The sequence below is a fragment of the Anoplopoma fimbria genome, chromosome 9 (assembly GCF_027596085.1).
Source record: "Anoplopoma fimbria isolate UVic2021 breed Golden Eagle Sablefish chromosome 9, Afim_UVic_2022, whole genome shotgun sequence".
Taxonomy (NCBI): Eukaryota; Metazoa; Chordata; class Actinopteri; order Perciformes; family Anoplopomatidae; genus Anoplopoma; species Anoplopoma fimbria.
Genome location: NC_072457.1, coordinates 16799759 through 16871081, shown reverse-complemented (window position 1 = coordinate 16871081; position 71323 = coordinate 16799759). Strand labels below are relative to the sequence as shown.

Sequence of the window (71323 nt, the reverse complement as noted above, 5' to 3'; positions counted from 1 at the left end):
TTCTTCGTATTATCAAAATATGAATTAATTGAAGTATTCAAGTATTTATTTAAGCATGCTGTTTTTTGTCTCCGGAGAGCAATTCGGATGTTAGCAAGTAAACCATGACTGGAATTAACCAAACCTAATAACATGAGTCTGCTATCTGCATTTAATGCAAGGCATCTTATAGTATATACCGTATATATGTCGTCGTATTTGTGTCAAGAAATCCACGAAGCAAAAGGCAAAACTACGACTCTGGTGGGACTTGAACCTGCAACCTTTGAAGCACTCCTCAAGTGTTTCCATTCGTCATAAGAAATAGCCATTGGTCTACATAAGATACCAGGTTTTACCATAAATACGCATTCTGTTCATCGGATCGAATCCCACTCGTTCCTTGTTCTAACTCTTTGAGATCATCTAGAAATATGTATATCAGCAACTAAAATAACATAGAAATGTTAAGTAGGCCTATGTTAAAGCATTGATGGAAAGTTGATTATATTTTCTAATATATATATATATATATATATATATATATATGAATCTTCAAAGTAACTAAAGATATAAAATAATGTGTTGGAGTAATAAGTAGTATTTGCCTCTGAGGTGCTGTGGACTAGAAGTATAAAGTGGCATAAATCCTGTCTTGAGTAGATATTAAAGATTGTAATTTTTATAGTGAAGTTGTTGTAATAATTAAATAATTATGTATGTACGTGTCACCATTTTGAAGCGTGACGTCCTCACTCCTTCACAGCACACAGAGTTTTGGCAAAGCCTTGTGAAGATGCCCTCCACCACTTTGCTGCAGTCGGGCCACTGTGCAGGACTGTGAGCCCCACTGAAACACCTGCAAATTGCAATAGAACACATATTATAAATATAATATTGTTTTCAATGTATGATCCTTACTCTACATGTTATTTCTTTATGTTACTTTTAATATTTGTGCATAGTTATGTTTTCTTATCTTGTTTTTTTTATTTTTATTAATTCTTCTCTGTAATTGTTTAGATGTGTCAAGGGGTCAGCTAATGGGGATCTTTTACTCGACTAAACTAATAAAGCTGGATACAATATTTACATCAGTTTCAGTTACTATTATAATTTTTTTAATTTAACAAACCTTTTGGTGCTCTCCACACCTGGTGCCACGATCTTCTTAGTCGCCCTGAATCGTCACTGTTTTAGGCTGCTTTTGTGGCGTTGTTGGTAAACTGTCTTCTTCTTATCATACTCCCCCAACGCCTTCCACAGGGTGATGATCTGGGCACACTCTTCTACAGTCAAGGCAAGACGGTGGTCTCTGAGGCCAAACAAATCTTCTGCCAAGTTCTGCACAGCTCCATACCCATCAATATTGTCGGGCCCAACACAATCCTAAAAAGAAAAATCATTTTAGAACTGTTGATAACAGCAATGGTCACTTTTAATCCTATAAGAGGACAGCAAACCCTGATTTTGTTTTGAAACATGCAAATGTACAAAAAAGGAACTTGGTCCCTACATCATGCGAAGTGGAGCTGGTTGGAGGTGGAGGGACCACAGACAGGGATGACATTGAGCTGGTTGGAGGAGATGTCACTGTTGATGTAGGTGGAGGGACCACAGACAGGGATGACATTGAGCTGGTTGCTGAAGGAGTTGGAGATGGGACCACAGGTGCTGCTGACATCGATGCTTGTGAGGAGGCAGCAGGTGTTGTTTCCGTGTCAAAGGCGGGACGGTGATGTCCTGAAACTCCTCAAGTTCAGCATGACATTCATCCACCTCTACAGAAACATCAGTGGTCCCTGACTCTGCAATGGCCTAGTCCTGAGGAACTTTGCCGGTCTGCTGGTAGAGGTATTCCACTCCAATAAGCTCATCTTTAAAATATAAACGCATCGAATACAAAATAAATATCACTGTGAAAAATATGTAATACAATTACAAGATAGAAATAAAGACAAATACAAATTGTGCAAAAGCGAATATATAGCCAGTAATTGACTGACAGTCCAGCAGCCTCATGACAGATGAGCTCTTAATTGTAGTCGGATTGAAGTATAAAGTAGAATAAAATCACAACGAGGATTTTTCAAGAAATTAAATGAACGGTAATTTACAAGCCGGTGTTCCGTAACGTTACACTATGGTAAAAGTTACGACTTACACACAAGTGTATACAAGCATACTATCTAATTTAATTCTTAAAACTTAATAAAAAATGATCTGTATTGACAATAGCTATAAAGGATTTAGGCCTACTTACTTTCGAATGTTGGTCAGACGAAAACAATCTGTCGGTAGTTTTCGTTATCCACCGTAAGTGTCCGTGAGCCTCGATTGGTCAATTATTTGTAGCTGTTGAGGCAAATCTTTGTATCTAGACGAGCGCTGATTGGCCGGAGGCGTCAATTCTTGCTAGATTCTTGGCAGCAGAGTGACAGGCGATTGGCTGTCGCTACTAAGAATGACCTCGACTCACGGGAAATCCACGAAGCAAAAGGCAAAATTACGACTCCGGTGGGACTCGAACCCACAACCTTTGAATCACTCCTCAAGTGTTCGACTAGAAGTCCAATGCGCTGTCCATTGCGCCACGGAGCCACCTGTTGAGCGGAATCGTGATACCTATTATATGGAATCTACGGTGCAATTCCACAGGATTTGATATATTATTGTTGCAGGCATTAGCCGTGCCACCTGTAAATCGAGCTCATGCTTGGTAGTGACAGCCAATCACCACAAATCCATCAGAAGTTGGAAGCTGTGGCAGATCACAAATCATTTACCCCTCATTGACCAATCAACGTCTCCGAGCTCACGGCACGGTGCGGTGGATGACCAGAACTACGATTTTCTACTTCTGACCAGCATTGTGAAAGTAAGCATTACATTACAGCTTGCTTTCACTGCGGTCAAGCCAGCCGCCTCTCAGGTTTGCCTGGTCAAACTTGCCGCCGCTGTATTCGGAGTGTGCGATTGCTCCAATACTTACGGTAATGCAATGGAATATATATAAGCCTTTTTCTCAAACTTTGATGTGGGATAAAAAATATTTCTTCTATAAGTAGTTTATGAGTCTAATATTTTTGGACAGAGTACTTCTTGGACTGTGGGGTGAAATATTAAAAAGAAATGCTCACAAAAAAGAAAAATATTTTACTCAACCCAAGTGGCCCGGAAAGTCAACCTTTTTAGATAGTAGCATTGCAACGCTGGCGTAAAGAATTGCAATCAAGGAAAGCCAAGAACACCTGATCTGGGGAGGGCAGAGCGCCCAGCTTCCCTGCTCATCTTGTCAGCCACCCTCACCCTCATCCCTGCTCTACCCACTCCACCAGCCTACACATGCATTCCCACCAGTCCAGGCAATATTTGCTTGGTGGACAAGAAAAGGCTTTTTCTTGTTTTATGGAGGGGATTTTGACCTTGGATTACTCAAAAAGTACACAGTAAAAGTACTTCATAGTATTTGTGCATATAGCTTAGGAAGTGCTTATTCGAAATATATAAGAGTCATAAACTACTTATGGAAGAAAGTGTTTTTATTCAATGTCAAAGTTTGCCAAAATGGCATATTCTTGTTCTGTGGGGTGGATTTTGACATTGGATTACTCAAAAAGTACACAGTAAAAATACTTCATATTATTTGTGCAATTAGTCCAAGAAGTACTCTGTCCAAAAAATATTAGACTCATAAACTACTTATGGAAGTGTTTTTATCCCACATCAAAGGCTTATATATATTCCATTGCATTACCGTAAATATTGGATCAATTGCACGGCTGGCTTGAGCGCAGTTTGCTTTCCGATAGCGATTTTGAGACTTCCTAGACTAAGCCTGCCTAACGTTAGACCGTCAACTGCATTTAGTCATTAGGCTGTTGCTGCACTCTCAGTTTCTGGCTAGATAAGCTTTTGCACACTTTTCATTTGTATTTATGTATATATTTATCTTCTATTTGTAGTTTATATTTTTCACATTGCTCTTTATTCTTGCTTCACATATTTATTCACTTATTGCTGGGCTGTACGTTAATGGCTATGTTAGTGTACAATTTGTATTTGTTCATATTCATCTTCAATTTTTATACTCTACCATCCATAGTAATCATTATTCTTGCGATGATTTAATATTTAATTACTTTTTAATCACCTTACACTTGCAACACACTGCACACAAGTAATTCATATGTATGAATCCAATAATATGATGTCACTGACATGGGTCATTCTACTCCCTGATGAGTACTTTTACTTTTGAAACTTTAAATATATTATACTGCTAATACTTTTTTTGTTTCACTTTTTTTTTCTACTTAAGTGAGATGACAATGCTTTTCTTCCAACTCATAGTGATTCTGGGATGTTATCCAACATTTTGAGCCTGTTAGGCAACTCTGGCTAAGAAGGTAGAGCGGGTCGTCCCTCAATCAGAAGATCCGTTCGATTGGTTCGATCCCCAGCTCCTCTAGTCCATGTCGATGTGTCCTTGGGCAAGACACTTAACCCCAAATTGCTCCTGAAGGCTGTGCCATTGTTGTGTGAATGGGTGTGAATGCTTAGATAGATCAGAATGGGCAGGTGGCACATTGCATGGTAGTCCCTGCCATCAGTGTATGAATGGGTGTGAATGGGTGACTGATGACATGTATTGTCAAAGCGCTTTGAATGGTCGAAAGACTAGAAAAGCGCTATATAAGTACAGTCCATTTACTATTTATACACAGACAGGGCATAATATAAAATCAATATTACAAGGTGATCATGACTGGATATAATAGTATAAGATAATAGTATAATATACACAGCTGCCTTAAGTAATGTGTTAATGTTTTGTCAATTTAATCTCTCACTATTTACATCTGTTTGTCTGTTTTCTTTATATTTTCATTTTTTAATCTAGATGGAAACTCGTTTCAGGAAACGTGCTGACAGACACAATTGATGCGACAAAGGGACGGATAGCAACAAAGGAAAGCCATGGATGGGAGCCATGTCCCCAGTGGGAGTGCTGGAAAAGGGACTTTCTAAAAAAAAAAATCAGCACCATTGAGATCCATCAAACAGAAAACACCTGCTTGGTTTCTTTGAAATCCATTTTGGTGTGTTATGCGGGCAGACTTTCAGGTTGAGTGGCTGAATATGCCCTTGGGTATGCTGTTTACCTGGTGGAAAGCAACCCATAGGGATGCAACAGGAGGAAGCAAAGACTCCCAAGACCATGCCCACAACAAGAGGTGTGAGACCATCCAGCAATCTACTTCCACTGAACACGCTGCCCCCAGCCAGCACTGTGTGCCCAACCAGCACTCAGCACGCTAACAAAAGCATGCTAACTCCATCAAGCATTGCACCCTCCCAGCACGCTGCCCCCACCTCTCTCCGCTCCCTCTTGGTTAGGAAGGTGCCCAACAAGAAAAGACTGACCAATGCTGTGAAAAGGCTTGTTCTCCCCCTCAAAGCCAAACCATGTGAGCAAACATTATTTTTAGTATTTACTGCTGTTCAATACTCATGATGTTGATCTTTTTCTCCTGATGGTTGTTTTTTTTTAGCTCCGTTGCAGGCATGTACAAGGCCGTCACCCAGCCGAGTGTGTCAATTTAGGCAGCGGCAGAGCCCCCACCCAGCCTCGCACATCCCTCTGTGTCCACTGAGCTTAATGATAGCACACTGCTGGCAGAGGCGATTAGGTCTGAGGAAGACGTGTGGCATGCACGTTTATACTTATTCAAAACATACAGTGCAATATATAAGACTATTAAAGTGAATATTAAAGTTTACATTATTTATGCGTTTATTTCTTTGTTTTTGTTATTTATAGAACGACGATTCTCTTCAGCTGACTCTTGCCTGCAGTGGACCAGAGGTGGATATCGAAGGCCCTGTTCAAGTGGACAGCATAGGGGCATCCTGAGCTGGACTTTAGCAGGGTAGGAAAACTTTGGTGGTATATCCTCCATAGGTGCCACTGAAGACCAGTAATTCTCCTACACTGAATAATTACTTTTGCCATGTAAACTGTGGCCAGTCAAGTTTACCTGTCCACATCCAGAGTGTCACAAAGAACTTCTGACCTCATCATTGTGATTTTAACTATGTAAAAAGAGGAAACTGGTTGAGAAGTTTCTGTGTTCTTGTTTGTTATAACTTTGTTATTATGTTGCACTTCATTTCATTACATTTCAGCGCGTAATTTAGTTTATCCATGTTTGAATTCAGAGAGGATTATCTGAACTCAAACTATGTAGATAAATTATAATATTCCTCATATTTGTCCTATTCTTTGACTCCATCATCACATAAGATCTTTTGTTTGGCTCTGCAGGACTTTTACACAGTGGTGGACAGTAACTCAGTACATTTACTCAATTACTTTACTTAACTACAATTTTGAGGTACTTTACTTGGGTATTATGATGCTAGCTTATATTTTCTAGTCCACTGCATCTCAAAGGCAAATATTGTACTTTTTACTCCACTACATTTATTTTATATCTTTAGTTATTTGAAAGATTCAGATTAAAAATACCAACAATTGTAAATATTATTATAAGGTTAAGATACAACTTTATTGATCCCTTGGTGAAATTCACCTGCTACCTGCCATGATATATATAGTAAAAAGAAAGATCACCACCTTTACCAGCTGCAACATTAAAAGTGATACTAACACATCAATGCATCAAAAATATTAAACTGAAATTGGCAGTAATTTTCCTTTTGGAAACCAATCACCTTCTGGTGCGTCATCCAAGCCTTGTTTTAGTTAGTTAATTGCCATTATATTGTCTTGAATTTATACATTTAAAATACTCACTGAATGCAAGACTCCGGTAAGAAGAAGGGAGGCGGACTGTGTAGTTTCATCCATGATAACAAACGTCACATGCTGGAGAAAAGATCTTTATGACCCTTGTCGATGAGGCAACAAGATAGGCTGCAGAAATTGTGCAAATAAACTTGTGCATAAAAGAGTGCAGAGTGCAGCCCTGTTGTATTCATAGAGCAAGCTACCAAAAGTGAATGTAGGGTCAGATTTCTTTTACATGAAACAAGCAAAATTTAAAATGCTCTCATTCCACCATAGTTTGATTTACAGATTAGTAGTTTTTTGGAGCTTTGTTCTGCTGATGTCAGAGATCTCCGGTGTAAAACCAGAAGAAAGACATAGGAGCCAGTCTAACGGTGAGTACCTTTGACTGCTGAGGCAGTTTAGACTTAGCAGAGTCATTGTTCTTTAAGGAATATGATGAAAAGAAAGAATATGGCACATGATTAAAAATAATTGTATGTATATATTTCCAAAATCATGGATTGGCCTACATAAAGTATGACGTAGTAATGAATTTAAGCATATATTGGCAATAATCTTCACATGTTGCCCTGATTTCTCATCAAAAACAGAAGTTACAGCTATTGTGACCTATAGGTTGAAGGGGGATGGCTTTGACTTGCATTTTTTGCACCCACATGTTCCTATTAATTGACCCCACGTAGGGACATGTTGAATCAATGGTCCATAATCTCATGCAAGAATGTACTTAATACCTGTCAATGTCCCCAGAAGAACATAAATATGTCTGACATAATTTAGGGTAATAATTTAGTGATTTAGTGTATTAAATGATTTTCCATTTGACGAACTGGTGTAGCCTTAGAAAAACATGGACTCTATGGCATTAATATCAGCAGAGATTATAAAAATTGTCATATAATATAATATAATGGTTTTGCTGTCATTTAACCACTAAATGTTTATATGTTACATGTAAATATATGTATAATATGAAATTAAAAGGCCGCGGATGGTAATAAATCTGACTTTTTACTATACTCTCAAATAATAATTATTCAGGTTCACATTTCTGAAATAAAAAGATACTTGAGTGTTTGCTGATTCCTGCGCTGTATCAACAACCTCACATCTTTCTTTCATTTGGTGCACTGAAAATTAATCAGGGCTTCACTTTCCACCTTCCTCGTTAAGAGCCTGATGATGCCCGGCTAGGAGGAGGCAGCCTCTGCTCCGGCAGGCTGGAGATGAAGCATCAGGGAGTATGGAGAGCCATGAACATCAAAGACAAAGAGGCTGAAGCCGAGGATAAAGTCAGGTATGCGCTAGTGGCTTGCAGGCAGATGGGTTGTGGCTCTGTTATTAACATAACACACAGCACCAGCAGAACTGACCCGGAACCAGCGTGGGAGGTTAATTTCACCTGCAGAGGCACCGAGTCAACCCTGAAGGAGTGTGGAAGAGCCACAACACGAAGGAGAGTGCAGGGGAAAGATATCTCTGCATCCAGTCTGGAGGTGATCTGCTCAGGTAATACCGTAAATGTAAATTGGCATCAGGACAAATTGTTAGGGTTTTAGAGCATTTATTTTCATATTGTTCCAAATCAAGTTCTCACATCAAATATTTCTCCATATTCGAACCACCAACCTTGTGGTTAGCACTCGTCCCGTAACCACAAGGTTGGTGGTTCGAACCCCTCTACAGCCAACTAGCCGAGGTGTCCTTGAGCGAGACACCTAACCCCCAGTTGCTCCCCGGGCGCTTCTTAGCACCCCACTGTTCCTCCGGGATGGGTCAAATGCAGAGAATTGTAATTTCCCCATTGTGGGACTAATAAAGGCTTAATTATTATTATTATTATTATTATATTCCCCATTTTTGCACAGCAGATATGCAGATTTACGACTAGAAATTCTTAGCCATTGAAAAAAAAAAGGATTTCAGACAGAGGTAGACCAGTTATCGAACATGTAGCTGGCAACCATGAATTTTGCTTGCTGAAATTACATATTTTATCAGCTGAAGTTCTATAAATAAACATGAATAAAAATGTAGCTCTTTGAGCTGCTAAAAAAAAGTTTTTCTGCAGACATTGAACTATAACCAGTTGACTTTCAAACTTTCAAAACTTTCAAAGGGATGTTAAAAATGCCCTTGAAGGCTACATACATATATCATGCTAAAAGAACATGAGAAGGCAAAAAATCCCCACCCTCATTGCTTCATGATCCACGAAGTATAAGTTTGCAAAGGTCTTTCTTCTCAACATTACCCTGTTTGGCTGCCTAGTTGACATACCTTCCCAAATCCAACACAGAGCAGGTTACATGACCCCTAGGGTCTGAGCATTAATGTTAGCAACTAGGACTGGCTTCCAATCCAGTGGGACATACTGTGACAACCTGGATGTAATACCAGATCTCACCACCGGTTACACCGGGAAACACCCACTTTTGTGGACTCTACGCACTGATTCGCTGAGATTTACGCGGCAATTCAAACCTGGACTGCCTGAAGGTATATGTGTCATTCAGGTAGCAGGACCTCGAGAGAGAGATGACAGGAGAGATAGCGCATCTAGAGGAGACCACCAGAGACAGATCGTTTTTTGTATTCATGCTAGACCTTCCAGCAATTCCCTGTGGACTGACTTCCCGTTGCCGACCCTGCCTGTCTGGACTTCCCTGCCTGCCTGTGCTGGCCAACGACTCAGCCTTCTGTCCCCGACCAGCTGGAGACCACCGCGAAAACCCGGACTGGATCAGACTGACTGACGAACACCCGGACTGGATCAGACTGAATGACGAAAACCCGGACTGGATCTGACTGACTGACTGACAGACTGACTTCGTGAGTGCATTTGTGTTGTGTTTGATTGGTTTTGTGTGTGGGTTTTGGGGACTGTGGGTTTTTTTGAGGGTTCTTGTTTTGTGTGTGAAAAACTCAAATATAATGCTGTTGTGAAATTCTCCAAACTGGTGTGTTTGTGTTCTTGTTCGGGTAAAATTGGGTCATTCAATGTGTGGGGTGTACATATAAACTAAATGTACAGCCTTTGTGACGGTTGTGGGGTATATGAAAAGAGAGAAGGATAAAATTATTATTAACATAAAAAGCAACTGGGACTGACGCATCTTAAATGCCAGGAGAGAAACCTGGCTGGCACCCCTGACAAAACCACATCTCAGTTAAACTGTCACAATACAGCATATTTTAGCATGTTTTTTAAACAATCCCACAAATTTATGTAATAAATTGAAGTGCCTCTTGGCCTTGACTTAACACTCCTAGATGAGGATTAATACTTTCACCTTTTAACACTTTTGCTCTTGTGTTTTTGGTTTTGGAAAGAATCTAGACAGGCCTTTTGTAAATGGTAAATGGACTTGCAGTTGTATTGCGCCTTAGTCTCTCGACCATTGTGGTGGAAATTCCAATACAATTTACTATACTATATAACTTGATCTCTCTGTCCTGTTTTCAGAGGCTGTGCGGCTTGTTGGGTCATCGGATAATTGCCAAGGCAGTGTAGAAGTGAAGTCTGATCAGGGTTGGGCATTGCTGTGCGAGGATGGCTTTGACTCGGAGGTTCAAAAGGTGGTCTGCAGGGAGCTTGGCTGTGGGCCTCCAATATCTTTTAAGGGGTCCTTAAGAAAAGGAGAAGGACCGGTCTTGTCCAAACAATTCCAATGTAAAGGCAACGAGACTCGTCTTGAGCACTGTGCCAGTTCCCCTCGCAACGACTGCCGGCCAGCTTCTGGAGTTTCATGTATGTATATATCTATCATCTTTTCTTATCTCAGCATGATTTCAATTTTTGATGTTGTAATGTAACATTGATGGGAAACTGTTAAGTATGGACAGAATAAAAAGTAGACTAATAATATATTATTGTTTACTGACATGACCAATAATACAAACACTTTTATCTTAGTCATTGCTCTCTCAGCAGTTATTTGTCCCTAAAGCTGCACTCAATTTTTGGCTACTTGGGGGCAGCATAACAAGCTGAAAACACAACATCTGGCATCACGGTGTAGTTGTTTGTTAGCTCATATAGACCATTTCAAAGTTACATACAAACATAAACATTTCCAACGTATCCCTATTTATGTCCTGTTGCAGTTTATGTGAATGACATCTGCTGAAAGGAAGTAAACATGGATCTATAAGGTGATGTTGCTGAAAGGAACTGCCTGCTGTGGATGGAAATACTCTATAAAGCAATTCTGTGATTCATAAAACCTAAACAAGGAACTGTAATACGCTAAAAGACTCCACAGAGCAGAGGGGAACTCTAAAGTTTGGTGGTGGGTTTGTCACTGAGTAACCCCTTTCACATTATTTAATTTGACCCAACTACTGATGAAATTCCTATAAGCTCTACAGATGCTTTAAGTCTATTTCATCTGTGTATCTCATTGCTTTGGTTTTCAGGCCTGCATAGTAGAGTTTGGTTCAGTCTCACCAATCATAAACCTTGTTACTGGCTGCAACAGACAGCTACAGTGGGTACGGAAAGTATTCAGACCCCTTTAAATTTTTCACTCTTTGTTTCATTGCAGCCATTTGCTAAAATCGAAAAAGTTCATTTTTTTGTCGCATTAATGTACACTCAGCAACCCATCTTGACAGAAAAAAACAGAAATGTAGAACATTTTGCAAATTTATTAAAAAAGAAAAACTGAAATATCACATGGTCATAAGTATTCAGACCCTTTGCTGTGACACTCATATTTAACTCACATGCTGTCCATTTCTTCTGATCCTCCTTGAGATGGTTCTACTCCTTCATTGGAGTCCAGCTGTGTTTAATTAAACTGATTGGACTTGATTAGGAAAGGCACACACCTGTCTATATAAGACCTTACAGCTCACAGTGCATGTCAGAACAAATGAGAATCATGAGGTCGAAGGAACTGCCCAAGGAGCTCAGAGACAGAATTGTGGCAAGGCGTTAATTCTAAGCGGTATGTGTGGAGAAAACCAGGCACTGCTCATCACCTGCCCAATACAATCCCAACAGTGAAACATGGTGGTGGCAGCATCATGCTATGGGGGTGTTTTTCAGCTGCAGGGACAGGACGACTGGTTGCAATTGAAGGAAAGATGAATGCGGCCAAGTACAGAGATATCCTGGAAGAAAACCTCCTCCAGAGTGCTCAGGACCTCAGACTGGGCCGAAGGTTCACCTTCCAACAAGACAATGACCCGAAGCACACAGCTAAAATAACAAAGGAGTGGCTTCGGAACAAGTCTGTGACCATTCTTGACTGGCCCAGCCAGAGCCCTGACCTAAACCCAATTGAGCATCTCTGGAGAGACCTGGAAATGGCTGTCCACCAACGTTCACCATCCAACCTGACAGAACTGGAGAGGATCTTCAAGGAAGAATGGCAGAGGATCCCCAAATCCAGGTGTGAGAAACTTGTTGCATCATTCCCAAGAAGACTCATGGCTGTACTAGCTCAAAAGGGTGCTTCTACTCAATACTGAGCAAAGGGTCTGAATACTTATGACCATGTGATATTTCAGTTTTTTTTATTTATAAATTTGCAAAAAGTTCTACATTTCTGGTTTTTTCTGTCAAGATGGGTTGCTGAGTGTACATTAATGCGCAAAAAAAAATGAACTTTTTCGATTTTAGCAAATGGCTGCAATGAAACAAAGGGTGAAAAATTTAAAGGGGTCTGAATACTTTCCGTACCCACTGTATGTTAAGTTACAAAAAGCACTGGGAAACCCACTGTACACTACCAAACTGCAGACAGACAGATAGTGACTAACTGGGGAACAGAGTGGAACATTTAGCAGCTATCAAGCTAGATATCTTCCTCAGGAGTCGATGGAGACCAAAACAGAGCTAAAAGCAGAGTGAATATAGGTGATAAGTTTGACGTATTGCATATATGGAGATGTCCAATGACCCTCTTATCTGTGTCCAGGTCTGTATGATGTGAGACTGGTTGGAGGAGAAAACCATTGTAAAGGCACACTGGAGGGAAAGCATCACGGAGAGTGGTTGCCCCTGACTGATGCGTTTGATGTCTGGAGTTTAGAGCACTCTGCCGAGGTTTGCGGGCAGCTGGGCTGCGGAAATGTTATCTCAACATCCACGGGTCGTCTTCCAAAAAGTCAACGTGTGTGGGAGCTGTCATCTGACTGTGGTTTCACTGGTTCCCCATATTGTAAATTGTGGAGTGAGACTGATACAACATCAGTCATTAATGTGTCTTGTTTAGGTAATATTGCATATCTATTTGTGTAGTTGCTTCAATTGTAAGGCCTACTTGATAAAAAGAGATCACATAAACTAAATTAATAAACCTAAATTTGTACAGGGTTGAGCATTGATAAAATAACTCACCGCTAACAAAAGTAAGGATTTAAAAAAAAAAGAGAACAATAACGCATAAAGTGTATACATGTAATTAATTGATTGAGAGCTGCTCTAAAAGTGTCAGAACTGATCAAGATGTGTTCTGCTAGATCAGAAAAGAGCGCACTCACACTCTCTCGCACTCTCTTTAGTAAATAATGAGATTATAAAGAAAGAAAAATGTACAATTCATGAAATCAAGAAAATAGCAAAAAAAAAAACAATCAACCCATGCCATTTTGTGAGAGACTGTAGAATTTTGTTCTCTCTCTCTCTCTCTCTCTCTCTCTCTCTCTCTCTCTCTCTCTCTCTCTCTCTCTCTCTCTCTCTCTCTCTCGAGACTGTGAGGCTTGTAAAAGGGCCCAGCAGATGCTCAGGCAAGCTAGAGATGAAGTCTGGTCAGTCGTGGGCTTCAGTATGTTTGTCTGTCTTCACCTCAGAGAATGCACTAGTTGCCTGTAGAGAAACGTATTGTGGGTTTCCTGATGATTACTATGGGAGGATGAATCATGCCAATGGAAAAAATACAGAACACATCTGGAATCCATTCTTTGAGTGTGATGGCAGAGAGAAGCCCCTTGTGGATTGTCCCTCCTCTAAACTCAACGCCACAGAAGTGCCACTGACTGAATGTGGCGATACTTACCTGACCTGTACAGGTAATAATCACAGTTATTTAGTTAAGTATTTTATTGCTAGATAAAGGTTTTATTTTTATTTAGTTACCAAATTTGAGTAAAACACTGATTTTGGATAATACTAAACATGAATTATTTGACGCTGTGTATTCAAATACCCTTGCAACACTCAATGTCTTAGAACAATCAGAAATTGCTGAAATTTACAACTTCAGAAATTTCTTAAAATGTCTTGTAGATTTGCAAGTTTGTTCCTAAAAAGATTTTTGGGCATTTTCAGGCTCCTCCTACATAACGAGTATAGATCTAATATTTGTGCATATTGGCTAACTTGCTAAGAATCTCACTTAACTTTTGTATTTCTTTGCAGAACGTCCACGTAAACCTTTTATCACCGTGTATACCCCGGAAGGGAGTTTTTCAGGCAGTGTCACACACATTTTCAAGGGCCATCGCTTTGCCATCTCTTGCTCCCATTCTTCACCTTACAACGTATCCTCCATCAGCCTGAAATCTGGTGTATACAGTGAACACCCCACTGAGCAGACCCAGTCACCTGTTGATGGGAAAGCCATCTTCATCTTTCCTGCTGCACAGGATGCCCACAGAGGGACCTATCAATGCCATTACAACTATGATTTCAATTTAGAAATTTCATCTTGGCCAAAGTCTGTGTCTCTCATTGTTCAAGGTAAACCTGAATTTATCAATCCAACAAACAAAGTAACCTGTTGATTATAAGTGACATAGCTTTAAACATCCTGTCTATAGCTGCTCCATGGAATGTTGGTAACAGGTCATTTTCTATCTATTTATTTTCTTAGTAGTAGTAGTTATCAAGATAATTAGCTACTGACACGAATTCTCAGCACTTGCACCAAACTATGTAAGGATGCATGTCTGAACAGCAGGTCTTTAATGAGGCACTCATTATGATTTCTCATGGGTGTTGGTTGATTGTACATCACTTGTGACTGATGATTTAAAAGCGGAGAACAAATATGTGAGACTGGTGGACGGAGACAGCCGCTGCGTTGGTTGACTGAAGCCATTAAGCTGCTGATGATTTGAGCTCTGTTGCAACCTGCCCCATACTGATATTTGATGAAATTATACTCTTATTAATAATGCTTTTATTGTGAAAAGGCTGGTTTACTGGTATCTAGCTGTTCACGTGGTAGCAAAGCTAGATACAAGGTTTTCAAATCATTTAACCTATAAAAGGGCTTTCTGTATTGGACTGACTCAAAAATATCAACAGTTTAGAGGAGAACCTGTCCAAAAACATTGCTTTTAATCGTAACACTGATTACATTTATATAGTTATAATAGTCCAGTTGGTAAAAAATGGGCAAAGTGGGTCTCACATTGAGCCCAATGTAGAGTGGTCCACCTCAAGCAGGAAAAGGCTTCTGAAGTGGCATTTAATACCGTAATTTGACAATAAAACAATAACATGACCGTTCATTGAAAAATCAACTAAGATATTCTTGCTTCTGAAAAATTAAATCCTACTTAATAAATCTAGACTCTTCGGGCTGTAAGGTAAATCAAATCCTGACAAATACACATTTATTGGTCATCATCACTAGACAAATTCCAAAAACATCATTTTCTGAAAACAGCCACAATAATAAATTATATAGCTCCATGTTATATGGCTCAGTCCCTCGCATATATCCTAACTATATTAAATAAGCTTTTTGCCATAGCCATTTAAACTTATTTGAATCAAACATATTTACTTGATACAGTGTGATGGCTAAAATATGTCAGTACTGGGACCAAACTAACTAAGGATCTGGGATTCTGTGAGAGCTTGTTTGAACAACAGATAGCTAACAAGGCCGGCACTCACATCCTGTATTTTTGACTTCTCGTGGGTGTTGACGGATTGCACATTGCTTATGGCTGATGATTTAATTGCAGAGATAGAATACGTGAGGCTGGTGGATGGAGACAGCCGCTGCGTTGGTAGACTGGAGGTGGAGCATCACAAAGAGTGGAGACCAGTGAGCCACCTGCACTCATGGAGTCTCAAAGAGGCAGCTGTGGCTTGCAGACAGCTCAGCTGCGGCTCAACTGTTTCAACCGGTAAAGTCGAAAATACTGCACCTCTGCCTGCGTGGCGCTTTTATTCTGATTGTGACGGCTCCGAACATGCACTGATGGACTGTGGGACAGTGAAGAAGTGGCCCTCCTACTCCACGGTCTGCTCAGGTGAGAATAGCAGCTGTGTTATTTTGACATTTAGCTAATGATGATTTGAGCTCTGTGGCAACCTGACACAGACTGACATTTGATGAAATTATAATCTTATGGCGTATTAATGCTTTTATTGTGAGAAGAATGGTTTACTGGCATATAGCTGTTCACATGGTAGCAAAGCTAGTTACAAGGTTTTCAAATCATTTAAACTACAAAAGGGCTTTCTGTTTTGGACTGACTCCAAAATATTAACAGTGTAGCGGAGAAAGCAGTGCTTTTAAATGTAATGGGCGGAGAGGGTCACCCTTTCAGCCCAATGCAGAGTGGCCCACCTCAAGCAGCAAAATGCTGCTGAGGTGGAATTTAAAACCCTAATTTGACACAGCTAACAAATACACATGACAGTTCATTGCGAAATCATCTAAAATATTCTGGCTTCTGAAAAAAATGTACTCTTAATAAACAAATCTAGACTCTTTGGTCTGTAAATTAAAGAAAATATGTCATCATCAATGGGCAGAATCCAAAAAAAATATTTTCTGACAACAACCACAACAATAAATTATATAACTTCATGTTCTATGGCTCAGTCCCCTGCAAAAATCCTGTCGAATTGAATTAGCTTTTTGTCATAGCCATTTAAACTTATTTGAACATTTACTTGATACAGTGTGATGGCTAAAAATGGAGAAAGCCCTTAGCTTTTTTAAGATGTAACAACTGGTATGCATCCATTTATTTATTTGAACTAATTCAACATTTGCAATTGCACTGCCCACCTGCCCAAAATGTATTATTACTATTATTATTATTATTATTATTATTATTATTATAATGTATTATTTTAAGGTATCAACAGCATCCTGCTACAGGATGTTTTTCTTTTCGACATGAAGTCTCTCAGCACCACCTCTCCTTCTGCTCTCCATCCCGTACAGTACTGTCAAAATACAGCAGCTATATTCCTCAACAGGTCACAAATTTTGTGTGTGTTGAAATACAGAGGCAGTCGGAGCCCACTGCAGCCAGACTCAGTATTGTTAACTTAGCTCTCAGTCGTGGCCCCAAACGGTAGGCCCAGGTAAAAAGTAACCCTAGACTACTGTATACAACATACAGGCAAAAGTGCACAGAGTGGACAATTTTTACTTTTATAACTTATCATGGTTGGGGATTTTCATCATTCAATCAATTTTTACTTAACTGAATTATTAATTTCATCATTCCTTTAGTGATCAGATTTCAGCATAATTTAAGTGAGCCCGTGCAACTTTTGCTAAAGAGCAACAGTCACTGTGGCCGTGAGTGCAATGACATAATGTTAAACGCTTGGTAGAGAAGAGTCATAGTCTGCAAACTGTCTCAGTAATGTCTGTTATACGGCAATATGTTTTTAAAGTTGGCTAACATTAGCCACCATAAGATTGAACTGATTCGACCAACAGTGGGGAGTATTGCTTACGACACTAACTTCTTCTTTGTTAGAGGAATAATAATAATAATAACTTTATTTATATAGCACCTTTTAAAAACAGAGTTTACAAAGTGCTTCGACAGACAAGGCAGCAAAAGCAAGACAATTAAACAAAAGAAAGCTTAGACAAATTAAGGTAAGACTTACACCCTGATAAAGATAAAACAGTACAATAGATGAAACAATAAAAACAATCGATAGGATAAAACTAAACTAAGTAATAAAATGAAATAACAAGTGAGAATGAATAAAATTAATAAAATGAAATAGATAAAGATAAAATAGTATATGAAAATAAGATAGTAAAACCAATAATAAAACGAAACATTAAAGTGACGACATCACATAAAAGCCATTCTGTAAAAATTTGTTTTAAGAAGTAATTTAAAAGAGATTACTGATCCTGCAAGGTCGTTCCAAAGCCGAGGGGCCCTTATGGCAAAAGCAAAGTCACCTTTAGTTTTCCCCCCACCTGAGGATCTAAGGCTGCGAGCTGGCTCATACGGGGTCAACATTTCTAATATATATGTTGGGGCCAGACCCAGACGTGCTTTAAAAGTGATCAGTAAAATCTTAAAATCAATTCTAAAACAAACAGGGAGCCAATGAAGAGAAGCCAGGATTGGGGTGATGTGATGTCATCTGTTAAAACCATGTGAAGCCTAGCTGCTGTGTTCTGAACTAGTTGGAGGCGAGAGAGTGACTTGTTAGTCCTACACCAATTTAATCATGAATACTGTTATCATTCTGTGTTTGTTAGCAGCTCAAAAGGTGCTATGATCGGCCCTCATATAATATTCTTATGCCAGAATCCCTGGTTAGCAAAAATGCTTAATTAAACTTTGGAATTTCTAAGGCAACTTCCTTGTCAAGTAAAACGACACGAAGACAGACACTACTTCATAATCTCAATTGAATTAATTAAAATCCAGACGAAGCACAGAGGGATAAAAGTTACATTTATAAAGTTACATTTGCATCATACATTTTTATGCAACATCTCAAGTATTTGTCCTTGCCTGCAGACATCTTGCTTCGGCCGAAGATGTCTGTTTTCTCCATGATGAGAGGGCCCTCTGACAACCAGCAGCAGGATGTGCTGCTCTCCAAGGGCCACAGTTTCACCTTAAACTGCTACGTGGAGCCACAATTCCCCGGAGGTCACTTCAGCCTCATCTTAACTGGCTTCAACCAAACCCACAGCCACACCCAACCAGCTGTCAATCACTCTGCCCGCTTCATGTTTAGTGCTGCAGATGAGGCCACCCAAGGGAACTACAGCTGTGTTTATCACAACTTTGTTTTCAATCACAACTTCTCCTCTGAGCCATACCCTCTCTCTCATTGTTGAAGGTAGGATAATGGAATTATGTAAGATGTAAGATAGATCATAGATATAGTGTACATAGCAGTATATATTATAAATTACAGCAATAAAACAATGAAAAATTGTTAGATATGACTTCCTACTGGTTAAACGTACCTGGGCTTTTCCTGCTTGTCCCTGACTAGAGTCTATGGGTATCATGTTGGACGATGGAGTGCTCAGGGATGACGACAGTGAACCCTGCGCTGGCAAACTGGTGGTGCCTGTTGGGGAGGACCATTGGACACTGTTGAGCGCAGAGTCCACAGTCTGGGACCTGAAGCATGCCTCTGTGGTGTGCAGACAGCTCGGCTGTGGCTCTGCCGTTTCAACCAATAAGATTGATCTTCTCAACAATACACCTGTGGGGCGATTTTTCTCTGACTGTGATGGATCCGAATCTGCACTGCTGGACTGTGGTACTATAGAGCTGTGGTTTTCCTCCTCTGCTGTTGAGGTTGTCTGCACAGGTGAGGTCTTAGGCTACATCCACACTTATACGTTTTTGTTTTATAACGGCCTTTTAAAACAAAAAACGTCACAGTTTTAGTAATGATTTTCCTCCATACTAGACGCCTTAAAAACGAATTTGGTTGCTATGTTACAGAAAATAAACCAGAGAATTATTGTACTATTTATCCCTGAGTATGCTTCCAGTATTCACACCAATAATAAAAGGTTGTGCTTGATACTAAAGATCTTCCTCTATATTTCCCACAAACATGCTCAAACAGAAAAATTGGGTATGAAAAAAAAGCAAGTTTATTTTTCAAACTTACTTACAAAGCTTTTGTGGAAGGCCCAGCTTAGTGGGGAGTCACAACTTAATGGCAACTTAAGTTATATTGAGGTGGAAATTTCATGTAAGTCTTATCCAGGAAAGCGTGTGTGTGTGTGTGCGTGTGTGCGTGCGTGTGTGTCGCAGTGGAGAGCAAGGTAGTTCTCCAATCAGAGGGTCGGTGGTTCGATACCCAGCTTCGGCAGTCGATGTGTCCTTGGGCAAGACACTTAACCCCAAGTTGCTCCCGAAGGCTTGCCATCGGTGTGGACTGGATGTTGCATGAATGTTAGTTAGAGTCTGATGGTGGCACCTTGCATGGTAGCCTGTCATCAGTGTGTGAATGATATGTAATATACTACTGATTGTAAGTCGCTTTGGATAAAAGCGTCTGCTAAATGACTGTAATGTGTGTGTGCTCACCATAATCATAGTTTTCTTCTGAAGCTCAAGAAAGATTGAAATTTTGGGGTGATTCTTTGACACCCACTGGACTGCTGCCTCTCATGTGGTTAAACCTCTTTATGAGAAACCACACCTTCCTGCAGAATCTCTAACCTTCTATTCTTTTCCAATCAAACTATTTAATCTTTTTTTTAATCTTTTCAGCATTCTTTCAGCATCTGCCATTCTATTGAAACTGCACTTATTAAAGTGGTGACTGATCTTCTGCTTGATATGAATTCAGATTCCACCTCAGAGCTCATATTGTTGTATCACAGTAGTGCTTTTGAAACCATTGATCATTGTATGTTCCTGGACCGACTTTATAATCTATTTGCCGTCTCTGGCCTCGTTCTTGCATGGTTTAAGTCCTGCTTTGTTGTTCCAAGTGTTATATCTGATGTTGGAGAAGCAGCTTTTAGTTCTTATTGTCCTCCCTACTTGAATATCTTGCCAGATTGCATCAGATGTTCTTCAACATTAACACTGTTTAAGAGCAGACTCATGAACTGTTTAAGTCCTCCTTTCCCTGCAAAAGTAAAATAACTCTTTGTGCTGAGTCTTTTCAGGCCATCAAGGGGCAGCAGACGGGACATGAAGCTAGGATGGTCCTCATCCTGAAGACAGGCAGTGAGAGACTGCCAGCTGCCTCTCAGGTTTGCTTGGTCAAACTAGCCGCTGCTGTGTTCGGCGTTTGCGATTGATTCAATTTTTAATGCAATGGAATATTCGTCCACTCTAAAGCTACCGCAAATCCCTTCAAGAAATACATCCGGTCTGGATTTCAAAGTAAAGGATCTCCTGTATTTGGGTTTAACTCTGATGTAGGATAAAAAACTAAATCCTCCCCTAGTAGTTTATGAAACTAATATTTATACTTAGTACCTCTTAGACTACCTGCACAAATACTATGAACTACTTTTACTTTGTACTTTTTGAGTAATCCAAGGTCAAAGTCTCTTCAGGGGAACAAGATTCAAACTTTTCCTCCAACTTTGATTTGGTACTAAAACCCTTTCTTCCATAAGTTTATGAAGTTTATGATTCTATTATTATTGGACTTGGTATTTCTTGGTTCTTTTACTGTGTACTTTTCGAATTATCCAAGGTCAAATTCCCACGTTAAATAAAAACCCTTTCTTCCATAAGTAGTTTCTGAGTTTAATATTTTTTGGCAGAGTACCTTATGGACTGATTGCAAAAATACTATGAAGTACTTTTACTGTGTACTTTTTGAGTAATCCAAGGTCAAAGTCTCTTCCAGTGACCAAGATTCAGCCTTTTCCTCCAACTTTGATATGGTATTAAAAAACCTTCTTCCAAAAGTATTTTATGAATCTAATATTCTTGGACTTGGTACTTCTTAGGATACTTGCACAGATATTATGGAGTTCTTTTACTGTGTACTTTTTGAGTAATTTTATGTCAAAATCCCCTCCATAGAAAAAGAGTATGCTTTTTCGTCTAACTTTGATATGGAATTAAAACCCTTTCTTCCATAAGTAGTTTATGAAACGAATAGAGGGTTCAATCCACCGTTTTCCGGAAGAGAACCATGGCCTCAGACTTGGAGGTACTGACTCTCATCCCGACCGCTTCACACTCGGCTGTGAACCGCCCCAGTGCGTGCTGAAGGTCACGTTCTGAAGAAGCCAACAGAACCACATCATCTGCAAAAAGCAGGGATGTGATTCTGAGGTCCCCAAACCGGAAACTCTCCTCCCCGGCTGCGCCTTGAAATCCTGTCCATGAAAATCACAAACAGGATTGGTGACAATGGGCAGCCCTGGCGGAGGCCAACACGCACTGGGAACAAGCTCGACTTTGTGCCGAGTATCCGGACACAGCTCTCACTTTGGTCATACAAGGACCGAATGGCTCGTAGTAACGAACCAGGTACCCCATATTCCCGCAGTACCCCCCACAGGACTCCCCGAGGGACACGGTCGAAGGCCTTCTCCAAGTCCACAAAACACATGTAGACTGGATGAGCAAACTCCAACAGACCTGCAAGGGTAAAGAGTTGGTCCGCTGTTCCACGTCCAGGACGGAATCCGCATTGCTCCTCCTGAATCCTCCCCCATGTAGAGATGACAAACTGAACAGACCCAAGGGTAAAGAGTTAGTCCCTGAGTTCGACAATCGGCCGGAGCCTCCTTTCCAGCACCCTGGAGTAAACTTTCCCGGGGAGGCTGAGCAGTGTGATACCCCTATAATTGGAGCACACTCTCCGGTCCCCCTTTTTTGAAAATGGGAACCATCACCCCGGTCTGCCACTCCACAGGCACTGTACCCGACTTCCACGCAACACGTCAGTGTCAACCAAGACAGCCCAACAATGTCCAGAGCCTTTAGCATCTCCGGTCGAATCTCATCCACTCCTGGCGCCTTGCAGCTGAAGAGCTTTTTAACTACCTCAACGACCTCTGCCAGGCATATGGACGAGTCTTCCCCTGAGTCATCAGACTCTGCCTCTGGTACTGTATAGCTTATATTTCAGAAATGATTTAATTGCAACAGTAATAGACTTTTGCATTCAGTTGGTTTATTTCTAATTTTGGACACACTCAAATCCTCACTGGAAGGTCATGATGTGAGTGTGTCCAAAAGACACCTTCTCATTTTACAGTTAAACAGATCAGCTTAGGTGAGGATTTATATTTCAAGTGTAGGCTACTGAATTAAATCCTCCACTTCCCTGTTCCTTGCCTCCTCTCAATCTCCCCTCATCCTCAAATAACACATTCTCTGGAAGCATTCAAAACACATTTTATTTATTCACCTGTACTTACTGGAACAGATGGTCATGATTCTGTCCAGCTTGGTTGTTTTTATATTGCGAAAATTACAAAGCCTGTGTGATAATGTCAGTCATGTAGAATTTCTGTTTTTGACCCTCTGAATGTGGTACAATTTAGATGTGTGGCTTAATATCACCCCAGTGTTGCGATGGCCTATCCTTCATGAATTAAAAAAATAAACTCTTCATAAACAGACAAAATAAATTAGTAATCACTATGACTTTCATGAACTTGTACTGTAATATTTTATTTCTTATGTGCCAACTGGCTATGGTACAGAGAATTATATGGCTAACTTAAGTCTTAAAAAGTTCTGATTTATTAAATAATACAAAGTCTGAAGGATCAAATACTCTGTCATAAGCATTGCTGCATAATTTGACAAGTCATGAAGACTTTCACCTTTGTATTTCCATTTGATTATGAATCCTTCTTAGTCCCTTTACGATACAATCAATTTTGAAAAAGTATAAATTTGTAAACATGTATTTTCAACTGATGCCTCTTATTAGAAAACATTTGGGTATGCTGACTTTTTGGAACACTTTTGTTTATTAAAGTAGTAATGCCAGCCATTTAATCTTTTGATGGCTATTACAGTTAAAGGGTCTCCAAACACTTTTAAACATGAAACTTGAAAAAACATGAACTCTAGACAGAGTTATGTAAACCACATCGTTTTCCACTACATTTGTTGTTTGCCTAGAATTCTGCTTGTTCCTTTTTTTTTTTTTTTTTTTTTGCCAAAACTGGCCATTGTTAGTGTGACAATGTTGTAAGAGAAGTACTTCATGTTGTTTCACACAATGTTTGGTCCCAGCACCATAAGATTGGACTGAAACACTAGAAATAGAAATACTTTTTAATTTGAAGATTCATCACAGGCATTATTGTAAACAAGATATTTAAAATTGCAGATTTCATTATAGTCGTCACAATGTCTGTCTCTCATGGACTGTCACTCATTCACTCACTCACACGGACAAACACACTCCAGAGACTAAAGACAAAGAAAACAAGTGACAAGATATTCTGCGGTATTAAAATTCAATCCACGGTGGATTCACCTCAAGAGCACATGCGCACACACTCGCACACAAACAAGACGCACAAAAAGAAAGTTCTGCATCCGGTGGGGAAGGGTTTGTGTTGATGTCTTTTGTAACTTCTACCTGGACAAAGAAGTGATCCTGTGATGGCAAAGAACAAACAATTAGTTTTTATTTTAATACTAAGGCCCATTGTGTTACTGCAACAGTGAAATAACATGTTCATTCAAGTAGCGGTTTGCTCCAGTGTGATCTGTATGTGACCAGTAACTAAATAACAATATTTTTGTGTGTGTTGATGCAACTCACTGTAACTTGTCCTGTAATAGCTCCAGCCTCTGCCGATCAACGTAGCGTGAGAAGAGGGAGAGCAGGTTGGTAGGCGTGAAGAGGGGAGGAGAGAGGGATGAGCTGGGGACGCTGAGCAACTCCCTCGTCACGGAAAACACCAACTCAGTCCTGGACGGAAAGATGGTGGTCAGCAGAAGTGAAAAAAAGAAGCAACCAGAGTGCAAGTGTGAAGAGGAGAAGACGCAAGGCAGCGACAAATAACTGATGGCAGATTTTTGTCTCAGGGAAGGGAACCATTTTGGGATGAGTCAGTATGACAACATTACTGACACACAAACAGCTTACCATCGATTGTCGTCCATGAGTTGACAGTTGGGATCAGAGCTCTGCATCCTCTCTCCTTCGCTCAGGATCAGATACAGCAGTGTCACACCGAACTAGACAGAAACAAACAAAGGTGTGTGTGTGTCAGGTGCTTTGTTGGTGTTCGCTCCAGTTCCTCCCATTTCTCTTGATCATCTACAGTAATCACCTCATCGTGGAGTCTTTCCTATTTTGTTATATCACAACCTGGAATCAAAATAGATTTGTACATGGATTTTATGTAATAGATCTACACAAAATAGTTGAAGTTAATGAAGTAAAATTTGCCTTTAAAAAAAAATCAATAATTGGTTTTAACATATTTATTCACCACTTTCTAATCTTTGCTTCAAAGTTAATGAGTCACTTTGTGTTTTAGATCATTCTGCAGTGCGAATGTGTGTGTGTGTGTGTGTGTGTGTGTGTGTGTGTGTGTGTGTGTGTGTGTGTGTGTGTGTGTGTGTGTGAATGTGCGTGCGTGTACCTTGTTGTGCAGTACTGTAACTAGTTGGCCCTCACTGCCCTGAAGCTCCTGGAGCAAGTCTGTAAGGGCGGAGCTTGACATTGACTGGATCACTGCAGAAACCGGCTCCATTAACCAGCACAGCACCTGATAAAATAAGATTATCCTTTATTAGTCCCACAGCAGGAAAATTTGCAGGATTACAGCAGCAGAATGGATGGTGCACACATACCAACAAGAGACATAAGTAGAAAAAGATCAAAACAAGTATTTATACACACCTTCAGTGTGTATAAGTAATCACACACTGAAGGTATAATAAACGTAAATTGACTGTACTTGTATAGCGCTTTTCTAGTCTTCCGACCACTCAAAGTGCTTTAACACTGCATGTCATCATTCACCCATTCACACACAGATGGCAGGGGCTACCATCCAAGCTGCCACCAGCACATCAGGACCCTAACTATTTATTTATTCCCATTCACGTTCATGTTGAACCAGTTACCTGGTCCTGCTTGTCCTTCTTGGCAATGGCAGGAATGTTGCGGGAAATCGCCATGACAACGGCGGCGGCCTGGGGTGAGGGAAGGAGGGGGAGGAGCCTGGAGATGAGCCTCTTGCCCTTCCTCACTGACATGATCATCACACACTTCTCATCACTCACTCTTATCAAGAAGAAGAGAAAAATAATTAGTGTGTGTAGAGGGGCATATCTTAGCTGTTTTAATTATCTCGTAATATTAATAATTATAACTTTGTTTATATAGCACCTGTCAAAACAATACACTGCTGTCCTACATGCGGTTTTGAACACAGTTGCAAGATGTACTGAGGTGTGTGAAAATAAGGGTGGCCCATGTAGTTAAGGTATTCTCATTTATCCATTTTTTCTATCCCTCTCTCTAACCTGTCGTCCCACTCCTTCTCCCGCAGAGAGTTGCACAGCTGCATCGTGTTGGTTTTTTGCTGCTCCAGAAGAGCCTCCCTGTCCTCCTCTGGCGCCTGTACAAAACGTTTCTCAAAGTCTTGAACCTCCAACAGCAAACTGTACATCTGGGGGACAGAGGTAGATGAAACACACAGAAAAGTGTCACACAGACGTATTTAGGATCAAGGGGCTCATTACAGAGAATTCGTAAGTTTAAATCCCGTCTTATCTCAGTTTAGGATGACAATGTAGGATTTTTGTATTGCAGAAACATGTTTCCCAACAGAATTTAGGGAAAAATCTAATTTTATCTCAAGATGGGTATTAAGCTATTACAGAACTGTACTAACTTGAAGATATCCTGAATTAGGAATCCTCTGGTAGAATGGCATAAACCCTGTCCTAAATTCAAAATAACTGCCTTTGCAGTTACTGTTAGGTTTGTATGGCAATGACAATAAAGATTGGGAACAACATGAGCATAGTAATATAATGATTTAAAGGCTACTCAACCCACATGATGACGCTTTCAATTTCCTGGACCATAAATTAATGGGTATATTTCGACTGCCAGGGAGATTAATCAATCATAAAATTGAAACTATTTCTGTAATGAGGCCCCAGGAGCGTTTCCTGCAGTTTGAATATGAGTTAACTTGAACAGCCATCCTCATCCTACCTTCTCCACAGTGTAGAGGATCTGTCGCCTCTTGTTCCAAACCTGCTTCTCTCTTTTCTCCTGGAAGTAGACAGACAGACCAATAAGACTTCAAAATGAATTTGTATTGTCATTTATTATTAAAATAATAAATCGTACACCAGCGACTTTGTAAGGAATCGTCAAGCAACAAATTGCTCATAACTTAAACCAGGATTAAAATTCCAGCATACAATGTTTATAGTATATAAACACAGTATTGAATGGATTGGCCCAATTGTTGAGGACCAATCCAGCTATTTGAGTAGGTATTGGCCCAATTTCCGATCATGCATTCCTGTTCAGAACTGACCACAAAAAAGTACTTGAAGTAGCACTGATTAACCAATACAGAATGAAAAAAAAGAAATATTCAATAAAGAGCAGAGCAAAGTAGGAACGTTATGGCATTAGACACTTGAGTGCGATTTTCAAACTGTCAGCACTTCTTTTAAATAATGGCAAGCAGCCCTAGTTGGAAACCCTTAATATCCCTACCAAGAACCAATCACGGGGCAGCTCACTGGCTTTTTTGTCCATTAGATCATGAGTGGTTTGTGCAGCAGGGGTCTACACAACCCTTCAAACTCTTATGCATTTTTCCCCCCCCATCTACACCTACACAAAGTTGCATTGCTGTTGATGTAAAATCAGCACTATCTGCAGCAGCCTTACCGCCTGAATGTTTTTTGGCGATTACTGTGAAGCAGCTTTAGCAGCTGTAAACACTAAATTTACAAAACTATACCTCTACTGTGTCTTATGCTGTTGAATTAACGGCTTAAAGAAAGAAAACATCGAGTGCACAAAAGAAACAATAAAACATGCAAACAGACCTCGTCATCCGTACGTGTTGTCACCACAGCATCAATCATCTTGCGAGGGTTGTTGACGCTGGAGACAGTTAGCTTACCCAGAGAGCCTGCAAACTGAACTGTTGACAAACATATAAGCATTCATTAGAGGTCTTCAGTGTCATGCGTGGGATCATGTACTATCGAGTGCAGATAATACTCTGGTGTGTTCTGTTGTCATTTACCTGGTCTGTAAGTGTGTTCAACCTTGGCGACCTGTGGTGTGATCAGTTTGGTGGTGTGTTCCTTCTTGCTGCTGTCCCTCTCTCTTTCCTGACGTTTCTCCATCTTTTCATAGTAGTTCTACATGTGTAAATCACAAGTGTCAGTGATCCTCAACCAACTTTGACATGACCCAAGTAAATACAGTGGGTACGGAAAGTATTCAGACCCCTTTAAATTTTTCACTCTTTGTTTCATTGCAGCCATTTGCTAAAATCGAAAAAGTTCATTTTTTTCGCATTAATGTACACTCAGCAACCCATCTTGACAGAAAAAAACAGAAATGTAGAAATGTTTGCAAATTTATTAAAAAAGAAAAACTGAAATATCACATGGTCATAAGTATTCAGACCCTTTGCTCAGTATTGAGTAGAAGCACCCTTTTGAGCTAGTACAGCCATGAGTCTTCTTGGGAATGATGCAACAAGTTTCTCACACCTGGATTTGGGGATCCTCTGCCATTCTTCCTTGCAGATCCTCTCCAGTTCTGTCAGGTTGGATGGTGAACGTTGGTGGACAGCCATTTTCAGGTCTCTCCAGAGATGCTCAATTGGGTTTAGGTCAGGGCTCTGGCTGGGCCAGTCAAGAATGGTCACAGACTTGTTCCGAAGCCACTCCTTTGTTATTTTAGCTGTGTGCTTCGGGTCATTGTCTTGTTGGAAGGTGAACCTTCGGCCCAGTCTGAGGTCCTGAGCACTCTGGAGGAGGTTTTCTTCCAGGATATCTCTGTACTTCATCTTTCCTTCAATTGCAACCAGTCGTCCTGTCCCTGCAGCTGAAAAACACTCCCATAGCATGATGCTGCCACCACCATGTTTCACTGTTGGGATTGTATTGGGCAGGTGATGAGCAGTGCCTGGTTTTCTCCACACATACCGCTTAGAATTAACGCCAAAAGTTCAATCTTGGTCTCATCAGACCAGAGAATCTTATTTCTCATAGTTTGGGAGTCCTCCATGTGTTTTTTGGCAAACTCTATGCAGGCTTTCATATGTCTTGCACTGAGGAGAGGCTTCCGTCGGGCCACTCTGCCATAAAGCCCCGACTGGTGGAGGGCTGCAGTGATAGTTGACTTTGTGGAACTTTCTCCCATCTCCCTACTGCATCTCTGGAGCTCAGCCACAGTGATCTTTGGGTTCTTCTTTACCTCTCTCACCAAGGCTCTTCTCCCACGATTGCTCAGTTTGGCTGGACGGCCAGGTCTAGGAAGAGTTCTGGTCATCCCATACTTCTTCCATTTAAGGATTATGGAGGCCACTGTGCTCTTAGGAACCTTGAGTGCTGCAGAAATTCTTTTGTAACCTTGGCCAGATCTGTGCCTTGCCACAATTCTGTCTCTGAGCTCCTTGGGCAGTTCCTTCGACCTCATGATTCTCATTTGTTCTGACATGCACTGTGAGCTGTAAGGTCTTATATAGACAGGTGTGTGCCTTTCCTAATCAAGTCCAATCAGTTTAATTAAACACAGCTGGACTCCAATGAAGGAGTAGAACCATCTCAAGGAGGATCGGAAGAAATGGACAGCGTGTGAGTTAAATATGAGTGTCACAGCAAAGGGTCTGAATACTTATGACCATGTGATATTTCAGTTTTTCTTTTTTAATAAATTTGCAAAAATTTGTGTACATTAATGCGAAAAAAAATGAACTTTTTCGATTTTAGCAAATGGCTGCAATGAAACAAAGAGTGAAAAATGTAAAGGGGTCTGAATACTTTCCGTACCCACTGTATGTCTCTGCAAGATGTGATTATTTTCATTATTGATTAAACTCCAAGTGATAATAAATTAATAATTTAGAGTACAAATTGAAAATTGTAATTCCAAAATGTACCATGAAAATAAAACAGAAAAATAAATCCTCACAACTGAGCGTTACGTCTAGCGTTTAATACCATTTTCGCGTGAAACAATTTGCAACCACAGTGTTTCAAAATTGTTTTTGTAGAGGACTTAACATAAAATAAAAAAGCTTGTCACGCCTCCATTCACCATAAAGTTTTTCTCATTTACATATTTTCTGGTTCTGTTGTCAAGCACCTAAGGGCATGTCTACACTACCACGTTTTCGTTTGAAAACGGGTATCTTTTGCTTCGTTTGCACCGAGCGTCCACACTATACCAGAGTTTAAGGGGACCGAAAACGGAGGCGTTCTAAAAAGCTCCCGAGGACGGATAAGTTTGAAAATGCCGCGTTTCCCTGACAGTGTGGATGGCGGAAAACAAATGAGTTTGAAAACGATGACTTAGGCACCCGCGTTCGCTATTTCATTGGCTCTTAGGAGTTACGACGGGTCCTTTCCTGATTCGTCACGCCCTTACCACATGACCCTTTTCCGGAAGAGAACAACAACAACAACAGCCTTGATCACCAATCGACTACCAGGTTAATTCATCATGGATATCAGATTACAGGCGTTGCTGACCTTATTTTCTTTGCTAGCAGTTGTTGTTCAGTTAATAATTTTACTACTGCCAACATGCGGAGGAAGAGGCTGTTATTGGAGCAATTAGCGAGCGGCGTGTCCAGTGGCATTATCAGCTCTACGGAAAAGACTTCTGCGGTCACGGTTTGAGGCTTTGAGGAGAGCGATAAACACAAAACGGAGGACGTTCCTTTTCTAATTAATGCTTATTTTCTTCTCCACAACTATTGTGAACTTCACAAATAACCAACGAACGAAAGCGTGGAAACGAGTGAGAGACTTGTGTTGACCAAATGTATGCACCCATAATCTAGTAAACTTCGTTTAATAACTGTTCATTTTAAAGTAAATTTGATGTCTGTGTGGGAGAGATAGAGTTAGACCTGCAGTGTTGTAACTAAGCTTGAAAATTAAAACTTCTAAAAACTTCCACGAAATGTGTCTGTTTGAGTTTATGGAGGAAGATTTTTAGAGGAAGTTCTTAAGTATCAAGCACGACCGTTTTTTTAATTTTTATTAAAGAGTAGTGTAATCGTATCATCTGTAACCAAGCAACCAATGCACTTCCTGTTTACACCGGCACCCACATGTTCAGTGTACGTGAATAGTCATGTGATATTCGTTTTCAGGGGAGCAAGTCTGGACGCAAATCATTTCGAAAACGATGCTGAAACGCATGTGTGGACGGAGATCATTTTTGTTTTAAAACCCCAGTTTAAAATGAAAATGGGGTGGTGTAGACAGGGCCTGAATGAGTATGAAATACTGAAACACTACATGTTAACAACATTCACAGGTGCACTGCTCAAGCAAAGCTATTCTTAAAACTGTTTCACAATAGAAATAGAGGGTTAGCGCTATTAGAATTGGATCACTAAATATCTGCTGAATACACTATGAACTGACAAATCATAGTTTAAACCTATTCAATCTAAATACTCAGTAGACCGCAGAGGGCCAAAAGAAAAACGGCCAACCAAAATAGTAAGAGCTCAAATGCAAGCACCATTGTGGTTCAATAATGACCGAAGGTCCATTGTGCTTGTATCGAAAAAAGTAAAGAAACTAGTTTAAAAAAACAAATGGTATTTGGTGGAAAACATGTTTACACCAACATTTTCTCCTGGCATGCAACACTGTGGGAACACATTTTGTGCCTGAATTATACTGGTTTTGTTCCTGTTACAATTGTCATAACTGAAGAAAAAAAAAAACATCAATATGACAGATGACTCCCAACTTTGGAAATGCAGTGTGTATATATAATTAAAAAAGGGCCACATATTGTGAGTTACCTACATAAATGCAACTAACAGGGTAACTACAGCATCTAGAAACCAACCTGATAGTAGTAGTCATCCAGATAAGGGTCAGTACTTTGTAGCTGCATCATCTGGATCTTGGTTACCCATTCCTTCTCTTTCTGAGTCATAAGGTTACTGTAGGGGTCCCTGCTGCGCCGGTCCCCTATAGTCCTGCAACGGTCCCTAAATGGAGGCAGGGAGACAAAATTACATGATCTACCAAGTGGCCTTTGGAATGTGACTGAAAAGCAACAGCTGCCATTTTATGTTCCGAGTGTGATCTTAACCTGTAACCTGCTCAAGGATGCGTTTATAATAATGTTGCTTGTTGGTTAGTGATCCAGGGCTACAGTGCTGTGAAACCTCGCAGTTCTATCATTGTTCACATGTACTGTGTGCACACAAACATACACACTTGCTTACCCTCCCTGGTTCTGCATGCGCTGGGTGAGCATGCGCCGGTGCTGGGGGTGGAGGTGGGTGGTGTTGTGCCGGATAGGTGGCGTGTGGTTGAGGTGGCCGTGAGGGGGCGGGCCCATTCTGTGACCTAGTGGAGGAGGGGGGCCCCCAAAGAATGGCCTGAAACCCCCACCACAGCCCGGTAACAAAGGAGGACCTGGTCCACCGCGAGGAAAACCAGCCACCTGGAGAGAGAGACAGACAGGCATTTACTCAGTGTGAGAGAATTATTTATGTAATTTAGAAGGGAACTATTGACATTTAGGAGCTGCTGTGTCAACAATAATCTGAGAAGCAGTTTCTGCCCCCATCGTGGGGTCGCCAGATTAATATAATATTTTCTTAAATCTCATCAAACCCAAGCCTACTTGCTATCTAATTAGACACCATTTGTACTTAGGATTTGCTTTTACCATTTTGATGGATATTAAGTGTCTTCTCCTGTTTCTAAGGCAAAGCTGGGCTGAAGAAATACCACACTAACAATACTTCTGAAAAACTGAAGTAAAACTAATGTCAATCTTCTTATCCAAGTACAACCAGGATAGCAAACAATCACATTTCCCAGAATGACAACATGGTCATTTGACTAGCATTGTTATAAAAAAATCAACATCCTACTCCTTCATCCTCTTGGTCTTATGTGCCGTTACTGTTTTGCGCATTGCCTCTAATTCAACTTTTCTTATCCTATTAAGTTTTCTGTATTTCCTTATCATCCCCATTTCTTAGGAAAGATTGTATGCCAAGGTATTACCAATGGCAAAATTGTGACACTTATCTTAGAAAAGAAAATGGGAGTTATATGGAACAATCAAAAAAGACTTTGTGTAAATGGTACAAACCTGAGAGTTGAGCAGCTGGGCTCGTTGAATCTGGGACAGGACCGGACCAACACCGGGGGGGAACGGACCACGACACAGCGGAGAGTTCTGAACAAAAACAGCACATAAAAACGTCATATCCCTAAATATTGAAAATGGAAGTTGGTTTGTCTCTCTTGTCTACTCCTTTGTTAAAGAAACGCTTACTTGCTTTCTTGCCAAGAGTTAACTGAGAAGATCGATACCACTTTCATGTCTGCACCCCAAATATGAAGCTGCAATCGGCAACCGGCTAACTTAGCTTAGCACAAAGGCTGGAAACAGGTACTCGCCTGTCTGAGTCCAAAGGTTAGAAACCACCTACCAGCATTCCTGAAGCTCACTTATAAACATGTTATGCCTTATTTGTTTAATCCTTTAAAACTGGGCTGTAAAAACGGTTGGAAAGATCTCATTTGACACATAACCATACCATTAGAAAAGGAACTAATATCTCATTTTTGAAAATCTTAATTCCCAACCTAACATTAACAGCAAATGACCGGTTAACGAGAGTCTGCTATTGGTCAGAAAAAATCTTAATTACCATCCTTAGTTTGCAGACCCAATGTTAAAGCTGTTCATGGGAGAAATCACAGCAATTTCTTGAGATGTGTGCCATTTCAATTCAATTAATGTGCATACAAAGCTGATAAACCGAGGGGGGAAATGGAGAAGAACTCACAGCTATATTTAAGAGGGTGTTGGGTGACACACGCTCAGGGAAAGGAGGAGGGAATCTGTGCTGGACCGGGGCTCTCACATGAACCGCCGTGGGATGGTGGATCTACACACACACACGCACACGCACACGCACACACACACACACACACACACACACAAACAAAAAGGGGAAATGATGGAGGAAAAATTAAATATTAGTAAGGAAACAATGTAGAATGAGAAGAACAGTCATAGGTTAATCACCTGATGATTTAGAGCATGGCTCATTGGCTGTTTGGGCGGGGTTCCAATAGGCACTGCCCTCACCGGAGGGGAGCCAATCACAGGGGAAGACGAGCGTGGAGGTGGTACCCTCTCTGACAAATCCCGTCCTTCATCAATCCTACCCTGAGGAGGTCGTTTCGGAAGGCCCACCTCCTTGATTATAGACATCAGAGGACTATCCTGAGAAGGACAAAATGGTGATAAAATATTAGGAAATTACAAATGACTGATCCCAAATCAACAGCTTGGTTAAGCCCTTTCCACGCTGAGCCTACTGTATAAAAGTTTGAGAAATATTTTTTGTGTATTTACGGTACACCATGTAATTGACACCATCTTCAGAAAAGGAGTTTTCATTTCTTATGTGCGTTTGTTTGTACGGTTATTTTGTACATCCCCATCGCAGACCTGCCAACAATGGACACATTTCCTGAGTATTTTGGCGACCTAATCAGAGTCAAATTTAATCATTGCATCTTGCACATTAAATGACTGTACATGAATAACATACCTAAGTGCTTCCCACAAGATTTTGTTAGACAGTGGTGGGTGGAAATTCAGACCCTAGAATATTTTTGCAGATTTTAAAATTAAATGCACCTATCTGGTGCACTTTGAGAGTAAAATTAAGAAGCTGGATCTATGAAGAACTTTAGGCTCTTGTAAACATTGTGTGCCCTAGTAGTGGTGGAATCTAACTAGGTGCATTTAGGCTAGTACTTTACTTTTCTGTGTTTTTTATACAAAATATAAATTAACTTATAAACTATGATATATTATTAAGAAATACATAATTATCAAGTTTATAAAGTAGTTGTTTCACCTTTCCCAACTGAAAGTGATGAACACATCAATAAATCAATGATTTTAATCCAGTAGAAGTACTTTTACTTTAGGTACCTCAAGTATATTCAGATTTTAATGCGATAAGTATTTTTACACTGGTATTACTATTTACTTGACTAAAAGATCAGTACACTTCATCCACCACTGTGCTCTAGTAAATCATTTAATTATAAACCCATTGGTTGTATAGATATGAATGCTGATGACCCACAGAAAAAAAACAAAAAACTATCATCCCATGTCTCTCGATTAACTCTAACCTTAAAGTAACAGCATGTACCAGCATTCCTTGATGACAAAAACGCGTACCTGCTACACAAAGTTTGTACGGGTTGGAAGGTCTGCCATCATATAATCATTCCATTACATGTAGATGGGTTTAGATGGTGGCCATTATGCAATGATTTAGCAACACAGAGGCAAATAGCATCTTTAAAATATGTTGCGTTAGTGATGTGTTAAAGCAAAATAGAAGGCCAAATGTTCTATTAGGTTCATTTGAATCTATGTTTTTAGTTATTAGTTACTAGACATGCATGCTTGGTGTTTTGTAGAAGCAGAAGAGTGAGTATCCCTCACCTCCATGTGTGTAACAAGTCCAGGGGTGAGACTGACTGGCCCAAAACCCATACTGCTTTCCCAGATACTGTGAGAGTTCATCTAGAAATAATTAGAGAAATTACATATTAAAACAGATTTTACGCAAAGTTTCAATAAATGTATCTGCAAAGAGCCATTTACACAAAATATAGTTCACAGCTTGAACTCAAATCCCAAAGAAGGAGCTGCTGATTAGTAAATTGTGGAAACATAAACCATGAATCCATCCTTAATTAATATCCTAGGCAAATTTCAACATCATAAAGCTTTATAATAAATTCACCACTCAGAAATAAAAAAGACCTAGCATTGTAGCAAGCTTCTTCTTCCACATGTCTCACCATATAATCCGACATAGAATAAATATGAGCTGATTGCATTACAAAGACTGGTATACGGAATAGTACAGATGGATAGTCAGTTAAAAACTAACCTGGGCCATAGGCGCAGTCCCTCTGCGCATCAAGTGCTGCTGCTGTTGGTAGCTGAGCAGGGACGAAGAAGGAGGGCCAGGAGGAAGGCCTGGCATAGTACAGCAGGACACAGCTGATTTTAATATTACAAGTCTTAATTAAACAAGGACCATTCACAAATTAACATTAATCTCCCTAAGCAGCTACACACAGAACAATTCCAAGACACTATAAACATTTATATTCAACACATTACACAGTCTCAATCACACTATGTGGGCAATCATGCAGACAAATCTAGAGGTAGAAGTTGAGGAACTTGAATTCAGAAGATGCATGTTCAGGTGTAAGAACATGTCTTTTATTTACATTTTGTGAGTGTATTTTGTTTATTTAGCAGACTAAAAAAGCTGAGAGCGAGGTTGTGTGATGTAGCGAACTTGCTGCTTGCATGCAATGCATACTGGTACATGTATGCACAGCTGCCACAGCTGTCTTGGTCAATATAGCAACCACTGGCGACATTATTTCTTCAATGGACTACATTTACAGTCAGCAATGATTGGACAGCCACATAAGATGCTCCAAACAGATGGGTGGCAGCATTTCACCTCTACTGGACGTCTTTACAAAACGCCCACGCTGAAACCTCTTCACGTTCTGTTGGTAATGTTAAATGATCAGGCCAGATCTTACACATCGCACCTTTAAATTGGCTCTGATTGGTAATTGAAGTCACCAATAGAAAAAAATATTGCATTCATTCTCACTTGAGGCGGAGGGCCCAGGAGGCAGCTGGTGCTGGGGGTGATGGGAATGCTGGTGTGGTTGAGTGGCATGAGGGATGGAGGGGGGCTGGGGCAGGACTCTGGGTCGGTCCAAGCCCTGCAAAGTGGACAGGCTGGAACGCGAAGGACTAGGCCTCTCAGCTGCTCCCACCCCGGCGATGGCGGGGTCAGCCTCCAGGATGAGTCTGGCCAGGGACTCAGCCAAGTCCCCTCCCCGTCCTCGATCCTCCATATCTGAAACGACAGTTTTACTTTGGATTTTCTAACCAGGTGTATGTTTTTTTCCCCCCAGGTATTACTGCTCTACATATCATATATTAAGCAATCAGTCAGGGAAAAATCTGTGACCAGCAATTCTGTTCAGTTATACAATTTATACAAGCCCAATTTTTAAGTCTTAAAAATGATATAAAGTACTAATTACATCACTGACCTGGTGGAGCCAGTCCAGAGGAAGATGAGGCAAATTTCAGTGAAGGGAGGATAGATGGAAGGGGGAGATGGCCCGCTGAGGAAAGGAGATGGGTGGAGGACGAGTCCTCACCTCTGCCTAGATCTGATTCTCCTCCCATTCCCCCTACTTCCAACCCCAGCTCCGCTCCTGGCCCGTCCCTCTTATCGAGCCCAGCCAGGCGTTTGTGTTCCTCCTGCCAGTCGTCATCTGGAAGAAGAGAAGAGCCGAACAGGTTGGTTGTTTGCTCTATGTCGATGATTCATCTACCCTGCAATCTTAAGTATGGTTCTAGAGAATTTATATATACACACACATTATTATTATTATTATTATTTTTTGCCTATAACTTTGAAAAAACTATTGAACAATCACAGTGGTCGTTTAGTGCATTCATGTAGTTGACCAACAAGTATCACACCATGGCAACAGCCTTCTACTTGGGGTGGGCAGTATACCGGTTTCATCATCGCGATAATGTTGGAACACGACATGGATTTTGCAATACTGTCTTTATCGTGGTAAAACACTGAAGGCGGATCTGCGAGCTCCCGTGTCTCATTTGGGCTTGCCATAGTGTCACTGATTGGTTTGTTGTGCAAAACCTCAGCACATATTGCTAACGGCGTAGACTACAGCTAAAGGTTTCCAGACGGAACTTTGCTATAGAGCCCACCACTCAATTTCGAATACTCATTTGATCTTCATGAATCATGTAGGTGATGCATTTTGGATTAAAAATGTATTTTGCGGAAAGGTGACAAGTTTGCATCCCTGTATGAAGTGTACGCACTTTTTATTGTTATAAATTCACAGCATTTTCTAAAATTCCCTAGGCCAACCCTCAAAAGATAGAATGTGAACAGTCTTGTTCAGATGTGAGGTATGCTTGTGGGTGAAGGGTCAACGTTGAGAAAAAAAAACTGCATAAAAAAAAACAAAAAACATACCGTACCCTTCATGTTGTATAACTACACAGCAATCTGGTCTATTGATGTTGATTTAAGATTGAACAAAGAATCTGTTTACAATGAATTTACATATATTTTAAATATGAGTTAGTGTGACTTTTGTTGGACCACCTCCTTGAAACTAAACTCTACTGAAATTGAGTAATTATGAATGAGCAGAGGAGCAATAATTGTGTACACCCTAAAGTATCTTGATTTAACACAAACACATTTCAAATCGAATGCAGGACTCACCGATGGCCCCAGCTCCAAAGGTGTCGTCATTGAACTGATCGATTTCATCTTCCTCTTCTACCAGTCCCGTGTCTTCTTCCTCCAACGTACAGTCTTCATCAAGGGACTGCAAAGACAGCAGGGAAGACCGATGAAGGGACAAGGAACAGAGTAAGAAGAAGGTGGGAGGAGGGAGGACATGACGATGTGGTCAAGGAATGGGGAAAAGGAAGTGATGAGGTAAAAGAAAAGATATAAGGAGAAAATTTAGAGACAGGTTGACTTCCATTTTTTCCAGCCCAGTTTGGTGTTCGAGTTTAAACCAATTTGACTTGCAAAGACATTTGGGTGTTTCATAATAGCAAACATTTTGATTTGAAGCCACCATCTGCATTCTCGCAGGCTCACAAAACTAACACTTTACTACATGACACAATCCCTGAATTAATTTCCTGGATTAACACACTTCTCTTAACCAAAACCACGATGCTTTCCTAAACCTAACCAAGTAGTTTTTGTGCCTAAACAGAAATTTCATCCTGTAGTACGGTCGGACAAACAGGTAGACCTACTTGCATTCATGAGCTCTCTCAGTCTTATTATTTTCCTTTCTGCAGCAGCTGCTTGCATCACCTAGTGGTATAATCGGTATACCGGTCGGCAGTGTTTTGCTTTTATTAAACCACTCTTAACACTGGCTCAACCCTAGTGTAGTTCCATTTCTGCAGTCATTTGTCATTTGTGAAATAAATCACAGTGAAGGACATTTAAAGTTTTTTCTTTAACAGGAACACTAGAAATATTAGAGTTTTGTAACTGCAACAGTTGAAGTACAAAAGTTTATTAAACAAAAAAAGATATGCTTTGTCAGTTTACTTAATGCTAAAATGTTATCAGTCAATTGTTATCGCCAACTGAGAGGCATTAACATACATTCTTCAATTGCAACATAGGGCTCTGGTATAAGATTTAGCCTTTAAATCTACTTATGCCCAGGTTTGGTCAAACCTAAATTTATCTTGATAAACAACTTGATCGGTGTCTATCAAAATGTGAAAAATAAAAGTAAGACATTTTCGCATGCACAACACAAGGGCCCTGAAATGTAAAACACCATGGCGACCAAATGACAGGAGATTTTCTGAATGTTGTTTTCCATGTCTGACAATCATTAATGATAGTGCATGGGTCATCACTTGCACCAAAGGCTTAATGGTTTAGTAACTTGTCACTTGAGTTAATCTTTAGATTATAATGCAAGTCACGTCGAGGGTGAGTTTATGAATAAACTGATGAATTACTACATTATCACATAGCAGGTGATTAATAATGTATAATAGCTAATAGAACATGTTTCTCAGATGGCCTCTTTAAATGAAAACGGGCTCCCAGGGCAACATTACACTATAAAAGTGTATGAACATGTTGGGTTCAATAGCAGAAATAACCATTAATACGCTGCTGCTAATGCCACATAGACACAAGTAATAAGTATGATGACTTGAGTCCCAGCTGGTGGCCAGGAGCCAAAGAAAATAAGTCAAGTTAATGTCATTTCTAACCCTATTGGCTTAGCTACCGTGATAATACGTCAAGTAGAGTTAAACTGATGGACTACAGAGATCAAGACGTGCTCCATGTATTGAGTCAAGTTAAGGGCAAACTGAGTGATGAGAGAATTCAGATTGACAAGTCACACTAAGCTAGTAAGTGCTATGTGAACACTGTGTGTGTGTGTGTGTGTATATATATATATATATATATATATATATATATATATATATATAAATAAAAGCACGTCTCTTCCAGGACCTTCTGACACCCTGTGGGCACGTTAGCGAGACAACTCGTTAGCCTAAATGCTAATGCTGATGTAACATCCCGCAGGACCCACGTCGTTGGAAAACTGGCATTGCTGCCCGAGAACTACAACACGACACTGTGTGCACACAGCTTGTAGTCCTCACACATCTCCTTCCACAAAGGTAAGCTCGTCCTTGTCTCGTCGCAGGGGAGCGCTCACCGTCCTCCTGGCTCATGTCACCAGGCGAGCGGGCTGCTTCACAGGCCGCCGACCGCATTGCATTTTGGCAGTCGCATAAACAAAAGACAACACGCACTCTCTACGTCACACGCAGTCTGTAAATACGACCAGTTTCTTTGTTAGATATGTACAATGATATTCAGGAAAAGTGCATATTTGTCTTGGGGTACAATATTCACCTGAAATCGGAACATCTATCTTTGGGGCTTTCGGGAAAAGAAGTGTATCGGGAGCGAAGCGGCGCGCGTATGACGCAGGAGGGACGTCGTCCACTTGTTCACGTCGCGGAACGACGTGGACGAGCACGCATTTGATACTGCGCTGCTGCTGACTGTTGACGTCATGAGAATGCTTCTTTCCACTGGTGGAAATCTGAAAGAGTAGCATCCTATTACATCCAGTGACATAGACATCATTGGGACCGGAAAACGCAACTAGACAACATTATGTCATTATTTATTAGAACATCCATTACCATCCTCAGTTGTTGTAGATAGCATAAAGCTTTAAAAAAAAATTTCATGCAACTATAGTCTAATCATTTATAAGCCCCCGCTTGGACATTTGAATGTCCTCCACGTAACCTCCATTTCCATTTGTGGAGAACTTAGGTTATCTTTAAACCATGTAACAACGTGTGTGTTTGTGATTTTTCTCTTGTTGTTTGTTTACAAATGCATTTTTTCTGTCTGAATTTTTTTTTGTGTCATCTTATTACGTGCAGTTTAGTTTAGTTAATCAAATTACTTACACCAGTAGAATTCTCCTACCTTTCGCCGTCCTAAAAAGGCCCCTAACGATACGTGCAATATGTTCTTTAACTTTGTCCTAGTGACACACACACAACAATTCTCCTATTTTTCGCGTATTCTCTCTAACCAGCTCCTTTCTAAACTATTGCTGTTTTTGTTTTTTCACTCTGACATTTATGCACTCGCATATTTAGTAATCTCTGTTGCCTCCCTACTCCTTGAGACAGCCTACATATCTAGAGAGTATAGGGAACTCTTGCCGGCTTCAACACTTTTTTCTCTTCTCTGATAGTTAGTATGAGCTCACAAACTTTGACAACTACACACCTTTTAAGAATTCCACCCGAGTTCACTCTCCGGAAAGTGAACTCGGGTTGAATTCTTTGCTTAAAGAATAAACTCTATTGCATTGAACTCTGTCTGTTTCCAGTGCTTTCATCAAACATCATCAGGACTCCAACTGGCCCAGTCTGAACTTCTGTCACACGACAGCTGACTGAAGCCTTTATCACACTGGTCACACCAGTTTGGCTTCTCACCAGTGTGGATAAGCAGGTGTTGGTTGTAAGTTCTAAACTGAGTGAATCTCTTCCCACAGTAGTCAGAACAACAAGGTTTCTCTCCCGTGTGGGTAAGCACATGGGTTTTGTATATACTTAAACAACGGAAACTTTTCCCACACTGATCACAGCAGTGTGTTTTCTCTCCGGTGTGGACGTGGTGGGGTACTGTGAAGTTACCCCACTGTCTGAAAGTCAGACAGTTTCTCTGCAATGAGAGTGAGTTCATGTGTTCTTAGATTGCAAATCTGACTGAAAGATTTCCCCCACCTCTGACATTGATTAGGTCTGATGCTGACTGTGTCCATCTGTTTCAACTGAGAAAAACAGAGAAATTTAGAGTTGATAAAATACTGCTAGCCATTAGCTAGCCATACAATGGAACTTCACATGGCCAAGGTCTAATTCATTCAAGGGAAACTTTGCCGATTTCATCCAGCACTGTTTCACTGCAGTACATGCAGATGAATGTTTGCCAGATTTTAATCTGTAGGCATTGAGTATGGCATGACTGTTGTTAAACTGATGGAATTTATCCAATGCTAATAGACATTATACTGAATTTACCAGATGACCAGATTATTGTAGTCAAGGTAAATTACCCAAAAGTCAAGGGTTATGTATGTTATATGTTACATATGGCTTGTTGCTAAAACAGAAAGCAAACTGTTGCTCTACCTTTATTATTATCACGTCATAACAGAAGGTTATTTATTGACACTTTTTTGTCTTCTGGTATGTTTTAATCTATCTGAGGGATGAATTAGGATAGTGCTGACCAGACACCCTTTGTTTAGAAAGAACCCACACAGCCCACGTTGACTGACTGTATGTTACTTTAAAGTAAGATTAGTTTAGTTGTTGCACTTTACGGTGTGTATAAGGGGTAGACAACAAATGTCCAGCCGAAGAAATGAATTTACTGAAAATACAGACATGACTTAAATTAGGTTCATAACGTAGGTTTTGATCTATTTTTTATTTATCGCCCAGCACTACTCTCGTGATGCTTGAGTAAATCCTTCACCATAATCATTAACATAAAGCTAAATATGGCATTTTCGGAAGTATATTGTGAGTTGAGCTAGACATCTCTGGGCATCATGATTTCAGGAACCTCGATCAGTCTTGATGCATAAATTTACATTTTGAACTACATACTTTTTCTTCAAGTGTGACCACATTCACTATAGCATCATCATTAATAACCACCAGGATAAAAAAGTCCAATTCATTTACTTATAACTATCAATAATTATTTACTCCTTTTGACTCCCAAATTTCCCCAGCTGCTAACTTTAATCTAATTTATTTTTCAACACTGACAGAAATTGTAGATAAAATAAAACTGAAGACATTTTTAGGGCTTTGGCTTGGTTTCCTTAAAAAAGCTGTGAAAAACAATTCAATCCAACAACAATCCAACCCTTGACCCCACTGATATTGATAAATTCAGCTAAATTTCTATGCTTCTATTTAAGGTTGTGGCAGATTGTGGATTTAAAAGGGGCATGCATAAGATGTGGCCAAAAGGTACAGGGTCTGTTTGTTTACGTTTTGATAGTTTGTTTATTGGTTCAAATCTTAAGCAGGAGAAACGAGAAAACAACTACTTTACTTCCGTTGTCCCTATCACCAGGACACTGCTTTGCCGGGAGGAGAGTAGGCGGCAGCTACGGGAGATGGACCTCCAGTTACAGTTGATCTCAAGGGGTGCGCCAACTTCCCGCCAGATCAGCTTCTGTTGCTGCTGTTACACAGGCTTGACACAGCGCTGATCCCAGTGCCGGGCTTTGCACTGGCTGAAGTTGCCACACAGCTGCTAACAAAGGGTCCATCTCCTGGAGCTGCCAACTGCTTTCCTCCCTGCAAGGAAGTCTCCTGCCGAGAATAAGAGAAGGACGTAATGAAAATCTAAGTGGTTTTCTCTTTCGGCAAATTTTGATTTAATCCCACAAGCAAACTATCAAACAAACACGGACAGTACAGCTCCTGGTTAGTGGCTCAGTAATCACAATATAGGCTGACGCCACACCTGAGGATCGTTAGATAGCAGTGTTGGCCAAGCTTTAACCAGTGGTCATGAAAAACACTGGATACCGTTTTTTTGATCTCACCACTGCTGAAGAATTAATGTCAGTCAGTTGTCAATTGATCAGAGTAAAAGTCCTCAAAATATCATCCCGTCAGTTTGTCTTACCTCTAAAATCCTCAAATAAAGACAGACTGGTCAGAGCAGGAACACCCACTAAAACAGCAATAATACTACAGCTAGACGTGCCTATAGCAGGGCTGCGACAATGTCCCCTTCTAAATATAAAATGTACCATGGCTTCATTCTCCCTGCGCACAGTTGTCCATCATAAAATCAGAAGCAAGCTCGATGCTCTCCACCAACTCCACCAGCTGCATGATAGCAAACACCTGTATTGGTAAATGATTAAATGTAGGTGTATAGAAGAATTCCCCCCCAAAAAGCTGAAGAGGCATCTTGCCATGGAAGTAATTTTGCCCCAACTGATATACAGATTTTATAATTTTCATAAAAAACACAATTAAACAAAGTGCATATTTTTGTGTTTTCTTACACTGGGTAAAGTAAAATCTTTAAAAGCCAAGAAAGTTCAAGTATAGGCTGCTTTAATGATCTTTGGCTGGCTTTTGGCCTCAAACTAAGTAAATTAACAAACAATAATTCATCAGTTAGGTTTTAGCTAGTAGCACTCCAACCTGAATAGAAACATTATAGTGGAAGGAGATGCTTTCCAGGACGTTTTACCCCAAACCGCTGTTACACAAGATATGAACTTTTCACAATTTTATAAATATTTGAGAAATGAATTAAAAATGTTGTTCACAGAAATTGTCCACATGTATCTCCTAATACTTTAGTCAATGTCTGTCAAACATAGGGAATCTGAAAAGCATTAAGGAAACATTTGACCAAAATTGCAAAAACGTTTCCTACATGCAGTGCATTTAGTCACTGCAGCCTATAGGTGGGAGATTGACCATCTGGTGACCTAGTGCGGATTGAACAACTAAGAGCTCAACACTGTAAAGACAGTGGAGATGCTTGTGGATTTCCGAAAGAACGCAGCCCCACCTGCCCCCCCATCACCCCGTGTGATTCCCTCGTCGACGCCGTGGACTTCTCCTGCTTCCTCGGCTTGACCATAACCCAGGACCTCAAGTCATTAAAAAGGCTCAGCAGAGGATGCACTTCCTGCTGCAGCTGAAGAAGTTCAGCCTGACAAGGACAAGGCAGAGACAGGCAGGAGGCTGGAAACATCTTCCCATCTGCAGTTGGGTTGATCAATAAAGCCTGCGACCCCCACTGACCTAGACAATTACATGCCTAGGTCAATCTCTTACAGTTAACACCCCTGCACATCTTGACACTTTAATAATATAACAAACCGGTTTTAACATACGGTACTCTTATCCGTTTATTTTCACATTTCTATTTTTAAATGATGTCTATTATTGGACTGTGTTTGTTATTTACTGTACGCACCAATCAGTCACCGAGCCAAATTCATTGTATATGTTGCGTACTTGGAAATAAACAGCTTTTGATTTGGATTCAGACAAAACCAAACATCCCTCTTAACTCAAGGTCCACTTACTAGCTTTTTCAAGACGCTTCTAAACAAATCTCAGGGGTCACAGTTTTCATCAGAGTCCGCAGAGTTTGGTGACCTTGAGATGAAAGTCAAGACGGAACTTTCACACTCCACACGTTAGTGTTTCTCCCAGAATTTTATTTCTTTAGTCAGGATGGAAACAGTACAAAGAACAGAAAACTCTGCACTGACATCCAAGATATTAACAATAATCCATGTATACTGGTGTGGAACATCAGAATTCTGCTATCTGCAATCAGTGAACAGTGAGCAGCACCGATACTGCCCCAGCATGATTCAGTCTGATTTTTGGTCTCTTGGGACAGTGCAGACATACCCATGGATGACTGGATGATCACTGACTTGACCATGCTGAGGCAGCTGGACCGCTGTACACTCATCCAATAGACAGCAAATCATTCAACAATAAATATGTAATCCAAACAGTGACATGGTAAAATCTGAAACATATGAAAGTATATTCATCATATCGGAAGGGGATGACACTGACGCCAGAGGAAATGTGTTGGTGATGTTTGGTTTGAAATAAAAGATGCTTCGGCAAACCCAAATCTCCCACCCTGAAGCACATCCACAGCTGAGTCTGTCTTCTTACAGTATGTACAGTATGGACGTATGTGTGGGTCAGAGAGGTTATTCTTGTATGTGCTAGCTGTACACTCTGTGTGCGTGTGTGTGCGTGTGTGTGTGTGTGTGTGTGTGTGTGTGTGTGTGTGTGTGTGTGTGTGTGTGTGTGTGAGTGAGTGTCTATCGGTACAGGTAATCAGCTTGTATGTTGGCAGCTATCTCGGCCTCCCACTTGTCTCCGTTGTTGAGAAGCTTCTCCTTGTTGTAGAGCAGTTCTTCGTGTGTTTCAGTGGAAAACTCAAAGTTAGGACCCTGAGAAAATAAGGAAAGAAAGGTGATGGAGAAGGGAGGGATCAGAGGTAAGAGCAGGATTAAAAGCAAGAGAGGAGAGGACAGAGGTAAAGATAGGACCATCACATTAAGCACGGACAAACAATGGAGTTTTCAGGTTTCCAAGTAGCTGGTTCATTATTTTGCCGTTTCTCCTACAGGAACTTAACAAGCTGTGACTTAAAATGTAGCCATTATCATTGCCTTCGTTTACACAGTTCTGGAACTAAAAGTTTGCACTGCACAAGCTACAGGTACTGGGTTGGAAAACAAAATCTAATTTGCATTTCCATGAACCATTCAGTACAGCCAACTACGTTCTCTCAACATTCTTGTCCAATAATTATTCGCATTTCCTTATTTCCTTAGTATTTAAAGAGCTTACCATAACCATGGAGACGATTTGATGTATGTCTAAACATGAAGACACCATGTGTCATATATCATCAGGATCATACATGTACCTCTACGATGGCGTCCACAGGACAAGCCTCCTGACAGAAGCCGCAGTAGATGCATTTGGTCATGTCGATGTCGTAGCGAGTTGTCCTCCTGCTGCCATCAGCACGAGTCTCTGCTTCGATGGTTATGGCCTGGATACACACATTGTTGGAGATGAAGAGACACACTCTATCTCAGACTTTTCTCTGATCTGCTATCTGGTACTGAGAGTGAATATATAAATGTTTATATTAACCAGACATGAAATGCATATTTACCATACATTTCATGTGTTATTTGCAGTGAAGACAGCTACTTATTGTTTGAACATACATTTGGCCAAAGTAGTTTTGTCTTGGTCATGTTAAAATGAGGACATGATACAATCAAGCCATGTGAGCTGTGTTTTTGTGTGTGTGTGGTTGAGAGTGAGTGTATGTGTACCTGTGCAGGGCAGATAGCTTCACACAGCTTGCAGGCGATGCAGCGCTCCTCTCCTGAAGGATACCTGATTGAACATTACAACAAAGACTTGGTTTAGGATGATCTTTGATCTAGAGTGCTGCTACTGCACCAAGAATCTAAAACGTAATGCATTCTGGAGAAATTCAAATAAGCCTGCAATATATATTTTTTATCCTTGAATTAGCGGAGCTAAAAACAGCAGGGAGGAAGAGAAAGAAGCAAAAATAACGGAGGACTTTTATTGTGAAGAATTTATAGAGAATGAGAAAAGTGTTTAAATGTCAAGGGTGGACAGACATAATCAGAAATCAGTTAGTCGTGATTATTTCATTCCCGTCTCCTCTTGGGTTAGTCTCTACTCTCATATTCAGAGAACACTGTTCCGTATTGCAAAAGGAGAATACAATGAATTTGACTTTTCCTAAAATAATAGTGTTGTGAACTGCTGAGTCCAGCATTGTGATGACGTTGACCTTATCTATTGTGAAAAACAAATAATACCTGTGTGAAAAGTTATTCACAACCTTACTTCTGAGCGGCTGTTCGTATTTAAATCAATTAGACCGACATCTTGATGCATGTTATTTATTTTAAAAATGAATTAAAGTCCACCGGGTGGTCGTCCTCACCTGCGCAGTGCGTGTTCTCCTCTGAAGCGAGGTGACAGTGGCCCCTTCTCAAACGGGTAGTTTATGGTGGCGGGCTCTCTTAACAGGTAGCTCATTGTCATGCCCAGACCTGACATTACAACACAAGCATTCATTTTTGAATGAGAAAAAAATAAAAAATGTCACCAGCGCATACAGAGCACATGGACAAAGAACATTTTCCAGCAGCCAGAACATCTCCAGTGGTGGAGATCCATTTGAACACATTTACTGTGTACATGCAATTACCTCCTTATGACACATTTTTGATACATTGTGGCGAGCTTTAAATAATGATTCAAAAAGAAACCTAGTGAGGAAAGGCACAGAATAAAGAAATATCTCAGCAGTCACATGTTCATTTGTTTCAGTGGCGCTGAGCAGGACAGTGTTGCATGCAAAACCGATAACAATGCATACTCTTTTCTCGAGATTGCATTTATTATTTTGGTATGACTGCTAGTAAAAAGGAAGATGAATGCTAGACTGTTGTTAAAAGAAAAGCTCCCAATTGAATAATCTCACATGTGTGAAATGCACTGGTATCTATACGGGTGACAATCAGCTCACCTCTGAAGAGCTCTGTCCACAGCAGTGTCTGAGCAGCACGGTCTGTGATGGACTTCATGTCTGTGGGGATGTCTTGGGCATTCACATACTCTGCACACACAAACAGAATCAGGTCATTGAGCTGTTGTTGAGATTGGTTAGTGTAAACTGTGGGGGGATTAAACATTTGACATTTATGAGTATATATCACAAAAGATTAAATCACTTTCATCAATCTTTCTAAGTCATCTGGTTGGACAGTCTTTATTTTTTTTCAAGCTTTTTGTTTTACATTTGTAAAATGTGTGCACAGCAGAGAGTAAGACAGGAATAGTTGAAATAACTACCGTATGTTACTGTTTATTGTCTGCTGGACAGTGAAAGTTAAAGCAGTCACTTCTGTTCATCACAAGTTTCCATAACCAACCTAATTCAATGTTCCACTCTCTGGTGTGAATAAACACAAGCTTTCAATGTTGACGCATTGTCATTGTCCAACAGGGTTGTGCAATGTAAATGCAGTGCTGTGTGGCTTTTATGAACTATGGATAAATCTGCCTTCCAAGACTTTGCTGGAGAGGATGCGTCTGAAACCATATTGATAATGTTTGTTTATAGCACGCAGTCATTTCCCTACAGTACAGCCCATGATAACTAAGCTTTTCAGCAACTAACATACAGTGGGTACGGAAAAAAAAAAAAAACTCAATACTGAGCAAAGGGTCTGAATACTTATGACCATGTGATATTTCAGTTTTTCTTTTTTAATAAATTTGCAAACATTTCTACATTTCTGTTTTTTTCTGTCAAGATGGGTTGCTGAGTGTACATTAATGCGAAAAAAAGAACTTTTTCGATTTTAGCAAATGGCTGCAATGAAACAAAGAGTGAAACATTTAAAGGGGTCTGAATACTTTCCGTACCCACTGTATGTTTTGAATGTCTGCGTTTCACAGCAGCACATGAACACAGCACATACAGAAGCCTGTGCTCATTCACATTAATTCGGAGTCTGAGCATGTTTCAGTGCTGAGGTTTCTCTTTCAGAAACAGGGCAGAATCCCAGTATTACATACTAAACTGAGGCCAAGACCAAGTGAAGTAGCTTGTATTACAGATTATAGGAGATGTTCAAAATTAACAAAAAGTGACATGAGGGTTTTCCTTACCATTTAAACAAAAAACTCAGTGGAAAACCACTAAAGTGTTTTTTCAAGGCGCCTTAGCCGAATGAAAAGAAGTAAAACTATGCGGATAGTTCACGACAACGTTCTGCTGTCATTTCTTTCTGTTTATCTTTTTTGTCAAATTATTGTAAGCTACCAGCTGAGACTTTGCTTTTGTCAAGTTTACTGTTGCTACTCTAGAAACAATATTTAAAATATAAATGAATTCCAATCCTCTTCTGCATTTATTCTTTTTTCTAATGATAATTGGAAACAACGAACATTCCTTTATTAGTTCATCATATTAAAAAAATCCTCCTCCCTCACGATAAAATACAGATGTGTATTGTTTATTCATATATTAAATTGTGCTTAATACAGGATGTCTACTACATTCTAGGTGTCTGATTGGCATCATACAAGTTTTATGATGTCATAAATCCTGCTTTTATATGTGTTAAACTCACATTTGAGGTTAGCGCAGAGAAAATGTTCCGGATAAGCAGATGCAGCCTTCTAGTGTGAAACCCCAAAAGGCAACAAGCAGGGTTCTGACAGAAGGGTAACTTTAAATAAAAGGCCCAGACCGGGAATTTTTTTTAGAATTATTATTAGTATGTCTTTTTAAATACATAAAACTTTTTCAACATGTTAACTAGTATAGAGTGAGTGTTTTTTTGCCTCGCAATGAAAATGTTAATGTTAGAAAAGTTTCAAAGTAAGTAAGTAAGACTGTTTCTGCTGCCAAAGAAAAGTTTAACATCACAAGTCACCATGTTTTCTGGGCTGCAATGTCATGAATGAAAGAAAATTAACTCGATTACTAAAAAACATCAATGTGTCGAGGCTCCAGCCAGTCTTAAAGGGCTGACAAGCCACCAGATATCCCTGTGTTGTTGTGCTACTTACTGAATCCTTCTCTTTGTGTGGACACACTGAAGGACCTCACTAGATTCTGGCTGGCCACAAAAGTGCCTGAAAGGAAAGATCAAGCGTATTAGTGTTTTGTAAGTGGAACTGGATACACGTCTGTCCCTTTGGCTAGGACGTACCTGGCCTTGGCACGGAGTAAAGCAAACGCAACGTTGCAGCCATCACGTCTTTGAAGCTGAAACAAGACAAGGAAGCATTAGGGGACTGTTCACAAACAACGAACATTATCATGCATTGATTACTTGAACCAAGCTAACCCTGACGTAACGTTAACTTACTCCGCTAGCATGACATTGTTTAGCAAACGTTAGCCAACTTAACCTTGCACACACACACACACACACACACACACACACACACACACACACACAGAGGACACCGGTGTGGCCAATAGATGGTAGCTGACTCTGTGGTTCCTCAGTGTAAGGCTGATCAGTCACACAGTTACAGAACACAAGATGCTGTCAAGGACTTTTGCACGAAGGTCGCATGAGGTGATTTAAAGGATATCCTTTTCCTTTGAAACTCGGATATAAATAATAATAAATAAATAAAAATGAGATGTGACGAAATCATCTTTGTAGGGAATGTGATTTAAAAGGGTTTTAACTCACCGAAAAGTCGCTATTTGGCCTTCTAAACCAGAACAGCGGACGATTTGCGTAACGGACCCTGCGTGAACAGGAAGTCCCCCGACGTCATAGCGTCATAGACCTCCTCTTCTTCTTCTTCTGTGAAGCTTATTGAGGGTTGGCAAACAACGAATTATCATTACCGCCACCAACTGGTAGTGTGAACCAGGGTGTCTATTACTTACCCTATTTAATAAAATAAAAAAACGGCTCATATTTCCTCAACATTTGTTAGTCTAAGATGCTGAAATAGTATTTTACTTCTTACACTTACTTCTTGAGTTATTTTGTAAAATATCTATTATATCAAAATGCACTTTTATCTTGTTGAGGTTTCCAATTAATTCAATTCAATTCGATTCAATTTATTTTATATAGCCCAAAATCAAAAATTACAAATTTGCCTCAGATGGCTTTACAATCTGTACACATGCGACATCCTCTGTCCTTCCCTCAAATCAGCACAAAACTCCCCTAAAAAAACCCTTTAACAGGGAGAAAAAAGGAAGAAACCTCTGGGAGAGCGACAGAGGAGGGATCCTTCTCCCAGGATGGACAGAATGCAATAGATGTCATGTGTACAGAATGAACAACAGAGTTACAAAACATTCAATGTAAATGACATCAATTATTCATATAATAAGAGTAGTAAGCAGAGTAACGAAGGAAAAAAATAAGACTACTTGTAAAAAAAAGCAGCAATAAATATAGTAGAATTATAATAATGAAATAGGGAATAGTAATGTGACTAATAATAATAATGGTAGTAGCAGTGGGTGTCAGAAGATCCACAGCAGGAGGCACGACCACAGTCCAGGTACAACCGGGATTTATGGAAACCTGCGAGGCGAGAAAGCACAAAGACTCCAGGGTAGAAGCAAAGCCAGTAAGTGTAATAGTACAGGGAATAGTAACAGTAATGTGATTAATAATAATAATGGTAGTAGCAGTGGGTGTCAGCAGGGCCATAGCAGGAGGCACGCCCATGGTCCAGATATAACCACGATTCATGGAAACCTGCGAGGCGAGAAAGCACAAGGACTGCGGGGAAGAAGCAAAGGCAGGAATGTGCATAAATAGGAGATGAATACATAAAGATGGAGGGAGAGAAGAGGAGAGAGGAGCTCAGTGTTTCCTAGGTAGTCCCCCAGCAGTCTAGGCCTATAGCAGCATATCTAGGGGCTGGACCAAGGCGAACCTGAACCAGCCCTAACTATAAGCGCTATCAAAAAGGAAGTTCTTAAGCCTGCTCTTAAAAGTGGTGAGTGTGTCTGCCCCCCGGACTGAAACTGGAAGTTGGTTCCACAGAAGAGGAGCTTGATAACTGAAGGCTCTGGCTCCCATCCTACTTTTAGATAGTCTGGGATCTAAAAGCATTCAGGGAGCACAGCTCTCTAGTTGGGTAATATGGAACTATAAGTTCCTTAAGATCATACGATGCTTGGCCAATTAGAGCTTTGTAGGTGAGGAGAAGAATTTTAAATTATTTTCTTGATTTAACAGGGAAATAACTAAATACAAACATCAAATAAATAGCTCCTACAGGAGTAATATGATCTCTTTTCCTGTTTTTTGTTAGTACACATGCTGCAGCATTCTGGATCAACTGGAGAGATTTAGGAGCCTTATTAGAGCAGCCTGATAACGAGGAATTGCAGTAATCTAGTCTGGAGGTAACAAATGCATAAACTAGCTTTTCTGCATCGCTTTGAGACAGGATTTGCCAGATTTTCGAAATGTTATGTAAGTGAAAAAAGGCTGTCCTTGAAATTTGTTTTACATAGGAGTTAAAGAACAGATCCTGATCAAAGGTAACTCCGATGTTCTTTACGGTAGTGCTGGATGCTAGAGCAAAGCCATCTAGTGAAACTATATCGTTAGATAATTGATTTCGAAGGTGATCTGGGTCCTGAGTCCTGAGATTCTTTCTTGTGAAGAACATAACTTTTGGTCTTCTCCACTGAAAATTTAAATCCCTGTTTTGTCCCCCACAATTCAACTTGACAAATCCCACCTCTTTTCCACAGAGCGCTATCATCTGCAAACAGTGATCTATCCATATCCATTGGCATATTTACAAATATATAATTTATCAACACAATGCAAAAAATAATGAGAATGTTATTAAACAAACACTCTCTCCGTTCCTCTTGACCTAGCTGTGTCCTTTTTCTTTTTTCATCTATCGTTCACCACCTCCTCCTCCAACTCACTCAATGTAAATGACATCAATTATTCATATAATAAGAGTAGTAAGCAGAGTAACGAAGGAAAAAAATAAGACTACTTGTAAAAAAAAGCAGCAATAAATATAGTAGAATTATAATAATGAAATAGGGAATAGTAATGTGACTAATAATAATAATGGTAGTAGCAGTGGGTGTCAGAAGATCCACAGCAGGAGGCACGACCACAGTCCAGGTACAACCGGGATTTATGGAAACCTGCGAGGCGAGAAAGCACAAAGACTCCAGGGTAGAAGCAAAGCCAGTAAGTGTAATAGTACAGGGAATAGTAACAGTAATGTGATTAATAATAATAATGGTAGTAGCAGTGGGTGTCAGCAGGGCCATAGCAGGAGGCACGCCCATGGTCCAGATATAACCACGATTCATGGAAACCTGCGAGGCGAGAAAGCACAAGGACTGCGGGGAAGAAGCAAAGGCAGGAATGTGCATAAATAGGAGATGAATACATAAAGATGGAGGGAGAGAAGAGGAGAGAGGAGCTCAGTGTTTCCTAGGTAGTCCCCCAGCAGTCTAGGCCTATAGCAGCATATCTAGGGGCTGGACCAAGGCGAACCTGAACCAGCCCTAACTATAAGCGCTATCAAAAAGGAAGTTCTTAAGCCTGCTCTTAAAAGTGGTGAGTGTGTCTGCCCCCCGGACTGAAACTGGAAGTTGGTTCCACAGAAGAGGAGCTTGATAACTGAAGGCTCTGGCTCCCATCCTACTTTTAGATAGTCTGGGATCTAAAAGCATTCAGGGAGCACAGCTCTCTAGTTGGGTAATATGGAACTATAAGTTCCTTAAGATCATACGATGCTTGGCCAATTAGAGCTTTGTAGGTGAGGAGAAGAATTTTAAATTATTTTCTTGATTTAACAGGGAAATAACTAAATACAAACATCAAATAAATAGCTCCTACAGGAGTAATATGATCTCTTTTCCTGTTTTTTGTTAGTACACATGCTGCAGCATTCTGGATCAACTGGAGAGATTTAGGAGCCTTATTAGAGCAGCCTGATAACGAGGAATTGCAGTAATCTAGTCTGGAGGTAACAAATGCATAAACTAGCTTTTCTGCATCGCTTTGAGACAGGATTTGCCAGATTTTCGAAATGTTATGTAAGTGAAAAAAGGCTGTCCTTGAAATTTGTTTTACATAGGAGTTAAAGAACAGATCCTGATCAAAGGTAACTCCGATGTTCTTTACGGTAGTGCTGGATGCTAGAGCAAAGCCATCTAGTGAAACTATATCGTTAGATAATTGATTTCGAAGGTGATCTGGGTCCTGAGTCCTGAGATTCTTTCTTGTGAAGAACATAACTTTTGGTCTTCTCCACTGAAAATTTAAATCCCTGTTTTGTCCCCCACAATTCAACTTGACAAATCCCACCTCTTTTCCACAGAGCGCTATCATCTGCAAACAGTGATCTATCCATATCCATTGGCATATTTACAAATATATAATTTATCAACACAATGCAAAAAATAATGAGAATGTTATTAAACAAACACTCTCTCCGTTCCTCTTGACCTAGCTGTGTCCTTTTTCTTTTTTCATCTATCGTTCACCACCTCCTCCTCCAACTCACTCTCCCTCCTCTCATCACTACAGTTTCATTCTTACTGACTAAACTCAATGATGTTGCTGTCACCATCTTGCTCCCTGTCTGCCATCCTGTCATAGTTTGTAGAGAACAGTATAAGAATATTGTTCCAGGCCTAGGTCGATATCCAACATTGCTCCCCACAATAGCTAATCCGAAAACTATTAAGTCCAGATGTATTGAAATCATAAAGGCAATATAAAATAACAGCATTGCAAAACGCAACAATTCAAACCTTCCACAAAAATGTCCAATTCCTTTCCCCATAGCTGAACTATCTGAAACAACTATCTGTCTTTCTGCTTGTTTGTCTCTCTGGCTATCTCTCTCCATACAGAGTTGTATCAGAGTTTGTGGGTTAACTGTACTTATGTGGGTGTTTATTTATTCTGATTTAAAAGGAGTCAATATACTTCTTGAAAGTTTATCACCGTAAACCTGCACAGTGACGGTTTGATGCAAGCTGTAATGGCAGTGGAAAGTATTAATGGTTGTAATCCTGGCATAACTTTATTAAAAGACAACAGCAGAGCACTTTTAAGAGAGAAATAACGCCATGTTCCTGCTACAGTTTAAAAACATATTTTTACGACAAATTATTTGCATCTGATTCCTAATAGTATCTGATTTCCCTTACTGTTGTTATTACAACCACAGGATAATGATAGAAGTAGTCTTGACTACTTACAGGCAAACACACAATGTGCGTCAGAGCAATTCCAGTTGAGTTAAATGGAGCATGTGAATTTTAATTGAAAATGGTTTTGATGACACTTGCATTAGAGCTCTATGCTATAGACACCTGTTGTTGAAGGCTTTGGACTGACGGCTCACCGTAAAAGTAAGTGTAGCCTTTTCTCCATCAAATAGAAAATACTGTCAGATTGAGGTTAAACACTGTGTCCTTCCCTATAAATAAGTAAACGGTCTTTGTCTTAATGAGCACATGCATGAGAGCTATAAGATACGGTAATAGGTTATGACCATCTCAATCTATGTTTTTAATTTACTGTACATTCCACTGTAGACAGTACTGCCCCGGTGACAACTTAAACATATTATGTTTTAGTGTTGTACCATTCACCAGTAGCTGTAAACTGTAATTTCAGACTCTTGTAAACTGTAATTTCAGACTCTTGTTGTCTTTGTTAATATATGCAATATGTTAACTTAACATTCATTATGTTTAATAATTTTCTAAAGAGTTCACTGTTCAACCAACAGTTTTTTTAACTGCATATCTATGGTGAATATATATATATATTAGATGTCAATTTCACAAATTACTTGATCTTTTGCTGTTCCTCTGCTGATTTGCACACATTTGGACTATTTATTCATATTTGTTAACACTTTCCATCCATATACTTGCATTGTCACTTATATTTATATTATATTTTTGTGTCTAATACCCAGTCCATTTTATTTTCATTTGTTCTTTTGTCATTTATTTTATAAAATCTAACTGTTGTTTGTAGCAATAATTATTAAAGTTGTCTTCCGTCACTTAAGCTATTTCAAAAATTAGTTTTATTATTTTTGACATTATGAGAATGGTAGACATTAAATCACACATGGCCACGACAAAAAACTCAAGAACACCATTGACACAGGAGAAAGAAAACAAACACACATACACAGAGGGAGAGGGGCGAGAGGAGAGGCTGAATCTCCTGGAGGACAAAGATCCAGCTCCAAACATTTATTCAATTCAATTTAATTTATTTTGTATAGCCCAAAATCACAAATGACAAAATTCCCTCAGAGGGCTTTACAATCTGTACGCATGCGACATCCTCTGTCCTGGTACCCTCACATTGGCACAGGAAAGATTACCCTAAAAAAATTACTTTAATGGGGAGAAAAAAGGAAGAAACCTATGGGAGAGCGACAGAGGAGGGATCCTTCTCCCAGGATGGACAGAATGCAATAGATGTCATGTGTACAGAATGAACAACATAACAGAGTTACAACACATTCAATGTATATGACATAAATGATTCATATAATAAGAGTTGTAGAATTTTCACCATGCAGGACTGCATGAGGGTGTGCTGATTACCAGGGTTTGGATGAACACTATGATTGTGCGGTCAGGCACAATGACACACCATGAGAGAATCCATTTAGACTGATTTATTGTAGGTAGTTGCAGGGCAGTTGAGGCTGCCACAATCTTTGCTGGTTTTATCTAAACATAAATATTCCATGTATTATTATCATGGTGCACAAATCGAACAAAGGAAGCAATTACTGATGACTATTTAACAGACAAGGATTAACAAATGTTCATCAGGTTCATCTAAACAAACAACTTATGGTACTACAATCAATATCATTGTACATAAAGTCACATATTTATTCAGGAAATGATTGAGTCCAGTAGAGGTCCCAGGGTTCTGCTGCATGTCAGGGCGAAAGGAAAAGGGCTCACACCTGAACTCAATCCCCCTATTTAGGCTCTAATCAAGGCTCTAATCAAGCCAGGCCTCTCCCACTTCCTTCTCTTCCTCAGACAGCTCTGCCTCCAGACCTACTCTTCACAAAAGTTGCCCTCAAATATGATTTTCATATTTGATTCTTGTGATGAGCCTCAGGGAGTGGTATAGAGTCGTCCTCAGGGATGGCAGGTAAAGCAATTAGCTTACAAACAGGGCACTTATAGGTCCTCCCTTTAATGTTGACCTCTGTAACCCGAACTCTCCCATCTGGACCAGGGAAGAGACGTTGGACCCTTCCTATGGGCCAAAGGGCTCGTGGGAGCTGTGGGTCCATTATCATGACAACGGTGGATATAGCCAAGTTGAGATGGTCAGTGAACCATCTCAGCCTCGGCTGAAGAGTAGGGAGGTAGTATTTTATATACCGAGTCCAGAAGTGGTCCGCCAGAACTTGACTGTGGCACCATCTACGGCTCGACAGGATTTCAGAGTCCCTGAATATAGCTGGATGCATCCAGCCGCCCCATGAGAAAGAGATTCGGGGTGACTGGATCAGGGTCAGAAATGTCAGAGGACACATAACCAGGGGTTTTTGCGTTTAGTGTTTCCATCCCTTCTGTAAGAACTGTTCTTAGTACCTCGTCTGTGACAGTTTCACCTCCCATAGCAGTTTTGATAGCCCGCACCTCTCTCACGTTCCTCCAAAGTGGGGAGCATGAGGTGGGTTGTGGATGAAGCGGACTCTGTGCTTGTTTAGGTGATCTTGCAGCGTGGGGCTGAGTTGGGTGAAAGCCTCCTTCAATTCTCTCTCTTCACCAATTAAGTTTGTGCCTTGGTCTGAGATCAGTTCATAAGGGCAGCCTCGACGGAATGCCATAAGGAAACTGTCAGGGTCGACTTTCAATAAGCAAAAATGTTACCTTTTATTAAAAAATGTGGCGTTTATGTTTTCTTTTAATGTTCAAACAGTGACTAATTACAGTTAGAACAAGTATTTAATCAGTATTAAACCTCAGTCAGCAGTAGCAGCTCTGACTTCCCCCAATTACATGGTGGTGGCTACTTTACAATAAACTCTGATATTCTTTGTATTCCTCATCTTCCAGTGAGTGAGTGGTTCAATGGGACTCTGTTCATGGAACCTCCGTGGCCGGAGGCAGAGCGGTGGCTGCTGGTGGCTGTGTTGGGACTGGAGATGGTCATGGGAGTTGTGGGAAACTGTCTTGTTCTTCTGGTCAAAGTCATGGTAAGGTGTTACGGTTGTTCCTCATATTGGTGGGAAATGTTATTCATGTTAGTTGTGTCTGTTAATACAGAAGACACTGATGGACCATGGTTGGAATTATTGAAATGTTCTTGTCTTGTGTAATCACTCATTTTTGTGTCATATCATCATATGTTCATATCTCCTCTTCTGTCATTCATTTTCAGTGCAGGGGTCAGGTCTGCTCTCGGTATTGGCTTCCTTTCATCAGCCTCAGCATTTCAGATTTAGGTACAATTTTCACTGACACCATTGCCAGTGCATCACATGATTAAATGTTGTAATTTACTTTCTTGGTGTATCAAACTATCTTAAAACCCACCTCATGAATTCATTTGTTTTAGTATAGTATAAAACATCCGTCACAGTGTTTGATATTTTAATCTCAGTGCAGGAAGTCATCATTTGTGATAATGAACCACTGTATTGTAAAGGCTGCTCCCTCCTCATCATCTCCGGCTCTCTGTTGGCCATGCTGACAGGAGGTCAGAGGTCACCTTGGTGTGAGGTTGTCAGCCTGCTCAAGTTTGCCTTCATCACCTCCTCCATAGGGAGCATAGGTATGCCACCAGTTAACTTTGCACACAGAATATTTGAGATTTAAATGTAACCATATAAAATTAAAGATTGGTCAGAAAACACAGTACTCTTGTTGAATTAAGCCAAATATGAAAGCAGCATCAATCTTTCTTGCATTTATGAACAATTGCCAATTCACTCAAGCAGAACTAGTCATGAATACTATCCTTGCATCATTACTACAGTAGTAGGTGTAACAACAATGCTTTATTAATACCCTACACTATTAATACCTTTATAGTAGGCAAAAGTATTTTTATATATTAAAATATTATTTTGAAACAGTCACTTTGAGGGTTTCTGTTTTCCTTTACAGCTATCCTCTGTGTGCAGCAGCTGATTGGCATGGCCTCCACAAGAAGTCCTCTCTTTGTTGTCATAGTAACAGCCTGCTTGGCTTCTTGGGTGACAGGGCTGGTGTTTGGGAGTGTCCCTGTTGTCTACGACTGGATCAGGTATGTCGCCTGCTTAATGCTTTCACTACGTGCTCCGTGGTCAACATGTTGTTTCTACTCAACATCATGTCCTCTCTCTAATAAAGGTACGACCCTGCAGAGATGCTGTGCGCTGTCTTCTGGGAGAACAGCTATTCAGACATGCTGGTCTACATTCTCTGTGCTTTCTCCATCTGTGTCTTCCTTCCCTTCCTGCTCATTGTCTTCTGCTCTCTACTGAGTGCCGCTGGCTGCTGCTCGAGCTGCAACAGGTGAAACACCTGAGTAAAGTCCATTTCAAGTGACACAACACAAGCTGGAAAATGGTCAGATGAAGTTTAAGTCACTGAAAAATAGAGTAATTGATGTTTGTTAATGTCAGGTCAGGTCCAATCCAAAGTTACATTTCCATGTACACAGATAAAGTCAAATGCATCTTTAGTCTATATAACGTTTGGTCAAAAAAGCCAAACACTGGCTCCAGCTTCTCAATTGGGAGGATTGGACACTTTTTGTTGTCATATGGGAAATTGAATGTGTTTAGGTTTGGGACAGTTAGTGCGAGTTCTTGAGATCCACAGGTTTATTTTGTCACCTCTCAATATATACAGTGTACATATAGACTAAAGATGTATTTGATTTATTATTAGTGCATTATGTACACCGTATGTATTGAGAGGTGACCCCTATTAACTGTTACACTGGGTACAGCTCGCTCTCTGCAGTATTTATTGTTACACTGCCAAATGGCATGCTGGATACAACCTGTTCTTTGTCGCTCGCTACAATATTACCTGTCACAGCACCTAACAGCATGCTGGGTATGAATTTGGCATGACTCGCTCCTCCCTTCATCTCGTCTCTTCTTTGTCTCAGTGATGATGAAGCCGATCTGTCTACAGTCTGTCCTCTGCTGGCGGCCTCCTACGTGCTCTGCTACACCCCCTTTGTTGCGTCTGAGGTCTCACATGTACTCACTCACTAGTTGCACACATGTAACAACACATGAGTTACTGTTACTGCATGTAAAACATATTTGTCCACTCATAGACTGTCTTTGTTTCTTTCACTCCATTAGCTGCTCCTGCTGGGCAGGATGGACCTGTCCCCGGCACCTGATTGGTTAAGGACACTGTCATCAGTGATGTCATACCTGGACTGTGGTCTGAACCCTCTTATTTACTGCTCCCATCAGAACTTCCGGGAGGCGGGCCTGGCCCTGCTTTGGACCAGAAGAAAACCATCTGCAGAGCCTATCCTCACTTCTATCACTAGACATGATGTGTAAACTTGTGAGGGGTTCCACATTTATTACCCAGAAATATAAAGAACCCAACAATCTCATAAACAGCTGCATTTATCTGAGGTCAGAATGTCATTACTGGCTTTTTTAAATTTTATTGCATGTTGAAAGTAAATAAAAATGTAAATTAATAGCTGCATTTTGTCTTTGTTGCGATAACTTAACCAAAAGTTCAACATTTTGAAATGTTCCAATTGAAGTTTATCAAACTTATCAATGTGGATTCTGGAGGTATTATGTGGCAAACAGCAGTTCAGTAGGGAACTGACAAGATGGTCAGTGTGGTAAACCAGATGTATGATTTAAGATTTCATGTAGAACGTTAGCAGATCAGTTCATAAGAAGGGCTGCCGACTGCATTTTAGAAATGGTAGATTTCAAGTTCCCTCAGTGCACATCCTAACCTGAACTCGTGTTAATTATTTGCATTTCTTTTATATATTATCAATTACAAGTCAAGTGTTTTATTCTATATCCCAACTTGAAGGTCAAAATACAGTTTCAAAGCCATCGCTTGACGTCCAGGAAAATTACGTTTATTAAATATTAAGCAAAACAACAGTCGTCTGTATGTTTGTACATAATAAGCTTTTTTTTTTTTATCAATTAACAATTTCAGTACAAAACATTATAAATCATGGTATATGCTAAATGTGTATAACTGCCAAAATGGGCATGGGTACCAGAGTATTTACAAGTGTTTGAATGAACTTAAGACCAGCACGTGTATATAAAAGGCAGAGTCCAAAGATATGTCTTATCTTAACCATTTCAGTGTGGGGGGGATAAAACGTGGAAGAGTTTACCAGATGATGTCAGATAATCTGAATCCATTAGTGCAAAAACGTATTATTACAGAAAAATTTCATGTTTATTAAATGCTCTATTCGCATATTGATTCAAATCCAACATGAGGTCGTGAAATCCAAAACTTTCAATAAAGTGTGCAGGCTACTGCAGCAGAGACGTGAAGAATTGATGAAATATTTTGTGTTTTTTTCATTTTCTTTTGTTTCTTGTGTTTTTCTGTCCCGTTATACTGAATCTCAGGTTTTGGTTTTCTTCTTGTTGCCTTGACATACTGCGTGTATCAAGGCATTATGAACTCTTTCCCCGCGCCGTCTCCGTCAGTGTGGTCAGGAACAAGAAGCTGAAATGGAACTGCAGCACGTCGCACACTTTGGACCAGAAGTGTCCGGTGAGCCGCTTGAACAGCCGGTACCGAGCCAGCCAGTGATCCAGCAGCTTCAGCACCACGAAGCCCGCGCACGACAGCACCGCCAGCAGTAGGTACCTCCGCGTGCGCGCGTCCCCGTGCGCCTGCTGCACGCGAACTCCCTTGTACACCGCGAGGGCGACGTGACACGCCAGCGCCAAATCGAAACCCCGCTCGTGCACCAGCGCCAGGCCGTAGCTGAGGATGGAGAGCAGTTCGTGCGCTGCCGCGTGCGGCGCGCTCCACTTCGCCGAGCCGCGTTCTATGAAGCGGATCCACACCGGAACCCAGCCGAAGATCGGCAGCGTGAGCCACTGGTCGAGCACGGCGGGGGCGCGCCGCAGCAGCGCCAGGCGCGCCCACTGCACGGGTCCGTACAGGACGGCCATGAGGGCGAACACCTCCCTCATGTAGCGGCTCTGGGGCGGCTCTGGGGCGGCTCTGCGCCACCGCAGCCAGTACAGCCCCACGTAGACGTAAGCCACGTTCACTGCGCAGTTACAGGGCATAGCGAGGACGCCGGGCAGGCAGGCGACCGTCTGCTCTGCGTAGTGGTCAGCAGACAGGTCCACGTGCACCCCGGCGAACAGGCTGGTGTTCGCCCACGCGACGCAGAGCACGAAAGGCACCGTGACGTGTAGCAGAGCGGCCTTCATGACGGCGCGCCAGAAACAGCTCTGTGACCAAAAGCCCAAGCTGTTGTTATCACATGGCCGGAGATAGAGGGTTTTGATTGGCTGCTTTGCTGTCAAGTGTTTTTTTTTTTTTTAAAGAACGACAACATTTTTTGGGGGATCTCATACATGAACTGGGGAACACCGTTTAAATCGCGTTCACAAGCCCTTAGAGATAAAAAATGGAAAGACCTAAAAAAAAAAAAAAAAAAAGTGATACATTTCTTCAGCTCGTTTACCTGGATAACACAGTTGTTCTTAAATAAGAGATTAGTTTTCACCGAAATAAATCACCCAGACTAGGTTTACTGGTCTTTGCCAATTACAAACAAAGGTAAGAGATTCAAGGAAAAACCAAAACAATTGATTAGAGAGAGGAGGGGGGGGGGGGATATCTTATGTACTTAAGATATACTTGGAGTTTAGCTAACTGGTTGGTTTCAACCGGCTTGACCGATAGATATAAGTGGGTATCATCTGCATAAGAATGAAAGTTTATGAAGAGTTATCTGATAATATTCCCTAACGGAAGCAAATATAAGGTGAACAGAATTGGTCCGATCACATAACCTGGTGGAACTCTGTGACTAACTCACTATTAGTAAAAATGGCAGGGCAGGCATAGGGAACATCCCAAGTCCATTATTTGTCATTTCTTCGATCCTCGCTTGAACCGGAAGTCGCTGCCATTATTTCGGCTCTGAGGAGCGAGGATCGAGGAGCGAGGAGCGAGGAGGGATCTCTGAGGAGCCATGAACGAGGATGCAAGAGAGGAAGTGTTGTAAGGGCCGACACGCCCCCTCATTGTACACCAGTTATTTGATTGGACTCTGCAGCAGATCGTACTGATCTGACATTGCTCATCACCATTGGAGTTTTATAACAGAGTGAAGACAGATCCCAGATTGAACATATTGAAAAGTTAGAGAGAGAGAGAGAGAGAGAGTCTGTCTGTTTGTCAGTAGAAACACTTTTTACATCATTTATTGTCATTTCCATTCAGTCCCATGAGGCTAATAATGTGATGAGTGTCAGGTTGGATGAGTTATGTAATTCCAATTCACCCCGAAACATTGAGCCTAATAAATTAATTCCAGTGTTTAGGAGAAACCATAATCATATTCTGGATTATTTAATAATGACATCACAATCCGAATTTCAAAACATACAGACGTTAATAATTCATAAATAAGACAAACGCATTCCGCCGGTAGAAATCGGTCCTGTGCTTATGAGCAGAACACAAACACAGTATAAAAACACAGAACACAGTATAAAAACACAGAACACAGTATAAATACACAGAACACAGTATACAGTGGGTACGGAAAGTATTCAGACCCCTTTAAATTTTTCATTCTTTGTTTCATTGCAGCCATTTGCTAAAATCGAAAAAGTTCATTTTTTTTCGCATTAATGTACACTCAGCAACCCATCTTGACAGAAAAAAACAGAAATGTAGAAATGTTTGCAAATGTATTAAAAAAGAAAAACTGAAATATCACATGGTCATAAGTATTCAGACCCTTTGCTGTGACACTCATATTTAACTCACATGCTGTCCATTTCTTCTGATCCTCCTTGAGATGGTTCTACTCCTTCATTGGAGTCCAGCTGTGTTTAATTAAACTGATTGGACTTGATTAGGAAAGGCACACACCTGTCTATATAAGACCTTACAGCTCACAGTGCATGTCAGAACAAATGAGAATCATGAGGTCGAAGGAACTGCCCAAGGAGCTCAGAGACAGAATTGTGGCAAGGCACAGATCTGGCCAAGGTTACAAAATAATTTCTGCAGCACTCAAGGTTCCTAAGAGCACAGTGGCCTCCATAATCCTTAAATGGAAGAAGTATGGGATGACCAGAACTCTTCCTAGACCTGGCCGTCCAGCCAAACTGAGCAATCGTGGGAGAAGAGCCTTGGTGAGAGAGGTAAAGAAGAACCCAAAGATCACTGTGGCTGAGCTCCAGAGATGCAGTAGGGAGATGGGAGAAAGTTCCACAAAGTCAACTATCACTGCAGCCCTCCACCAGTCGGGGCTTTATGGCAGAGTGGCCCGACGGAAGCCTCTCCTCAGTGCAAGACATATGAAAGCCCGCATAGAGTTTGCCAAAAAACACATGGAGGACTCCCAAACTGTGAGAAATAAGATTCTCTGGTCTGATGAGACCAAGATTGAACTTTTTGGCGTTAATTCTAAGCGGTATGTGTGGAGAAAACCAGGCACTGCTCATCACCTGCCCAATACAATCCCAACAGTGAAACATGGTGGTGGCAGCATCATGCTATGGGGGTGTTTTTCAGCTGCAGGGACAGGACGACTGGTTGCAATTGAAGGAAAGATGAATGCGGCCAAGTACAGAGATATCCTGGAAGAAAACCTCCTCCAGAGTGCTCAGGACCTCAGACTGGGCCGAAGGTTCACCTTCCAACAAGACAATGACCCGAAGCACACAGCTAAAATAACAAAGGAGTGGCTTCGGAACAAGTCTGTGACCATTCTTGACTGGCCCAGCCAGAGCCCTGACCTAAACCCAATTGAGCATCTCTGGAGAGACCTGAAAATGGCTGTCCACCAACGTTCACCATCCAACCTGACAGAACTGGAGAGGATCTGCAAGGAAGAATGGCAGAGGATCCCCAAATCCAGGTGTGAGAAACTTGTTGCATCATTCCCAAGAAGACTCATGGCTGTACTAGCTCAAAAGGGTGCTTCTACTCAATACTGAGCAAAGGGTCTGAATACTTATGACCATGTGATATTTCAGTTTTTCGTTTTTAATAAATTTGCAAAAATTTCTACATTTCTGTTTTTTTCTGTCAAGATGGGTTGCTGAGTGTACATTAATGCGAAAAAAAATGAACTTTTTCGATTTTAGCAAATGGCTGCAATGAAACAAAGGGTGAAAAATTTAAAGGGGTCTGAATACTTTCCGTACCCACTGTAAATACTCAGTACAGTTTGTTAAACAGGTAACAGGCTACAGAGAGAAAACACATTTCTACTCTGGCAGTGATTACTTTGTTTCATTATTAATATTAGTACAGTGATCATGTGTGCAGACACAAAATCAAGTCTCTCCAGCTGTTAAAGCCAAATGACAGCTGATCCAGCTGTTAAAGCGGCCGCCGTCATCAGAAACAGACGTTGCTTCAGAGGACAGGACGTCTCATTTATCTTAAAACACATTTCCTCGTTTCCTCTCTCTCCTCGCATGGTTTCCTTGAGTCTCTCCATGCATCCCTGTCGGGAGGGACTAAGATGCAGGGAAAAGACGCAAGTGTGGGAAATGGGGATGCAATTAAGAGACTTGGGATGTACCCATAGAGCATTTTGATGAGTGATTACAAAACAAATTCCATAATCCATAGTGTTTAGACTGGTGTATATTCACATCAAGTGAGAGAACTACAAGATTACTGTCTTCCTCATGTTAAGGAAACATATTAATTAAGTGTAGATAAAATAAAAAAAACCAGACACAAAGCCATTTTCAACACAATCAGACTTCTTTTTGCAACCAAAGGAGTTGCTCCCTGAGGGCCATTAAAACAAATGCAAGTTTAAGGCACTTCTACTTTATCTTCACTTTTCAGACCTAGAAGTTGCCTCCTGAGAAGAAGATGCTGTCTGACATCACAAAACAATGGAAGTGCACATTGTAAATCAACCAAAAGGCAACGTAAGCTATATTTGCCTGTATTTCATCGAAATAAAAACACACTATCGTATACAAACAGACAAAAGCGGCTCTTTCCTCCAGCTTTACCCTCTTCCTCTCAGACAATTATAGCAAATATAAATTACAGCAGTGTTTCCCAAACTTTTTTTTCTGGGGACCCACTTTTCAAAATGACAAACCTTCCCAGCCCAATTCACAATAGGCCTCATCTTTAAATGACAAGAGCAAATTTGTGTGTAAATAAAAGTTCCTGATAATTTTAGTACCATTTCCGCATCACTTTTTATTATCTTGAGTAAATTAACCAGGCATTTTGTAGAGATTATTCACAACTCTGTTTAATGCGTGCGTTATTGATAACACACACATGTTAAATACTTAATAAATCAGACAAACTAAATGGTAAATGGACTTGTACTTGTATAGCAGGTTAACAGGCTCTTGTCCTCTCCTCTCACCAGTAAAACATATAGAATGTACACTTGCCTTTCGAATTAAATTCTGTTATAAGTAGGCTACAATTAGCAGAACACCAACATTCAGGCTCTCTCATGTGGCTCAAAGGTGTACTGCCGATATAACTGTTAAATAAAAGACTAGGATTCTATACATTTATTTTAGTCTTCTGCGACCCACCTGTGGGTCCCGACCCAGTCTTTGGTATCGACTTACCTACAATATATTTTAAATTTTTGGGAATGAGAGCAAAAAAGCTGTCTTTTTTTGTTTGGTTTCTCTTTTTAGTAGCTACTTACCAAAATGTCATACACCAAAATAATGTTATCTTAATAAAACACTTAAAATGTTCAGGTTGAAAATGCTTTATTAATTCAAACTGAGTTTATTAAATGATAGAGAAGGCAAATGTATGAGGGCTACAAAATAAGAGCAAATAAAAGGATGATGAATGTACAAAAAAACATTGAGTTTTACCATGATCCTTTACTAATTCACCAGTTCAAATAGTTTATGTCGGGATTCTTGCCTCTGGTGTGTGCATCTTTTTTGTATATCTGCCTTTTATTATAAATGTAAATGCAAAAGGTGCTACAGTTTTTATAAATGTCATGTGTCTGAAGCATAACACACTCTTTCATACAGAGAAAGTCAACATGTTTACTATCCCTATTTTCATAATTATATTTCTACTATAATAATTGCTGCTGTAGTAGTCTTATTATATGAATCATTTATGTCATATACATTGAATGTGTTGTATCTCTGTTATGCTGTTCATTCTGTACACATGACATCTATTGCATTCTGTCCATCCTGGGAGAAGGATCCCTCCTCTGTCGTTCTCCCATAGGTTTCTTCCTTTTTTCTCCCTGTTAAAGGGGTTTTTTAGGGGAGTTTTTCCTGTGCCGATGTGAGGGAAGGACAGAGGATGTCGCATGTGCACAGATTGTAAAGCCCTCTGAGGCAAATTTGTAATTTGTGATTCTGGGCTATACAAAATAAACTGAATTGAATTGAATTGTTCTTAGAAAGAGGTCTGCAGAAATAAAACAGACAATTATTTTACCCAGAAAGACCACATGAATAAAATGAACAACTGCAAGATCATCTTGTTGAAACACATAAAAACCAACAATGGTCTTCTAAACACTGAAGCTTTCAGGCTAAAACTCAAACCACACTTTCCGGAAAAAATTAAAATGAGTGCTTCCTGTCAGTAGCTGACATCTAAGTTCATCTTGCATGAAGAGATGGTCTTCTCGTGGTGGTTTTGTCACGTTTGACCTTTCACCTGGCCAACACCATGCTCGTCTTTTATTATTCTCCATGTCATCCATTATCTGTCACGTTTCCACAGCTTCTATCTTCTCTTTGTTCCTCCAAAACCTGGCAATGAAAGATGTTTGTCAGCCAGCTTTACCTACAGCATATCTCTGGATGCCACTGAACTATTGAGACATATGTTGTAAACTCATTGCATTCCCCAAAGAAATCTAAATTGGAGGAATTGTTAAGTAAGTATGACAATACTTATGACAGTTATGAGATCCTGATGTAAACCCTGATCTGTAATTTGCTTTTATTTACTCCCTGCATGCCTCTTAAACAGTATGTATGGAATGTAGACTCAATAATATTATTCATTAGGGGTGGTCGACATGAATAAAATCAGTGAATGTACTTAAATGGTCGACAAACAATCTAAAGGAAAAAGTCAACTAAATATTAAGGGTATTTTCATACTTTGTTCCATTCAGCACTCCTAACTTACTCAGAGCGATTTGTCAGCATTTTTGCAAATTTGTGAACACTCCAAAATAATTCAGAATCCTCTGCCACAAACTTTACAAGAAAAAGCAAAGAATCTGACATAAAAGACAGACAATGCCTCTTTAACGACAAACTAGACAGTATGTGTAAGTGCCCGCGCTAACCCTAAAAATGTCACTGAAGTCAAAAGCATTGACCAGCAGAGTGATGAAGGTAGGAACTATAGTGTGTGCAGACAGAGGACTGAGGCCCTATCAGAGCTGACATGGACCAGACACAGAACTGAGTCCATTTTCAGATGGTCCACTTTAAGAAGACTGAGTTTGGTTGGTTTAAAAAGGACCATATGTGAAAACACATCAAGTATCAATATCAGTGCGTTTCATCAATATCTTTACATCAGTGGTAGTAAAAGGTTTATTATATGTGCAAACATGCAGTCCTTCTACCTGAAGCAGTGCGTGTCCCAGAGGAATAGGTGGAGCCTCCCGCAGGAGGACGTCTGCTGCTACTGTAAGCAGAGTGGTCATAGTTGTAGGGCTGGCTTCTGCAAAACAAACACACAGCACAAATTGCCAGAAGGCTCTGGATAGAGTGGAAGTGGAAAAAATCCAATACAAGTCATGTATTCGCATTCCCCATCTCTTTACTGACCTCTGACGACCGAAGAGATATCCCAGCATCCCTCCTGTGCCCATGCCAGTCCAGAAGCCTCCGCCTGTGCCCCGAGGAGCATGGCCTCCTGGGTACTGTTGTCTTTGAGTGTAGTCACTGTGGAAACCGTAGCCTGGGTTGGCACCAGGATAGGCACCAGGATAGGCACCAGGATTGGCACCAGGATTGGCACCAGGATTGGCACCAGGATTGGCTTGACACAAAACAAGAACAGATTCAGGATTTCAGCAAGGTGGTTGTAATCTTATTTCATACTACAGCGCTTATTCAGCTATTTCTACATATAGAAGAGATCATTACAATACTGCACATACTCATAAGAAAGGGATATGTTGATTTGAGGAAGCGTCTTCAAGGGAGATTCTGCAGTGCAAATCCGAACATCTACTGTTACTCTATCTACATCAGCTACCTGTGAAGTCAGGCTTGAATCCCGGGGGCGGTGGTCCTGCGGTGGAGCCGTGGGGATTGTCTCTAGGGTGACCCGCCTGTCCGCCATCCTGCCCCCACTGGGCTGTGTTCCCACTGAGGAACAGCTTGTAGACACCGTAGGCTAAGAGCAGAAGCACGGCTACCACCATCAGACCGCCCGAGTCCTCGCTGCCTGAGGTGTGGGAGCTCTGAGCACTCTGCTGGTGGTGTTGATGCTTGTTTTCAGAGAAACCGCTGAAGAAACTAGAGGCAAAGCCACCGAGACCTGAGACAGAAAAACAGGAACAGAATGTTTCTAAATATCTAGTCCTTGTGTGAAGATTAAATCTCACAACTTTCACATCTTCGTCCTCCTACCTCCAAATCCCTTGGATCCACCTTGGGAACCCATGCTGCCTTGTGACGACCCCTGGCCCCGGCCAGTCAGCTCCAGAGTGTACTCCAGCCCACAGGAGCCCTTCAGTACGTGGGCATCAGCAGGGTGGCTGTATCCCTCACAGCTCACCTCAATGCGACCAAATCGGTAGGCGTTGTCCATATCAGTCTTACACTCCCACTGTGAGGGGGTGACCGCATCATTTAATACCTTACCCTCATATTCAAAGACACCAAGGGGGGGGGTGTCCTTTACACAATTACACACACATGCTTACTTATTCTTTGTCTTCGTTTCCAAAATCAGGGACTTAATAAACAACAGGTATGAGTTATTTTACAAGTATAACTCAGTTTACACCTCCTGGCAATAGGGAAACTAGAATAAATGTCTGAACTAGCAGCACCATGATTGATGTAATGTCCCCCACTCACTCTGCAGGTATCCCGACCAATACAAATGACTAGTGCAGCAACAAGGACAAGTTCCTTTACTGGCTTCCCATCAGCAAACACAGCCAGTGGAGTTGAAGTAACAATATTTCTCATTACTTTTAGCCTGACAAATACATTGATACCGATATATCAGCCTGGCAAATTATCAATCAGGGGTGGCCAAACTTTTTGGATTGTGGGCCATATACAGAACATTATAAGATATCACAGGCAGAACAGTAGTGAATGTGTAATTGTCAACCAGATACATCGCAAGAAGATCAGTGTTCTAGACCAGAAAACCCCATGCACAATAGAAAACTAATTTCCTATCAAAATAACTTCACAAAACAACTCAACATTTTACATTATAGTAGTTTATTGATGTGCCCACATATAACAAAAAGTATTTCTGTATCTAATCCTCTTAAATTGAATAATCTAAACTATAATTTGGTGCATGGCCTTAGTGATCCCTTGAAATATTGTGATGTTAAGTTTAAATCTGCAAATAAGTAAAGGTAAAACTGGCAGAAATGCCAAATACTGATATTGGTATTAGGATGCAAATGTAAATCTGTTACTCCAATATTCAGATGTAAGAAAGAGATCAGGCAAAAATTGTAAAATATAGGTTTCTGTACCAAGAGGTGAAGACGGAGACAATTTCCCCAAACGAGTCAACATCTATTGTTTTAACTTGGATGTTCAATGTACATGGAGTGCAAATTCTAAGCAAAATTCTCAAGTCCTTTTCTGACATTTTTTCACTGCGGGCCATTTAAAAGGTGCAGATATTATGGTTTGTCTGCAGGCTGTAGTTTGGCCACACCAGATTTAAGTAATTCTTTCAGCAAAAATTCCACAAATTCACAGGTTGTAGTTTCTAAAAAGAACCATTTTTAGGTATTCATCATCTTCTGTGACTTTAAATTGAGGATCTTTGGGTTATAGAATGTGGGCGGGTAAATTTAGCTATATGAAAATATCAACTTGGA

At 40.5% G+C, this 71323-nt stretch overlaps 5 protein-coding genes and 1 non-coding gene across 6 annotated transcripts in view; 1 reads left to right on the top strand and 5 right to left on the bottom strand.

The window, feature by feature from the left end:
- Nucleotides 1-2488: 2488 nt before the first annotated feature.
- trnar-ucu (transfer RNA arginine (anticodon UCU)) lies at nt 2489-2580 on the bottom strand. The gene is given in 2 exon segments: nt 2489-2524; nt 2544-2580. It is a non-coding gene; the product is annotated as a tRNA-Arg (tRNA).
- Nucleotides 2581-22847: 20267 nt separating this feature from the next.
- Nucleotides 22848-40350, bottom strand: patl1 (PAT1 homolog 1, processing body mRNA decay factor). The gene is made up of 20 exons (XM_054604217.1): nt 40240-40350; nt 38038-38143; nt 36815-37042; nt 36364-36615; nt 35614-35702; nt 35160-35240; nt 33714-33914; nt 33472-33573; nt 32769-32855; nt 31888-32108; nt 31503-31647; nt 27700-27817; nt 27497-27594; nt 26643-26702; nt 25943-26088; nt 25541-25700; nt 25054-25179; nt 24552-24643; nt 24225-24374; nt 22848-24056 (listed from the first exon to the last, which is right to left on the bottom strand). The coding sequence occupies exons 1-20, from the start codon at nt 40252-40254 to the stop codon at nt 24035-24037; spliced, it is 2499 nt and encodes an 832-aa protein (XP_054460192.1). The 5' UTR covers nt 40255-40350; the 3' UTR covers nt 22848-24034.
- Nucleotides 40351-45119: 4769 nt separating this feature from the next.
- Nucleotides 45120-50840, bottom strand: ndufs8a (NADH:ubiquinone oxidoreductase core subunit S8a). Its single transcript, XM_054604694.1, has 8 exons — nt 50732-50840; nt 50237-50292; nt 50094-50159; nt 48040-48129; nt 47452-47560; nt 46802-46865; nt 46381-46509; nt 45120-45898 (listed from the first exon to the last, which is right to left on the bottom strand). The coding sequence occupies exons 2-8, from the start codon at nt 50277-50279 to the stop codon at nt 45767-45769; spliced, it is 633 nt and encodes a 210-aa protein (XP_054460669.1). The 5' UTR covers nt 50280-50292; nt 50732-50840; the 3' UTR covers nt 45120-45766.
- A 6327-nt stretch (nt 50841-57167) lies between these two features.
- On the top strand, nt 57168-60587 carry si:dkey-9i23.8 (galanin receptor type 1). The gene is made up of 9 exons (XM_054603840.1): nt 57168-57211; nt 57299-57423; nt 58129-58268; nt 58454-58517; nt 58721-58846; nt 59182-59320; nt 59407-59571; nt 60176-60260; nt 60378-60587. Exons 1-9 carry the CDS (start codon nt 57168-57170, stop codon nt 60585-60587), a joined length of 1098 nt encoding a protein of 365 aa, XP_054459815.1.
- A 540-nt stretch (nt 60588-61127) lies between these two features.
- tmem187 (transmembrane protein 187) lies at nt 61128-62501 on the bottom strand. Its single transcript, XM_054605055.1, has one exon. The coding sequence runs from the start codon at nt 62472-62474 to the stop codon at nt 61701-61703; it is 774 nt and encodes a 257-aa protein (XP_054461030.1). The 5' UTR covers nt 62475-62501; the 3' UTR covers nt 61128-61700.
- A 4494-nt stretch (nt 62502-66995) lies between these two features.
- The window catches only part of saraf (store-operated calcium entry-associated regulatory factor), a 7452-nt gene continuing 3124 nt past the window's right edge, over nt 66996-71323 (bottom strand). Inside the window, exons 3-7 of the mRNA XM_054604504.1 lie at nt 69873-70071; nt 69496-69780; nt 69063-69276; nt 68858-68955; nt 66996-68024 (exon numbers count right to left, since the gene is read on the bottom strand). Of these exons, the coding sequence (XP_054460479.1) occupies nt 67999-68024; nt 68858-68955; nt 69063-69276; nt 69496-69780; nt 69873-70071 (822 nt within the window). The 3' untranslated portion in view covers nt 66996-67998. The remainder of the gene's footprint in view (nt 68025-68857; nt 68956-69062; nt 69277-69495; nt 69781-69872; nt 70072-71323) is intronic.

What these genes read in the sequence shown, in the direction of transcription:
- patl1 (XM_054604217.1), bottom strand. An exon ending in GACTTGTTACACACATGGAG is followed by an intron (nt 33,915 to 35,159) that starts GTGAGGGATACT and finishes TGTCCTTCTCAG; the next exon opens with GATAGTCCTCTGATGTCTAT. An exon ending in CCCAGCTGCTCAACTCTCAG is followed by an intron (nt 32,109 to 32,768) that starts GTTTGTACCATT and finishes CTCTCTCTCCAG; the next exon opens with GTGGCTGGTTTTCCTCGCGG.
- ndufs8a (XM_054604694.1), bottom strand. Translation starts at nt 50,279, where the DNA reads ATGGCTGCAACGTTGCGTTTGCTTTACTCCGTGCCAAGGCCAG. An exon ending in AAGCTATCTGCCCTGCACAG is followed by an intron (nt 46,510 to 46,801) that starts GTACACATACAC and finishes GTGTGTATCCAG; the next exon opens with GCCATAACCATCGAAGCAGA. An exon ending in CTGTGGACGCCATCGTAGAG is followed by an intron (nt 45,899 to 46,380) that starts GTACATGTATGA and finishes TTATTTTCTCAG; the next exon opens with GGTCCTAACTTTGAGTTTTC.
- si:dkey-9i23.8 (XM_054603840.1), top strand. Translation starts at nt 57,168, where the DNA reads ATGAGCCTCAGGGAGTGGTATAGAGTCGTCCTCAGGGATGGCAG. An exon ending in TTCTTCTGGTCAAAGTCATG is followed by an intron (nt 58,269 to 58,453) that starts GTAAGGTGTTAC and finishes ATTCATTTTCAG; the next exon opens with TGCAGGGGTCAGGTCTGCTC. An exon ending in CCCCCTTTGTTGCGTCTGAG is followed by an intron (nt 60,261 to 60,377) that starts GTCTCACATGTA and finishes TCACTCCATTAG; the next exon opens with CTGCTCCTGCTGGGCAGGAT.
- tmem187 (XM_054605055.1), bottom strand. Translation starts at nt 62,474, where the DNA reads ATGAAGGCCGCTCTGCTACACGTCACGGTGCCTTTCGTGCTCTGCGTC.